General features: G+C 42.9%; 2 protein-coding genes and 2 long non-coding RNA genes across 5 annotated transcripts; 2 read left to right on the top strand and 2 right to left on the bottom strand.

Annotated features, from left to right (window-relative positions):
* Positions 1-18,306: 18,306 nt before the first annotated feature.
* On the top strand, positions 18,307-30,998 carry pou2af2a (POU class 2 homeobox associating factor 2a). Its single transcript, XM_086125549.1, has 5 exons — positions 18,307-18,386; positions 19,033-19,133; positions 25,724-25,763; positions 26,310-26,611; positions 29,828-30,998. Exons 1-5 carry the CDS (start codon positions 18,377-18,379, stop codon positions 30,248-30,250), a joined length of 876 nt encoding a protein of 291 aa, XP_085981675.1. The 5' UTR covers positions 18,307-18,376; the 3' UTR covers positions 30,251-30,998.
* A 1,646-nt stretch (positions 30,999-32,644) lies between these two features.
* Positions 32,645-35,447, bottom strand: LOC147197732 (uncharacterized). The gene is made up of 2 exons (XR_015102475.1): positions 35,280-35,447; positions 32,645-34,194 (listed from the first exon to the last, which is right to left on the bottom strand). It is a non-coding gene; the product is annotated as an uncharacterized LOC147197732 (long non-coding RNA).
* Positions 35,448-35,861: 414 nt separating this feature from the next.
* On the top strand, positions 35,862-39,378 carry pou2af3 (POU class 2 homeobox associating factor 3). The gene is made up of 4 exons (XM_086126412.1): positions 35,862-36,019; positions 36,253-36,304; positions 37,151-37,464; positions 38,835-39,378. Exons 1-4 carry the CDS (start codon positions 35,879-35,881, stop codon positions 39,180-39,182), a joined length of 855 nt encoding a protein of 284 aa, XP_085982538.1. The 5' UTR covers positions 35,862-35,878; the 3' UTR covers positions 39,183-39,378.
* Positions 39,379-43,546: 4,168 nt separating this feature from the next.
* On the bottom strand, positions 43,547-55,429 carry LOC147197730 (uncharacterized). Of its 2 annotated transcripts, XR_015102519.1 has the most exons (6): positions 55,310-55,429; positions 55,139-55,219; positions 52,697-52,781; positions 52,527-52,629; positions 45,122-45,222; positions 43,547-43,973 (listed from the first exon to the last, which is right to left on the bottom strand). It is a non-coding gene; the product is annotated as an uncharacterized LOC147197730 (long non-coding RNA). The 2 variants fall into 2 exon arrangements; XR_015102518.1 differs by lacking the exons at positions 55,139-55,219; positions 55,310-55,429 and having other exon boundaries at positions 52,697-55,076.
* Positions 55,430-58,580: the final 3,151 nt, after the last annotated feature.

Here is a 58,580-nt window from a genome sequence, read left to right as displayed (position 1 = left end):
CCCTTCAGAGGTCACCACAGCGTATCAGTTGCCTCCATCTAACCCTGTTTTGTGCATCCTCTTCTTTCAAACCAGCTACCTTCATATCCTCTTTCACTACATCCATAAATCTCCTCTTTGATCTTGTTCTCGGCCTCCTGCCTGGCAGTTCAAGACTCGGCATCCTTCTCCCAATATATTCACTCTCTCTACTCTGGACATGTCCAAACCATCTCAGTCTGGCCTCTGACTTTCTGTCCAAAACCTCTAACATGAGTTTGCCCTCTGATGTACTCATTCCTGATCCTATCCAACCCAGTCACTCCCAAAGAGAACCTCAACATCTTCGTCTCTGCTACCTCCAGCTCTGCCTCCTGTCTTTTCTTCAATGGCACTGTCTCCAGTCCAAACAGTATGGCTGGTCTAGCAGGATGGCAATATTCCATTCTTAACCTGAACCTGATGACATGATCAGCTGTCCACTGTTGAAACCGCTGTCGCTGAAAGGGTTCATAACAGTGGTCAACAAATTTTCCCGACATTTTTATATCACAGATGCAAGAAAACCTTTCTAGATTACATCTTTGGGCTGATTCCAAATCTGCTATCATTTTTTTCTCTAGCACATAAGGTATTCATAATTAAAAATGGAAAAAACATGTAATGTAGTAATATTTTGAGTAGCATTTTTCAATTGCGGGTTATGTTCAGTATCGGGGAATTCTCCCCCCCCCCCCCCGAAAGAAAGAACACATGGAAAAATCTATATTGTGCAAGACTTTACTTGTCAAACTTAAAAACAAAACTTGAAAATATCTCAGCAACCTGATATGATAGAAAAAAAGGAAATACTTTAAAATTAATCAGCATTCACATATAGACATCTCTGATTAAAATTTGCTGTTAACCAGTGTAATTAAGAACTTTTTATTCAGGTAAAGACACTAATTATCTCAATTATTTCTCACAACAAATAGAAAACAGAAAATCAACGAGGGCGCCCCGGTGGTCAACTGGTTAGCACGTCGGCTTTGCAGTTCAGAGGTGCAGCGTTCGAGTCCGGTTTCAGCCTTCCTGTTCCTGTGTGGAGTTTGCTTGTTCGTCCCGTGCCTGCGTGGGTTTTCTCCGGGTACTCTGGTTTCCTCCCACATTCCTAAAACAAGTATGATAGGCTGATTGAACACTCCAAATCATGCCTAGGTGAGTGTGAGCGCGGATGGTTGTTAGTCTCTGTCTGCCCTGCGATTGGCTGGAAACCGGTTCAGGGTGTCCCCTGCCGACTGCCCCGAAGACAGCTGGGATAGGCTCCAGCATTCCCCACGACCCTTGTAAGTATAACGCGGATGGATGGATAATCAATGAATAACTATTGATTTTCTGACTGTGTTTACAGTTTCATGACCACTTCTACAACATTTCTAAAATAAAATCACCATGTCCCATTACTATTGCGACTACTACTGCGAGCACAGTGGTTCTTAATCTGGGTTCGATCGAAACCCCAAGGGTTCGGTGAATTGGTCTCAGGGGTTCGACGGAGCCTCTGCCATGGAGGTTAAGACCCACGCGACTCAACATGTCAATTAGTTATGACACGCCCGCTTGGCCATCACTGGCTGCAGATGATGACATTATATTGCTTGTCCAATCAGTGCTGCTGGAAATTTAGTTCGCTCAGTAGTCAATGTGTGACTGTCGTGATGGTACGTCGTAAAATATTTTTTTAAAAAAACTTACATTTATGTCTTGAAATTTTATTGACTTTTTTCTGTTATTAATAAATGCATTTTTTATGTCTTCAATTTGTAAAAAGTCATATTTTTGTTTTTCAGTCATGAAGGGTTCAGTGAATGTGCATATGAAGTGGTAGGGTTCGGTACCTCTAATAAGGTTAAGAACCACTGTGTTAGTACTTGGAGGCTACGTGATGGCCACATTGGTCACGGGTGAGTGGAACAGAAAACAGATGGATGGACATTTTTTTTAACCACTTAGCTAAGTCATAAAGGGTGTCAGGGTTTTGCCTTTATGAAGAGACAGACAAATGCGTGGGAGAAAAATAATACCTTTTCAATAATATGAAGCCAAACTATTGTCTGCTAGCGGCGCTAGTGCCACATGCTGTAGTTTTTACAACGCCATCATATAACCGGATTCCAGTAATTATTCCGGTGATGTATAAAACTTGGTCATTCTTGTCTGTACCGCTTTCAAAATTGTATTTGTCCACTATTTTATTTGATCTTTTTACTGTTGTTACCAATGTTACAACGGACACTATCAGTACTGACGTCAAACAGTGGTGTCAGTTTCCCAAATGGTCTTCCTCCAACTCCGAGCAGTACTCTCTGGAAGACAACCCGGCACAGGTTCAGAGCAGGGTCTGTTTTTTCACTCCATGGTGTCATCATTTCATTAATAAGCTGTGAGTGATTCAACATGTTCCCATGTGTGCAGAAAAAAGGCTCTTAAGAGGACACATTTGTGACATAAGGCGCGTGCTGCTCATATGAAAGGCATAGACTCACTTTTTCCCCTCATTAGCATGCGACTCTTGTCTGCAACGGCTGCGCTTTATTTCAAGACTAAATCTCAGTTTATGGACAGACAAACAGCAATAATATTTGGCTCACTTGAGGGATTTCTTTAAGCGATTAAGTGAATTCCAACCCACCAATTAACCATCAAAAGCCAGTCTGGGGAACTTTTTTCCATTCTATCATGACAGTCGTTTCCATTGCATTTCTGGGAAGTCACGGAAAAGCCGACCTGACAGCAGTGACAGTAAAACGCATACGACACCTGTGACATTTTCCAGTAGCGCTGGTGTCAGCCAGCACATTGGGGTCAATTTGTGCGCACAAACGAAGGCCAGAACATACGTATGAGCTTCACAGAACATGACGGGCCAGTTAATGCTATTGAGACTACGTATGTTATTTAGTTATTTATTTTTATGTGTATGTGATCACTTTAGAAAACCTGAAGTAAATGTAAGGATTGTGTCATTTTGAATTCATTTACCATTTCCAATGTAAAGATTTGCTGGTCGACTGCCCATATACATTATGCTAACTTTTCTTGTCAGTAAATAATGTTCTAATTTAACTTGAAGATATTTAACGCTTTCAGGGACAGAGGTTTACTACAGTGGACAGCTTACCATGTGATCAGGTTATAGGCTGCATGAAAGGGTTAATGAAGTGACTCCCGCTTGAGAACAGTTTTGACACTTGTTCTGTGTTAATCTATTATGTTGATAATTCTTAGTTTTTATTGACACCCCACCACCGCACCACATCTCAGTGTGTCACGGTGCCATTTTACACCACTGCAAACTATAAGTACAAAACGTTATTAATTCCTCTCGAATATAATCTATAATAATACAATATCCTATGTTCACGGAAGGCTTGTCTGGCAGCATGTTGTATTTGTCTCTTCATTTCAGGATTGGATGCCGGTTCTGTGTGTGTGCGTGTGTGTGTGTGTGTGTGTGTGTGTGTTTGTTTTGTTTCCCTTGTGCTTGCACTGCTTTCCTCCATGTGCATTTTCCGACAATGTCAAATATTTATGTTGGGTTCAGTGAAGGTTGCATGTGAATGTGAGTGCGAATTGTTGTCTGTCTGGATCTCTGTGTCAGCTATGTGATTGGCAGCTGATCAGTCAAGGGGTGTCAGCCCCTCATCCCAAGTCACATGGAATCGTTTCCAGCCCCTTAGGAACACAAAGCGATTGTGGTATAGAAAATGAATTGAATTGCTGTACCACTATGTCATCAAAATGGAAAAAATAAAGGAGTACCAGTAATTAAAAGAGAGAGAGAGAGAGAAACAGCTGACTCCTGACTCGCTGAAGATGTTGACCTGGCTGACAGGAGCTTGGGAGAGCAGGGATGGGGTGCAGGGGAATGAGTCTGTCTGGATTCCTCTTCTTCTCAGGAATGTTCGCAGGTTCCTCGCCAGCATTGCTGACGTCAGGAGTGGCCTTGCTTTGAAAACAGCCAGTTTATTACTCAAACGAAATACAGATGGCTATGTTATGACTACATTTGTTACTGTAAATATCACACTTATATTTTCTACCTTTTTAATTTTGCCAACAATTACGAGTGGTTCGTCATCAAATCCAATATTCACTCACACGCTTTTCAATTCAGCATTTCAGATCTTGATTGTCCACAAGCCCCTCTGATTCTGGTTCGATTGACGTTTCCTTTACAAAGGCAAGAACGAACGAATACCAAAATGTTACTCGAAGTTGTTTTGTTCTTTCAAAATTGTCCCGTTGAACAGCACTTAAGTAGAGAACTCCCTAACTGTCCTTTTTTCTCTACCAAATGTTTCAGATGAGCTGGCTTCATTCTAGTCTGCTTCCTAACTACTTTCAAAGTTCCTCTGAGCAAGGCATATACTCCCTCAGCCTATAGCTCAAAAGGGCCGCTTTGTTTGCCGCCCCTTTCATTCAGACGTCTCCAGTCGCATGCCTGCATTGTGTACGATCCAGTTTGCGGTGCGGTGTGCCACACAAAATATACAGCAAGTAAAATGAATTTCCGCTTGAGGGATTGTAATCAGTATAGTCAATGAAAAAATTGATCTGGGGCCATAGAAAAAGCATCTGGTTCTTGAACAAGGCCATCCTGCTCCTATTAGCTTGGCGAACTAGTGAATTAAGTAGTCTGTTTTTGTTTTTGTTATTTTTTTAATCCTACATGCTAATGGGGAATTCCATTTCTTTCCATGTCGAACGGCATTGGGCCAGAACCTCTGGTGTCACAATTGGGTACTGTCATGATCCTGTTCTTGTGTTTCTCCAGCAGGTGGCAGTGGAAGGCTTCTTTTCCAGAGTGCACACCTGCTGCCAATTTCATCATCATGATTAAGCCATGTTTTTCAGGACTGCCAAAATCTCGTGTCTTTTTCGGATTATTGATGTTGCTGCCCTTGCTCAAGTGTTGTTTTCTCAACCTCTCAACATTGAGGTTTGCGCCTCTTGTTCTTCGGGAGTAAGTATTTATATTATTTTGTTTATGATCTTGCTCTTATTTTGTTTTGTACATTTGGACTCTAGTCATTTCATTTGTATTCTCGGATTAACTATTTCCTTGCCGTTTGCAAGCACTTTTTGTTAATGTATTTTTTTTCCAGTTCTTGTTGACCAGCGATTTTCGTTTGTACTTTCTCAGTGCGCTTTTGTTTTTCAATATTTTATTTTTTAATGGATTTTGTTTGTGTCTGCGTTTGTGGGATATGATTGCCATTCAGTTCGTCCCCTAACTGTGACAGGTACATTTAGTATTTTTCACAAATCTAGACGATTAGTTACTCCACATATGTGCATGTTATTTATTCATTTTATCCAATTATATATTTTTCCATTGTAAAAATGATTGACCAGTCTCAAGGGTTGAAAATGGTTTGCTGTATTTAATGATGGTATGGGAGAGCAAACATGCTGTTTTGGGGGTCTTCTGAAATGTGCAGATTTTGGAGGTATGTGGATTGTGCCCGACACCAGTAGGTTATGAAACACAGTCATAAAGGGAAAATGAAGACCATTTTCCAAGCCTTTATGGAAGCATATTGAATAAGCAGAGGGTTAATTTTGCTTGCTCACCGAGGTCATTAGCTGAGACAGAATCAACATTTGAACATTTTCAATCAACAGAGCAGATGACGGGACCCGCTGCCTCCACCCCTCCACTTACCTTACATAAGTCAGTGGCAAACGACACATCTGGAAATCAACTCTTTTCAGGTCTGAGAGTGCCATCGGCAAAGGCTTCACAAGTGGACCACACATTGTACATCACTTTAAAAGCTGGCCAATATTGCTTTTTAACCTGTGCAAAGTTCTGTCATTTAGTTTCCTATCAGTGGACAGCTGCATCAAATTGAATGAACGCTCATTTTCTGAATCACAGCCGGTGATGACAAAAATAGAGTTAAATGAGAATGGCACTAATTGAAATGCCGTAATCCATCATTTATGCTGCGGTTACGTTCCAGACCACCCCGGCAATAGACGAAATGTACAAAGTAGCAACGAAATAGTCCTTTATAAATTATATCGGTTTGCATATGTTTCCCATTAAGTAAAAACAAGTAATGGGATGAATGAACAATCATACATGAAGCGTTCACATTTTCATGCTTGGATGCAAATCCTTTACAGTCAATTAGAGCCTGATGTCTGGAGCACAAAGACATCACCGGATGGTGGACTGCATCCCTACAGATGCTCTCCCAGTTCTCTACTGCAACTGCTACTGATTGTCCTTGGGGCATTTTCCCTTCAGCTTTGTCTCCGGCAAGTGAAATTCATGCTCAATCAGATTCAGGGCAGGTGATTGACTTGGCCATTGCAAAACATTCCACTTCTTTCTTTTAAAATACTCCATGATCGCTTTTGCAGTATGTTTCAGGTTAACGTCAGTACTGTGAAGCACCACCCAATGAGTTCTGGAGCATTTGACTAAATATGAGCTGATAATATGAACCCAACAATTTCAGAATTCATCTTCCTGCTTTTGTCAGTGGTTGCATCACCCATGAATATAAGGTGAGCCGTTGCAACGGCAGCCATACATGCTTCACTGACCATGCATGGAACAGCTGAGCAGCCAACTACTGCTTTATTTTTGGTCCCTTAGAAAAATGGGAGGGGACCGAAACAAACTTGTCATTCCTACAACGTTCACCGGATTTGGATGTCAATACCCTCATATCAATGTTGAGAGTCTGCAGTCACAGCACATCCAGCTCTTTCCGTTAAAAATACATTGTGGTGGCGTTTTGAGCCACAAAGCGAGAATTGTGTTGATGTGTCAACATGTATGCCCCTGGATGTATGCCTGTGAGGGGGCAAGGTCTTTTTGTCCGCTTGGGGTCGCCATCTTTACATTCCACAATCTGTTACATTGAATGCGTGGGTCTTTAAAAGGCAGGCTGTTCAGTGACAAGGAAGTGAGCAGAGTGAGTGAGGGTATGCAGTTGGCCGGCTGTTAACTGGCTAAAACAATAGCCGCTGTGCTTATAGGATGTTGGTATCAGTTGTGGTTATCAGCAGGCTGGCTAAGAACTAGCTGGTGTTTGCTGTATTTCGCTACTGTTGGTTCAGTAAAGCGAGTGAAAGAGCACCAGCAGGTGTGTCTATCCTCCCTCCTTCTAGAGCACTTTCAGGTGTAGAATCGAAATATTTCATTGGTTTTTCTCTATATGCTCCCATTATTCCTGCAGCAAGATGAGGCAAAATCTTTTTTGAGAGTGGTCTAAGACAGGGGTCCCCAACCTTTTTTGCCCCACGGACCGGATTATGTCAGACAATATTTTCAGGGACCGGCATTTAAGGTGTGGCGGAAATAATACAACAAAATAATATGGTATGAGCTGCATGAAAACTGTGGCGTTTTCGAAATATAATAACAATAAACACAAGGAGCGTATCATCTGGCCGCAACACTCTGATCGCGATGGTAATGTTTAATGTCTTCAAAATACGATACAATGCAAATTCAAAGTGCATGAAAATGACGACTCACCACAGCCCCGAGCTTGATTTTCTGCAACCAGACGGTCCCATCTCGTGGTAATAGGAGACAATGACACCTCAAGTGTGTGTTTTATGTCCAGTCTACTTCATAATTTTGTTTTCGTCGCCGTTGCTGCAGAAAACCCCCGCCTCACACAGGTAGCATGTCGGAAATAGCAACAGTGCTATTGTGGCGATCTCAGAATATTCAGCCATAACTTTAATTCAGTTGTCTCGAAAGTCTTTTTAAGGCTGCCGTCATTTGCGATCTCCAGCAGTTTTTTTACAATTTTTTTTGTTCTTTTTTTTTTTTTTTGCGTAATCGGTCACGTGACGCAGAAGCGTGGTTTGACGCGTGTTAAGCGTGACACAGACGGATGTAACGGAGAATCCGGTAATTTTTCAAAATAAAACATATTTCGTATTCCGAAATAAATAAAGCGGAATTAAGGCAAGTTCTTTCTGTGCGGCCTGGTACCAAATGCCCTGCGGACCGTTACCGGTCCGCGGACCGGCGGTTGGGGACCCCTGGTCCAATAGATACAAATCTATGAATCACTTGGCAGTTCTGGTATTGTTCTTGGAACCTAGCTTAAAAGTTAGAAGTGCACATTGTTCCCTTTAAGCTGTTGGGCCAGTGTGTAGGCTAGCAAAATGACTGTTATGGAAGCAAAATTCAATAGCCAGCATCTGTGGTGGTATGGGGTTGTGTTTCGTGCCGGTGGCATGAGTAACTACATCTGTGAAGACACCATTAATGCTGAAAGTTCCATTCAAGTTTTGGAGAAACACGCTTCCATCCAAGCAATGCCCCTGCTTAGTTCAACAAGACAATGCTAAACCACATTCTGCACGTTACAACAATGCGGCTTCATAGTAAAAGAGTGCAGGTACTAGATTGGACCTGTCTCCCATTGAAAATGTGTGGCACATTATGAGGCATAAAATACGACAAGGTAGACCCTGGACTGTTGAACAGCTGAAACTGTACATCAAGCAAGAATGGGAGGGGGGGGGGGGGTCCACCTACAAAGCTTCAACAATGAGTGTCCTCAGTTCACAAATGTGTATTGAATGTTGTTAGAAGACAAAATGAATTTGTCAATCTCGACTCAACTTGACACAGCTCAATTGTATTTATAGAGCACTTTAAAACAACCACCGCTGTGTACAAATTGCTGTGCATGATAATTCGTCCAACAACAAACAATAAAACAATAAATTAAAAACAAAGACAGTCGAATTCATCAACAAAACCAGCATCCTTCAGTGACAGACTGAGGAACCTTCTGTCAGTCCTGATGGAATGCTCACCTCTGCAAAATACTAATTTGTGGTTTAAATTCATGTAAACAACTTTGCATCTGGGTAAACCAATGGTGCAGACCCTTGCTGGAAACCTCATTTCCTAGTATCCTTAAAGACAAGTGTCTTTTAGCAGTCTGTTCTCATTAATTCCAGCAATGCCAGCTTTTTCAGATTTTTCTTTGTTGCTTATTACCAGTCTAAAAGAAAATCTTACTACTGTACCCCTGTGCAGCCTGGGTCTCCACCTCGACCTTACCATTTCCATAAAAGGAGCTTTCGATTTGCTTTCGCAATTGTCCAGAGGGAGCTACAAATTAATTTTGAATGGCCACAAAACAGTATTTTGTGCACGTTATATTTGTATCCCCCCACCCCCAAAGAAATCTCCATGTTCCACAAACGCTACCCCTTTTTTTTTTCATTTCTCATTGGATTGTCTGAGCTCATACAAAGGTGATGTGAATGAGTGCAGACAGGCCTGGAATAAACATTTATGTTACCCCACTCAACAAAATATATCTTCCAGACCTTCGGAAGAATTCAAAGCATTGCTTTTAACTATGACACCGCACAATGATTTCCAAGAGAGAGCAAGCAAGCGAGGCTCAGATGCATACCAAGGCATTACATTATGTAATTTAGTTTTATGCGAATAATCCCTATATGTGGATGAGAGACATTGCAACAGTGGAGAATTGACTTCACAACAGTTTCTTACTCTTTGCCAGACACAGTACTCGGTCCCTTGGAATATTCCAGTAACTAAACCAAGATCAGTGTACTGTGTTAAGAAACAAACTATTCACAATGGTGGCAGAGAAAGGACATTCGGGTCCTTTTTTTAAACGGACTTTAATTTCTCATCATGATACACTTTGAAAGGTACTACTGGGTATATTGTGAAATGGGAAGTAAACCGGCATTTTGGCACACATCTCCGAACCTTGCAGAAAAATGTTATGCTTTATTTGAAATATTGTTTCCATTTACCCTTTTCCCGCGAGAGCGCCCATTTCTTTTTTCTTGAACTCCTTCCCCACTTTCTGCGCCTTACTTTTACTCCCTAAGGTCATCCAAGTTCAATGGTTAGCCTTTTTCGTCATAGATACATCGACAGTGTATATGAAAAAAAAATGCTGCCTTGTGTTGTGACTGTCTTTTAGTAAAAAGGGGAGGAAACCTATATGAGTGAAACTTGAACACAGTCCATTCTTTGTTGAAACTGGTAGTTGCTAGGTGACCAGATCCAGCCTGTGATAATTTATGACCAGACAGCATCAGGGATGAGTAAAAGCTGTCGAACAGACCTAGCAAGCAAATAAAATGAGAGGATATATAACAGCTCCTCCTGTTTGTCCATTTCATCGTTTGTTTTCAAACTTGTCTGTAAATTTCGATCGTAACTTTCCAGTCTGTTTACATGACCCTCTCAACTTTCCAGACTTGTAAGCACACTCTTGACTACTACATTGAGTTGTCTTTTACTGCCGCCTATTGGCCAAGATGTGCCACTGCTGTCCTGACGGGAACATTCCTAAGAGGTTAGCTTGACACGGTACAAATCCATCCAGTTATGCTGCCAAAGATACAGTGGTGGCTAAAGTACTCACACGTATGTAGAAGTACAGATACATGTGTGAAAACTAACTCTAGTAAAAGCAAAGGTAGTAATTCAGCTGCTTTAACTTGAGTAAAACAGGAAGCTCCATGCTATTTACAAAGCTGAGTACCAAAGTAAAAAGTAAAACATTATTTTAGCTCACAATTATGTACAATAACCAATTTGACAATTGTGTACAATTGGAGGGGGGGGGGGGGGGGTCTGCACAAAAAATATTCACTTGTAATGTGGTCTGACTGGGAGTGGGGGGGGGGGGGGGTGTTGACTCACTGGATATGTAAACCGGTGAATTGACTCACAATAGAATTAACAAATGACAATTGAAAAAAAAATACACCTTGCATGTCTTTTTTATTTCAAAGTCGATGGAGAATTGTTTGGCTGGCACAAGAGAACACATTTGCCGCAAATCATTCTTAGAGCCAACAATGTCAAACTATTTTTCTAAATAAGGACACATAGGGAGAATATCTTGCAACTACAAATCTGGTATGTCAATGGTTTAATGCTCTCTGGTCCACCGTCCTCCGTGTCGCTTCTGTCCCTTTTTTTCTGCTGTTTAAATCTCCAAGAACTCATTCAATCAAAAATCTCAACTACAGTTGACTTTAGCGCTCTCTATTAGCACCCCCCCCCCCCCCCCCATCATGTGTTGGACGGCGAGGTTAATGTCTTCGTTTTTGTTGTACGCTGAAAACACTTGGGTTTCAGATAAAAAGATAGATATGATACAAAATTCCAGCTTTTATGTCATGGTATATACATGGAGATGTGTTAAACAATTCAGGACAGGGCACCTTTTGTTTGAAGCCAAATACTTTTCAAGTGAGCAAACGACTTGGATCCGTTGTAATTAAATTAAATTCAAAGTACAGTGTGTAGAAATGTGCCATTTAGCATCGAACTAATATGATGCAATGATCTAAACTCGAAGCACGTGCATTTTGAACTGCGCACACGGTGGTGAAATACATCTCAAATACAGGTGGTGTGGAGAAAGACGTCAACAGTAGACTTGGTAAAGCTGCGGGAGTGTTCCAACGCCTCCGCAACATCTGGTCATCGAAAGCCATCACTACGACCACCAAGCTACGCCTCTATATGTCAGTGGTTATCCCAACAGCGATTTACGCCTGTGAGACATGGATGAAGACAGCCAACATTACCAACAAGTTAGATGTCTTTCATCGGCGTTGCCTGAGATCCATCCTGAGGATCTCATGGAGAGACCACATCACCAACGAGGAGGTGATGAAGAGGGCAGGAGTGGCTGAACTGTCAGACATTGTCTCTGAAAGGAGAAGGAAAATGATCGGCCACGTACTCCGGCTGCCAAGAGAGAGACCGGCAAGTGTGGCCATGGACTGGATGCCAGAGGGTGGAAAGAGGAAGAGAGGTAGGCCAAAGAAGACGTGGAGACAGACTGCCAAAGAAGACCTCAGTGAGATGGGTGTCAGCTGGCATGGAGCAAGAAGGGTCGCCAGCGACCGGAACAAATGGAGGAGGCTCGTCGCCCAATGTTCCAAATAGGAGCGGGCGGAACTAACTAACTAACTAACACGGTGGTGCCTCAGAGTAACCACACTTCACAAGCCTACCACAAATTTCTTCAGCAGAGGTGCAGGCAAAATATTATCCCAAATGACTTCAAAAATTCCAAGTGATGGAGTAAATGCATGACCTTTGTTTCACACAACTACGTTACGCTCCTTCAGGCATCTGTAGCACAAAGACGGCAGAGCGGAGATGTGCCCTATGTAATATAATTAGTGATTACTTCACCAACAATTGCCTAAAGAAATAATAAATAAAATACAGGCTTCATCGGGGCATCGGGAAAATTGCCTTTGGCAGAGCTGGAGAGAAGCTACAGTCACAGTCCAAACCGGCAGCCAGAATTCTCACTTCTGCTTCAGATAATGGGATCTGTGAGTTGAATTGGGAAGCCAACCGACATTTCTAGACCACATAACATCGTTGAGTATGGATGTAATGCTGTTGTCAGTCTCCTCATGACAGGTTCAACTGATAGTGCTGACAGTACTCAACACTGTCAGAAAAAATGAGTTACCGTAAATTTGTACCTTTTTGAGTCCAATTCGATGGTGGGGGGCGGATGCCGGCCTGCCCTAGCAGATTGAAACACATTATGAGGGTTTTCGCGAACGTCTGACAGGATCCCCTGTCAGAAAGCGTTTCAACTCCCACCTCTGACAGACATCCCAGGAAAGACAATGGACATTGAGTCAGAGTGGATCATAAGCCGTGCCTCCATTGTTGAGGCAGCGGATTGAAGCTGGAGCCAGAAGGTGGCCGGTACCTGGTGTAGCGGCAACGCACGAAACTTTTTTTGGACACCAGTGGTGAGTGTGGTACTCCGGAGGCAGCTGATTTGTACCGGCTGGCAAAGCGGAACCGAGCCTTGCCGGTCATCGAGACAAAACTGAGATGTGGGAGGAGTTCGGTGAAGCCATGGAGAATAACGTCCGGATGGCATTGAAAAAAATTCTGTTCCACCATCTGGCGTTTTAGGAGTAGGAAGCAGTGCACCATCAACATTGTGTATCGTTGGGATGCGGAGTTGCTGACCTCATCTTGGGACATTGTGATTCATGCATGGGATTGTGTATTCTCTGCTTAATGGCATGATCAGTGAGTTTGTGTAAAACTGCTGGTGCAGAAGATCATATCACATCAGTACAGGTTCAGCCTCTCTGCGGCTAGAGTTGGCGTAATGAGCAGAATGACTTTGGAGATTACCCTGAAGCTCAGTTGCATAAAAGTTGCTGTACAGCAATCCATGGCAGAGCCCTGGCTCGCGGCAATACCTGAGGCTGGGGGACTCCACTGCTCTCTCTCCTGGCTGTTAACTGGTTCCCCACCTTGAAACAAAAAGATGTTGGGCTTTTACAGTTAGCGTTTGGGAAATACCTTCCCTTTGGGTCTTTTAGTGTGTACAGCCGGTTTATCATCGACCTACAATACATTTAAACACTATTTACCCCCCAAACACTTTTTTTTTTTTGGTTTACATACAGTATGTGCCACAATGCTTTTTCACCCCAGCTACTTATATATCCTAAGTTGCATATACTGTATATAAAACCTCTAATTTGGAACATAGTCCAATTTTCAAATACATTTTCTGTCGAGCAATCAATTTTCAATATAGCTTATGTAAGGCCATGGGGAGTTGTTGCATTTACCCTGGACTGATTCCCAGTCACTCACAGGACACACATAGAAACAGGCAATCGGTCACAATCAAGTGCACACCACCACTGAATGGGAAATGAAACCACGCCTGCGTCAACCAAAATCAAGCAAGTGAACCACTACACCATCAGGGAGTTTAAATAAATGCTCCCATACAAAATAATTGGAATATAAACTGGTTCTGAGGTCACACTGTACCTCATTAAACTTTAAAATGGTAACGTTTTAAGTCATATTTCACTACATTTTATTCTCATGCAGAATTAATAACACTAGTAACCCTTTGGGCACCAGAGGTTTTTTTAATTAGATACGAAGTTTTATATCCTTTCAAAACATTGCAGCTTGAAAATGGCAAATGAATACTTTGGTGCAGGTTAATACAAAGCATAGACGGCACTACAGTACAGTATTAAAAGGCATTGTGAGTTGGAGGACAATTTGAAGTTGTAATCCTGAATCATGCTATGTTCACAGTTGTGTCATTTGAATTCGTGATTTCAATGATAAACAATAATAATAACAATAATAAAACAGCGGCGGCCCGGTAGTCCAGTGGCTTCACAGTGCAGAGGTACCGGGTTCGATTCCAGCTCCGGCCTCCCTGTGTGGAGTTTGCATGTTCTCCCCGTGCCTGCGTGGGTTTTCTCCGGGTGCTCCGGTTTCCTCCCACATTCCAAAAAAAAATGCATGGCAGGCTGATTGGGCGCTCTAAATTGTCCCTAGGTGTGAGTGTGGGTGTGGATGGTTGTTCGTCTCTGTGTGCCCTGCAATTGGCTGGCAACTGATTCAGGGTGTCCCCCGCCTACTGCCCGGAGACGGCTGGGATAGGCTCAAGCACCCCCCGTGACCCTAGTGAGGATCAAGCGGTTCGGAAAATGGATGGATAATAAAACAGCAATACATATTTTGACTTCATTAAGGCATTCAGTTAACATTGTTGTTATTAATGTGATTGCAGTTTAGAGTGCACTAAGCTTTTGAGGCACTTTGGTTTCCTCTCAGAGTCAAAATATCAGAAACATTTTTGAAAATGCAGTGAAAGTTCTTCAGTACCACACTACATTTGTATGGCTCGACTAATATTTTGATACTTGGCGTATTTATTTTGCTACTTTAATTAATATGCAAGATACAATGTACTGGTAGTATTTCTAAAGTCGAAGTATTCGATGCATCCCTTAAAATGATTACAAGTTCACTTACAGATGTATTGGTTGGACGAAAGCAGATCAATTAATCACACAAACAATTAGATGGAAACTGTATCTGATTTTATTAACTTTGACCGTTTTATTGAACAGTTGCCAAACTGTACTGCATACACAATTTACCCAATCATGGACAATTGCAGAATGCCAATAGTGTTGATCTTCTACAATAATGCATTTCAATAATTTTACATTCCATGTTTGTACTGTTAGATGCTACAAGTGTAGGGTACTTCACTCCTGCTTGACTGAACTGCACCGACAAGTCAACTCAGGTTTATCCAGGTTAGCAATTAAAGTCAGATGGGAGCGTCGTCGCTGTCCCATGCCACCAGCTGTCCCATTTTCTCATAACACGAATCAACACAATGCTCATTTGCTTTTTGGTTCGCTCAAACTGTTTTATACAAATCATTGGAACAGCAATTTGAGTAGGACATGGCTCAGGGCAGCAAAGTGAAGCATCACCTCACCCAAATATTCAGAGTGTGAATCTGTTGTCTCAGCGCTTTTGTTCAGATCAGCTTTTCTAGACAGTCACAAAGACAAATCCATTTACAGCTCAAATGGTAGCTTTATTCCATTCCAGAAACAAAAATGTTTTCCTCCCCATTCTGCTTAGTATCAAAGTCTGATTTGTGAACGCATCAGACAAAGTGTGGGAAGATGGGGTTCAGCCAGGACTGATCGACATCCCAAAACCTAAATAAACTAATAAATAAATACAGAAATAAATACATCATCAGAAACTATTGGCTCATCACCTTCAACAGAAAGCCCTGATGTAGTTTTTCCAAAAGAATAACGACATAAATTGAACATAGTATGGCTGCTTGGTTGCTTGATAGACTATGCATATTATAATGGCAAATGTTAACATTCATAAGGTACATCGTTTATATCATGATTGCATTTGGGGCTGTCCTGCAATCACATCATCTGGTGGGATTTTCTCTTTAAACTTGAATGTGTACTGTGCTGCAATACGTTTTTTATTTATTTATTTTTTTTTACCTAAACCTAAATATTTTCATCTTCAGCCAACATATGATCAAAAATTGACTGTATTTACAGCTTGAAAAGGCAAATCTATCCCTTACCCTCCATTGTGCTATGGTACGGGCGCATGAGTTGTCGACGTGTTGAAAATGTGACATGGGCATATGCGATGTTGCTCCCCCAGACACGAGAATGTGAAGTTCAAGGTTCCCACAATGCCTCACTTTTAGCTGTAAATACTGATGTTCTTATATGTTCCATACTGTACAGCTGTTTACTTCGTGAACAAGAGTATGAGAAATGTTCACCAGTATTTTTATGAACCATCGATTATTAGTTTTGTTCCATGCACAATACGTGCATGAGTGACCACCCGGCCTGAGCTCTTGTCAAATGTTTCTCACTGCTGTGACCCAGGGATGATTAGTGGTAACTGCCTTTGGTGGTAAAAGCCATTTCTCAGTTGAAATTCTGCCATCACCATCTTATCAAAGTAAACAAATTAACATTGTTTTTTGATGAGTTGCTGTTGTCTGCCTACTTAGCTGGGAAAACTAATGCGTTAGATTAGTTATTACTGTAAGGCCTGCATATTTTGTGTAGATAGTGGACAGTGCGCCAGTGTGTGTGGCGATGCTCCAGCTGCTTCAGCTTTATTTTCTATTCACAGTGCTTGGTTTATGATCGCCATTCATTGTCGGATTTTCAAGGATACGTTGGAAGTTCAGCTGCGTTTGAGCATGGTAGTGTTGAGGAGACGTTGCCGACGTTTCTAGCAGACGTCCCGGCTGACTTCTTCCACGTTCATGCGATACAGTGGATCACAGCATTCTGTTGGCTCATTTGTAGCACCTGGTGGGCATTGGCAGTAGCGCCCTTGCATCGTTTAGGTTCTATTTGGCTGACAGAACGTTTTGTGTTGGCCTTGGTTGCTCTGAGTCACGAGCTGCCACACTGTTGTGTGGTGTTCCACAGCATTCAATTCTAGGGCCTCTGCTGTTCTTATCTGCTCCCTTTGGGTTCCATCTTAAGAAAACGCGGCATTTCCTTCCACTGCTATGTGGATGCCTGTCAGATCTATGACCCGCTGAGCAAAAAAGACGCTTTCTCATTGAGGCCACTTTTATCCTGTCTCGAGGAAATCAAGACCTGGGATGGCACTGAATTTCTTGAATGTCAAAGAAAAGAAGACAAGTGATGGTGTTTGGTCCCAGTGGCCCTTGTATGTCCCATCCTGTAGACTTGGGTCCCCTGGCTCCGAATCTTAAACCAACAGTCTCGAACTTGGGTCTTAAACTGGACAGTGATTTTAAATTGGACAGGTAAACTGGTGCTGTTGACAAATCCAGGTTCTTTCATCTTAGGCAGTTGTCAAAAGTACAGCCTTTCCTTTCTCAAGAGCACTTTGAAACATTAATTCATGCCTTCGTCACATCTCGGCTTGATTACTGGAATGCACTTTACAGTATTTTGGAGTCAGCCAATCCACCATTAAGTGTCTCCAGTTGTTCCAGAATGCTGCTGCTCACCTCTTGACTGGAACTTATAAGAGGGAGCACATAACCCCTACTTTGGCATCCCTTCACTGGCTTCTTATACGTTTTAGTTCTTTTTAAGATCCAATTATTTGTTTTCAAATATTGTATATAACTATAAATGGCCACACCCCACCTTACCTCTCAGAGCTCTTCTACCCCTACGCACCTGCTCAATGTCTCAGGTGTGCAGAACAGACACTATTAGAGGTACCGAAAACAAACTCGATATTCATTTATTGTTCAATTGTTTGTTGTATGAATTGTTTTTGCTCCATGTACAGCACTTTGTATACAGCGGTGGTTGTTTTAAAGTGCTCTATAAAAACAGTTGTTGAATTGTGTGTGTGTGTGTGTGTGTGGATATATATATGTGGAGATATATATATATATATATATATATATATATATATATATATATATATATATATATATATGTGTGTGTGTGTGTGTTGATTGAAGACTTCATCGCTTACGTATACAGTACGTGTCTATTTTGTCATCATGTCTGTTGTGTCCTGAAGCTCTTCTTTCTAAGTCTCAGAGAGAACAAGTTTCTTCCTTGTACCTCTCAGCCCAATCCTATGTGACATTGCCCGAATAGAGCGTTTAAAAGCTGTGTGACATAGTATGTGTCCATTTCCAAAAAAGCATGCGCACATGCTGGCCTCACTACTATGCACGCAATGTTTCTAACACAGAATCTTAAACGTGGATGCAAATAGTCCAAAAAAACGTCCTTAACAAATATTTGCATTTAAACAAATATGTTTTAAAAAGCTCACACTCCACATCTGCAGTGATAAAGTAAGGTGGCATGTTCCATGCGTACCTGCCCTCCTGACGACGTGGTTAAAGCTCTCACGGAGGCACACCACTCACCATGGTGCTCAACATTGGTATTCAGTTACTGTAGACAAATACAGCAGAAGAATAGAACGGCTTGTCTGTGTGTCAGACTGAACAACAGCATCATGGACACTGGTAAGCAACTTCAACTTTTTATATATATATATACTGTATATATATATATATTGCTTTTTCTTTGAGGAAATAAGTACTTTAGAAACTGTTTTCAATGATTAGGGCTGAATAATTCGCATTTGTCATTCTGTGTTGGTTATAGTTTTTATAGTCAGAATACATAGAAAAATTATATCCTGCATGTATGCATTTTTCCCAATAATCATAATATTTTTTTGCATTTCAACTACATATTTGGGCGTTTCTAAAATATTGTGCACAGTGTTATGTCTAATGAATTACAATTGACATTAGAATCTTAATATGTTCTGCCCTCCATTTTATGTATGATAGTTGAGTTAAAAAAAAAAAACGCCTGGTAACTTTTTCAAATGAAAGTTTTAATTAAATGTTATGGCATGAAAAACTGGTGTAATGTACGTCCAGTTAGCATTGCATTTGCACTGGCCATCCCAAAGACAATTTCCACGACATTGACACATGACTCCCAAAGAGTTACTCCTTTATATTGCTAAACTGTGAAACATTCAAATCAACATATTTGCAGCATAATCATGTACTCTACGTGACACTGCAATGCCCGACACATCGGAACCGCTTCTGCATTTGGGCTATGTCTAGTCACACTGGTTTTATTGCCTAATAGAATATTCAAAGAGAGTGTACCAGGGCGTCCGAGTGAAGCACACAGTCAAAGACCTGTTGGCAGAGAAACGATCCAGACAGACGAACGGGCCAAGATATAGTGTAAGTACAACATTCTAAAAACCACTACGCTTTTGTCCCTTCCTGTCTCTCCATCTATTTTCCCCCTCCCTGACCAAACCTCAAGGCCACAGTTGACATTCTACTGGTGGCCTTTTAAAAATCTCCCCGTCTGTTGATGTTCAAGCTGGTTATGTGGACGAAACCTCCACGGTTGATCCATTGTCTATCTTGTAACCACCCTCCCCGAGCTTTCTTTGCTTAGAAAAGCCGTCAAGCTCTTGCAAAGCCAATCCGCAAATAGCTAAGCACGGTGCTGAGAGGATAACAAAAGAGCACTAATTCACTGCTAGCAATAGTGATGGCCATGCTTTCCAAAAACCTTCTGTGTGCTGGAGGAGGGAACGGGTGGACGAGTACCATAGAGAGACAGTGAAAAGCTCGTGCAGGAGGCTGCCTATGCAAAGTTTGAGCCGTACACACCTGCAGGCCTGCATTGTCCGCAGTCTTGCACAGGCCACAGACAACCGCTCTATTGTTGCCTCAAAAACACACAACAACACGCATTCTCACTTGCAGTCAGGCTTCGCTTTAGGCATCGACATGCACAAGCAAGACTGCTTTTTCATCCAAGCCACCTGACACAAGCTTGTTGCAGGACAGTGTTTGCTTTTATGCTGGAATCAAACAATCACTGATTGAAAATGCCTTTTATTTACGCATATGTGAGACATAACCAGGGAAGGGCAGCACGGTTGGGCCTGTGGTTTGGATGCCTATCTCGCAGTCAAATGTTCTGTGTCCAAATCTCCACTTACATGGGGAGTTTATTAAGGGCATTGCAGTTTCCTCCCACATTTCAAAAAGATGCATGTTGGACTGAACTGAAGACTATAAATTGCCTAAAGGAATGGATATAATCTTGAATAGCTGTCAGTTTAAGTTGTATCTCCACCTATCACCCAATGTTGGTTGTGATGGGCTTCCGCCCACCTGTGACCCGAAACAGAATTAGCAGTGGGAAATGGTTGGATGGACATGACACAGAAACATTGAGCTGTATCTCAGAGGGAAGTCGAATCTATTCATCCATCCATCCATCCATCCATCCATCCATCCATCCATCCATCCAATCTATTCACCCATCCATCCATTATCCAAGTCACTTATCCTCAAGAGGATCACGGGTGTGCTGGAGCCTATCCAAGCCATCTTTGGGCAGTAGGCGGGGGTACACCCTGAAGTGGTTGCCAGCCAATCGCAGGGCATGCATAGGCAAACAACCATTTACACTCACAGTCATTGGGTGTAAATGACTGTTAGTAAATTTAGAGTGTTCCATTAACCTACCATGCATGTTTTGGCATATGAGAGGAACCGGGAGTACCGAGAGAAAACCCATGCAGGCACTGGGGATAGATAACATGCAAACTTCACACAGAAAGCCAGAATCTGGAATCGAACCCTGCATCTCTGCACCGTGAGGCGGACGTGCGAACCACCAAAGTTTAATCTATGCTGAAGATAAACGGATAAAGCACACTTCTGAAAAATCATCCAAAACGTCATTGAGATTGCTTTAAAGCAGAAGCTAGATAAAATAGTAGACTGTGAACTGAACATTTTCAATCTTGTGATTTATTACGGGCGGCCCGGTGGTCGACTGGTCAGCGCGTCAGCCTCACAGTGCAGGGTTCGATTCCAGTTCCGGCCTTCCTGTGTGGAGATTGAATGTTCTCCCCATGCCTGTGTGGGTTTTCTCCGGGTACTCTAGTTTTCTCCCACATCCCCAAAAACATGCGTGGCAGGTTAATTGAACACTCTAAATTGTCCCTAGGTGTGAGTGTGGGAGTGAATGGCTGTTCTGCTCTGTGTGCCCTGCGATTGGCTGGCAACCAGTTCAGGGTGTACCTGAAACACAGCTGGGATAGTCTCCAGCACGCCCCGCAACCCTTGGATTAGAAAATGGATGGATGATAAATTACAGTTATCATTCTATTGTTCCTGGAAAGTGAAAATAAGTGTTTTCTACATTTGACATCCCACAGACAAAAGTGTTGTGAACAATCCTGTCAAATTTGATTGATTGAGATAATCTCCAAGTATGTACATAAGAAAAATATAACTAATTTTTGTAGGGCAGGATCTTCATTTTCATGCCGGGGTGTAAATCCCTCGGAATCATTGCAGAAATCAATGAATTGAATGAACAACAAACATAATCATCTGATAAATATTTCAACGGAACCCCCTGACCGCAAAGCACAACTATTAGGTGGGGGTCACACATGGACGCACGGCCGTGGGTGCAAGATGGTCTCCGATTGCTCACGTCACATGTGTGACCAAATACATCATCCGCAAGGGGAGAACTCTCAGTTTCCAAGTATAAATGCACTTTGAGCGTGCCAGTGTCATGCACAGACGTCACTGAGTCTATTTCTTCTTCCACTTAAACCACCCTGATTTTAATGGAAACGAGGGGATCCGCTTCGATTGGCATACATTACATAAATGCCCCCCTGATGCCAATTTCTACCTGTGTAAAGTGTAGGAAAATGCTAAGCAAAAGAACCCCGCCCCACTTAGACTGAGCTCTATGCTAGACTTGCGCTGAGCCTGAAAATGTGACCCGTTGACTCTCAACGCTGTCCGTGTTTCCGCTAATTGCACAAAACCATGCTCAGCTGAAAAATGTATGCCTCATTGTCTAGCACCTTTGTTTTGCCCACAGCATGGGAAAATACGAGTTTTGTCGTCATGGCCCCACCAAATGAGACCAAGGCATTATCGAGACAAAGACAAGACCAAGATGATATCCAGCCCCACCCACCCCCCAAAAAACTACAACAACAACAAAATGACCAGTGTCTGTTTCATTATTTGCAAAAAAAAATGTGCCTTGTGCAAACAAAAATCAAATTACAGAAGCCAGAAAAACACATCATGCATCACTACAGTCAATATGAATTACCTCTTATTTTAATGAAAGAAATCAAATTTCACTTTGAATTTACTACTCTTAACCCTTTCAGAGACAGCAGTTACTACAGTGGACAGCTTATCAGGTTATCAGGTTACAGGTTAGCATTATTTGTGCTTCAAAATGATCCTTACTGAATTTTTATTGAATTAAATATGCTTGAACATTTTTTAAGCAATATTTGTTCTCAAGGCGGCCAGGTGAAGAGTGGTTAGCACGTCGACCTCACAGTGCAGAGGTACCGGGTTCGATTCCAGCTCCGGCCTCCCTGTGTGGAGTTTGCATGTTCTCCCCGGGCCTGCGTGGATTTTCTCTGGGTACTCCGGTTTCCTCATACATTCCCAAACATGCGTGGCGGGCTGATTAAACACTTAAAATTGTTCCCAGGTTTGAGTGTGAGCACGGATGGTTGTTCGTCTCTGTGTGCCCTGCGATTGGCTGCAAACCGGTTCAAGGTGTTCCCCACCTACTGCCCTAAGACAGCTGGGATAGGCTCCAGCACCCCCCGCAACCCTTGTGATGATAAGGTGGTTCAGAAAATGGATGGGTGGATGGATGGATGGATGGATGGATAGTCTACTTATAAGATGTTTCTGTGTCCTGATGATTTTTTTTCGTGCAACCACTTGCCAAAACCCCCCAAAAACAAACAAACAAAAAAAATAGTAAATTCAACACACCGGCCTCCCACATTCCAAAACATGCATGTTAGGTTAATGCAGTGTTTCTCAAATCGTGGGGCGCGCCCCCCAGGGGGGCGCGAGGCTCCGTCAAGGGGGGCGCGTTTGACCTCGGGGAACATGTTTTTTAATTTTTTTAGTCCTAAAATAACGTGCAGTTGCACCTCCACTACGTTAGGGGGCAGTGGTGCTCTAATTGGCAGAGTTTGTGCAGGGAGCATTCTAAGGGAGGAAATAAGACGAGGGGTATGTAGCACTTGGCTTCACTGTGACTGCGGTGGCAGACGAGGAAAGATCGGTGCGTTTACTGTGTCGAAAAATGTTGGTTGCGGACAGCATGAAGCTAAATAAATTAAAGCGTCACTTAAAGACATTACACCCCAATCACGCTGATAAGCTGCTAGAGGTTTTTTTTCCAGCGAAAACGTGCCGAATGTTGCCAACAATCATGCCGCTTTGTGACTGCTACTTCAGTAAACTAAAATACAGGTCCCGGCTACACATTGAGCAGGAGCCGAGAGTTGCTGTGTCCTGCTTCAAACCTCGCTTAGAAAAGCTGTGCATTGCAAAACGTGCTCATTGTAGCCATTAATCCAGACATCATCTTTGATTTCAAAAAAAAAAAGCACAAATACTTTTATATATTTTTGTTTTGCTGGTTAAAGTTTTTTTAATATGGTTCTTCTGAGATAATGTTGGTGATTAGTTTGAATGCATTATTAGTTATTGATTTTATGTAATTTTTATTTTTCAGTATTTGTATGGTTTGACATGGTCAGTCAAAAAATATTTATAGTTAAATTAAGGATTTAATGTAATTTTTGAATTTCAGATGCACTTTAAATATTTTCTGTTCCAGTTACTAAAGCTGTTCTTTGTTGTAAGTTGGTCCGTATTTCTTTCTTTTTTATTCTCTTATACGTTAATAAGGATACAGTATTATGCAACGGTGTTCTTTTACAATTTTATAGACAAATGATACTATTTATAATTATGCAGGGGAGGGGGTGCAAGATGTTTTCCTCTTCCTAGGGGGGGCATGACAGAAAATAATTGAGAACCGTGATTGTGAGTGTAAATGGTTGTTTGTCTAAGTGTGCCCTGCGACTGGCTGGCAACCAGTTCAGGATGTTCCTCGCCTACTGCCCGAAGGCTCGATAGGCTCCAATACGCCCGCGACCCTCGTGAGGATCAGTAGATTGCGGATTGATTGCGGATGGATGGAAATTTAACAACCTTTTTTCAGTGGAAGAATATTATTGTTATCATCATAAAACGATGCCAGCTCTGAAGTTGCCTCCCCACTGTGAATGTAATTTACTTTGGATCATCATGGCAAAAGCACATTCACAGCCGTCAATAAGCATTTGTGAAACAGAAAATATATAATCAGAAGATTAAGAAGGCTAAGCCAATCAATATATATGTCATAAGATCAAAATAAAACATTGTCTGATCATATTAGTGAACCAAAGAGTTTGTACAAGTATGCAGATAATAACTGGAATGAATATATTACACCGCCGTTTGTGCCAAAAAAACAATGAGGTACCTTGGCTGGTCATCAATATTTAGACCACAACAGCTGATGGTGGCCATAGCGATTTAACAGCAGCTTTAAAACAGTGTGGTTATGTCTTGTTAATATATTGGATCCTTTTTATGAACGCAAAAAAAAAAAGGACATGTCAACATATGCATGTGTTCGTGTGTGAGGGTATTTGGTCTCAGTTCAGGGCCTTTTCATTGCACTGTTTACTTTTATGTTTACAAAAGGTGACTCACAAAGACACAGGAGTACCAAAGCTATCCAGGCCTTTCATTGCCTGTCAGAGCAAACATTGACCACAGAGTGAGTTGTCTACTGTTCGAAATGGGGACAAGACTGCCATAGGCGTGGTTATGGATGTCGTCTTTACAAACACGCCCTAATATCAAATGATCCCAATCAAGGATGCAATATAAACATTCATATGTTGAATATTGTCACTGAAAAATCTGTGCTTTTTCAAATAGTACTGTCTGGGTTTGTTGTATTTTCCAAAGAAAGGATGGCACCTAACCAGACAGCCACACACACGCAGTATGAACTTAAACATGCTGATTTCCCTACAAGGCTTTCAGAGATGCACTGAGCCGTACCTGGGCCATAAGAGGAAGTCTTAGCATTGGCAAATCACATTCAAATTTTGTCCTCAAAATTTGCTTGCCTCCCAGCCTACATGGGCTTCATATTATCAACTCTTTCATGTCGGCGATATGCAAACAAGAGCGCTTATCTCTTGTCTTTTCCCCACATGCGGCTAAACTCGGTTTTTAGGTCTTAAAACTGACAAATATGACATTTTAGCGAGAGAGAGAGAGAGACAAACTCAAATTGATTTGACTAAATAGGGTTCCTCAAAAATACGGTAACCTGTCCATTGAATTCATTTGGTTATCTCAATGCAGTTTTCCATGACCAGACTTTGCACTCGACAACAACAACAAAATGAATCCCACAAGAAGAAGTACTTCAACAGACAGCAGTGTGGTGTTAGCATGATGCTACAATGATGGAGGTCGACTATCAACTTCTCCTATGACTACCAGTACGACTGCTGCTACTAAGCAAAACATGTAACAAATGGAATAGCATCCAAGCCTTATTCTAAAATGTTTGAAATTCGTTTTTGCTCATCAATTTGCTCCATTCCGTACATTGAGGACTCAAACTTAGAATGTTTCCAAATTGGAACAGAAGAAATGAGATGCACTTTGCCGTGACTGTCACTCATACCCTTTCATTTCTTTTGATTGTCTTTTGAGATATTTGTAGACCTTCGGTGAAATTCTTGAATTGTTTTAATTCCAATTGAATTCTTTGTTTGGTACAAAAAAAATACCTGTAGCATGTTTGCTGTCAAGTAAGTAAGAAACGTAAAAAGGATTTAAGTGTTGTTCACGTGTCTTTTTTTTTGTCTTAACAGAGTGGTTCAACAACTCCACCTTCTTTTGTTCAGATGTCAGGTGAGAAAATGACTCAGGGAAAAAAAACCCCAGCAACTTTAATGAATGAATAAAGGACCAAATACACTGTTCACTTTATACTCACCGGCCACAACATTCCTGAACCTTTAATATATTAAGAGAACAACATTCATGTTGTTTAGTATCATTATAGTTTGCATTAGTGTGTCCTTCTGATAGTGGTTACCCTTCTCACAAAGCTAAATAACAAACTCAAATGTGACACCTGCGATAAGCTGGAAACCCATCCAGGAAGTACCTGACCTCTTGCCCACCCTCATCTAAGAGAGGCTCCATCTCACCTGTGACTCTAATGAGAACAGGTGGCAGAAACATTGGATGCATGGAAAGGCAAGAAACATTTCCTGACTTGTGAAACGAAGTTCTTCACCATTCAAAACCACAATGATGAACATATTGCCCAAGTCATGTCGTTGCAGAGCAGCATGATCATGTTTACAGGGTAGAGTACTTAGTGTGTCTCATAGAATCTTGAAGCAAATTGTTTTCGTAAGTTCATAAAAATTGTCCCACTCTTTCCTACAGGGTCTCATATGTTACCCAGCTACTACGGTATGAGGCGTCCTTTCATATCGGATTCGGACTTTGGTCCATCTACCAAGCAGTTCTCACCAGATGTGTACCCATCCACCTTTGGAGGCAGACCACTGGGCTGTGAGACATCAAGCTTCTCTTTCATTGACACCTACTACCCTGACACTTTCAGTGAATACCGCAACACCACCACCACCACCACCTTCTCAGGCTCTGGTGGATCTTTCCTACCTTCTTCGTCCCTATCATCGCTTTTGCCTCCTTTCAGTGGAGAGTCATCACATGTATATATGGTAGGAATCTTTGCCATTCTTAGTCTATTCATAGACTGTATCCACCTTATTACTGTACTTTAGTAAATTCATAGAGAAACGATTATGCGTGCGACTTCCCGGAAAATAATTCTGGTCAGAGTTTTGCTATTTGGTACCATGGGTTTCATTTCACGGAGTTGTTTGAACGTTTTTTTTTCACCCCCTTTTCCAAACGGTCCTAAGCTCCTTTGGCATTGAAAAATGTCTTGCACGGCTTGGGGCGGTTGCACTACAGTGAAACTCCTCTGTAACAAAATCATGTTTGCAGCAAGAAATATTTCACAACAGGTGACTTTTCACTGTAGTAATTTTATCTCAGACGTAAACATGAACACACCCAAAAAACATATATGTGTACTTTCAATTTTTATTCCAATAGTGCATAAGCATGAGCATACACTTATTTGACACTTCATACAGCCAGCGTAGAAAGAAAAAAAGGGAAAGCAATTACGAAATTTACGATCCGCATTTACTTTCACTTACACCAATTTCTTGCATAATGTCTTTTATTTTGCATCCTCCATCTTCCATTTTTATTGCCTTTATCTTGTCTTCAAGTGTTAAAGCTTTCCTTTCCCGAACTCCTTGGTATGCAAAGGTCCGTTTTGTCGCCATTTTAGCAATGCAACGTTCGTGCTGCATCTGAAACAAATACTTCCTGTACTACTGCGCATGTGTAAACCAGTGTGGTGGTTGCTGTTGCCGTTTCCGGATGAAGCAGTAGAGGTCACTGTGGCATGCTGAGGTTGGATTAGATTTTTGTGGAAGGCTTGTTTTCGTTGTAGTGAGTCTCGTTGCAAGGCAAGAGCAGAGGAAAAGATTTCGTATAACTCAACAGGGGGACTTTTCGTTGTAGGGGAGCAGAAAAGTGGGAATGGCTTTCATGCATAAAAATATTTTCACACAAGGGGGTATTTTTGCCCATGTAAGTTTCGTTGGAGAGGAGTTTCACTGTAACATCAGAAAAAGTTCAATCTGTGACTACAAGAGCAATTGTTTTGAAATGGCACACCGGACCAGGAGGAGAGAATGTTGTGATAAACGTTTCCAGCCACTGCATGTGAATGAGGATCACACACACACACACACACACACAAAAGTGTGAGAATCTTCATTTGAAAAGACCACCTCAACGTACCTCTGCTCCTTCTCATTTTGTGGACAAAGAGCACGTTGCCACAACACACACATTGAACATTGTGCCCAGAAAACTGTCGTGAGCACTTATGGAGAGGAAGAGGAGATGCTCATAAAATTCAAAACATTGGGGTCGATTGTCCTTATATTTGCAGCAGGTGGTTGAAGTTGACATAAGTAGAGATTGTTAAGGAATTATTCCTCTCTGTCTGTTGGACCTGAAATTAACGAACACGCGGAGGAAGAGAAAGGCCACTTTCTCCCCCAACAAGATGTTCACAGAAACTTTAAAGATTTATGATGCGGCTTAATGATGTCGAGCGATGTGAATCTTTTTTACATTAGGCTAAATAAGAGTGTGACCAACATTGTTTAACAAATATACCAACTTACTTGTCATATACCTGTAGATGCTAATGCGCCCCAGAGCTATTGAGCTCCCTGATTGCAGGGGTGGCCAACCGGCGGCTCGCGAGCCACATGCGACTCTTTGGCTGGTTCAGTGCGGCTCCCGGGCGTTCACATGACAAGCGTCGAAAACGCCTCCGCGATGGCGCTGACATTCAAACAACGGCACTATGTACAGCCGAAATTATGATGTCAGCCTATCATCAAGCCTGTTACTTGATTGACATACAGGGCAACCAATCAGATGACAACTGAATCACTGCTCATGCGCAAACAACGGCACTAAGCGCTAAGCTCGTCAGCGAATTACCCCAGATTTTAAGGCAGGGGTGCCCAATACGTCAATCACAATCGACTGAGAGCCAGCGGACTGGTCCCAAGTAGACCGCGAGGATTGGGAGGAGGAAATGGTGGGGGGACTTTGTGTGTCTGTGTGTGACGTTGCGGCTGTCGCTCATCTCGCCGTGCGTGCTTGCCTGCTTATGCGCAGGTGTGCGTGGTTGGGCGCCCGCGTGCGTGCGCGTGAAAATGCTTGCACGTGCACGATCGGGTCGATCGCGGGAGGTTCGTCGCTTCAAAAGTCGATCTTCGGTCAAATATGTAGCAAGCTGACCTAAGTAGTAAGTAACCACTGCAGCTACCATGCAGACAGTGCCTGTTTCGAGTGGCAACAACGGAATACAAGCCTCATTTGAAGAGGATTTTTCAAGAGAAGGAATGCCAAAAGTCCCTGCACATATGCGCTAAGCAACATGCATGCTAAGAGAAAAAGGTTATTATATTTTTGTTTGTGGACTTGGTTGAACTGGGAGTTTGTGTGTGTGTGGGACAGTGCACACAATATTCATTGTTGAAAATGACTGGCCTGTGGTCTTTGTACTGTAGGAGTGAATTTCTGTCATCATGTTGGTGTGTGGCATTTACAATCCATGTAGCTGAGCAGAGGTCTGTGTGCGTGTGTGTGTGTGTGTGTGTGTGTGTGTGTGTGTGTGTGTGTGTGTGTGGAAGGGATGCAGTGATGTTTATGTGTGCCCATGAGCATGAGGTGACTCTTTGCAGTAACACCGAAAAAAAATGGCTCTTAGTCCCTGACTGGTTGGCCACCGCTGCCTTATTGCCTCACTGTCTGAAACAAAAAAAGTTCAGAAAATAGATCAACATGGGACAGTACCTTGTCGCTGGCCTCTTCATACTGTCATACTTTTTTTTTGTTTGCTAGCAAACTGAGATTTTGTCAAATGGGTGCCCTTTTTTCAGCCCAGGAAAGGTGGTCTGACTTCTTTATTGTCTGATTTAATCGAAACAGGAACTATCCCCCGCCACCCCCCAGCACAAACATGCCCAACAGTCTAATCGGTCATTTACAAGTAAACTGTAGTAAAAAAAATATGCTATACTAGATTTAAAAAATGCACAGGCACATTTTGACCAAGTCAGTTATTCTTTCATATACCACTAGTGGGAGGAGCCTGCATACCACTAATGGTGCTTGTACCACACTTTGAGAATTCATACATCCATATGCCATACCGCTTATCCTCATGACTGAACTAAACCAAAAGTGACTCCCATGCCGACATGGGCCCACCAGTGGCTGGTACACCTTGTTGGGAAACATCGGTCTTACTCTTGTTTTATCCTCCTCAGAGAGACTCGTGGGAGCAGTCGGTTCCAGAGCCAGTTCCCCAGGTGGATGCTCTCTGTCCAGACGACTTGGCTTCTGTCAGCGTCCCATCATCTATGCCCGGCCCGGAATCTCAGGGGAGCCCCTCCCAACCAAGCCAAGGCTCGTCGTCAATGGGTCCGGGTTCCACCAGCCAGTCCTACACGCTGCACTCCCTTGAGGATGCACAGTACCACCTATTAACCTCCAGCAACTCCTACACAGCTCCGTCCTCCTCCTTCCCCTGTTCTCCCTACATGAACAGCGACTTGGCGTCCAAAATCGTCACAGAGGAGGCAGCAGATGGCCACACGAGTCTCCCTTTAAATATGGAGGCTCACACTTCTTGGGATAAGGAGGACGCCGTGAGCTCCTGGTGTCCCTACGAGCTAAGGAGGACCTACTGACTGTATCTCACGTGTCTGAGCTTTGAGTATTTTTCAGGAGAAAAAGGATCTGTGACTAAGATCACAGGGAGGAGTCGATGGACCTTAATTCAGTTGGTGTTGAAAAACTCAACAAGCACTTGGCCGTAGTGGAGAATCAAAGTCTCCACAAAGTCAAAGGACCACTAAAAACATGGCCCACTTCATCTGTAGAGGTTGCAATTCAACAAATAAATCTGATAACCTATTTGTTGTGTAGGATATTCAACACAATTTCCAAAAAAGCTACTCTTCAAATCATAAGGTTTCCCGATTGTGGGGACCCTAATTTGAAACGGGTCTAAAAATAACCCACACATTGAATGTATCATATGATTCTATCCTTCCAGTAAATAAATGATTTCTCCTTCTGAGAGGGCGCGTGACAGAATTTATTGCCACCCGAGACAAGATAAGTTATCTTGGCATTCTTGTCGCTTGAGTCGCGACTTTGAACTTATCAAACGTATTGAATTGAAGCGGCCCTGCAGCTTTGGCTGGAGTGATATCGAACACAACTGTCCACCATCGACATCTCCTTTTTCAGAGCAAGAGCCCAAATGTGACTTTGTTTGCTCTCGAGCTGCTGCAACTTCACCTGACTTTGATCACTGATGATCAGTAACTTCTTTTTTTTTTTTGTCATACATTTCTGCATGTTACTGTCTGAGCAGTTTTCTTTTGATGATGATTGATGTCACCGAATATGCAAATATATGTTTGGCGGCTTTTTGGGACCTTTCAAAGACAGATGCTCATCAAAAAATGTGAACATCATGAAAAAGTTGATTTATTTCAGTAATGCTGTTCAAAAAAACAAAAACAAACTCGTGTACTGCATACATTCATTCCACACAGACTGATACATTTCAAGTGTTCATTCATTTGAATTTAGATGATTGTATCTGAAAACTAATTTTAAAAAAATGACTTTAGACAATACAAAGAAAGGAGTTTTCGAAATTTTGCCCTTCCAAAAAGTAGATGCATGAAAAGTATGTACATGTACCGCACTCCATACGTAGTTGCGGCTCCTTTTACCTGAATTACCGCAGCAATGCGACGCAGCATGGAGTCGATCAGTGTGTGGCGCTGCTCAGGTGTTATGAGAACCCATGTTGCTCTAACAGTGGCCTTCACAGCTTCCTCTTCACAAGTCGACTCAGCAGCAGTCCAGTCCTTTTTTCTTTAGCCCAGGCAAGACGCTTCTGACGCTGTTTGTTAATCACGAGTGGCTTGTCACAAGCTATGCGACAACTGAAACCCTTGTCTCACATTTGTCTGTGCATGGTGGATCCTGAAGCTCTTGATTCCAGCTGCAGTCCACACTTTGTTAATCTCCCCCACATTTATTTTCATTGTTTTTTTTTTAATTCGTTTTCAGATCCAATCATCCACCCATCCATCCATTTTCTGATCCGCTTGTCCTCACAAGGGTTTCAGGGTGTGCTGGAGCCTATCCCAGCTGTCTTCGGGCAGGGTACACTCTGAAGTGGTTGCCAGCCAAACGCGGGGTACACATACAAACATCCATCCGCACTCACAATCACACCGAGGACGAATTTAGAGTGTTCCATCAATGTTCCACGCATGTTTTTGGAACATGGGAGGAAACCGGAATACCCGGAGAAAACCCACACAGGCACTGGAAGAACATGCAAACTCCACACTGGAAGGCTGGATCGAAACATGCACCTCTGCACTGTGACGCCAACGCGCAAACCAGTCGACCACTGCGCCGCCTGGATCTCAATCAGTCAATCAAGCAAGCTTTATTTCTATTGCACTTTTTATCCATAAACATGCAACTCAAAATGTAGATATAATCATCTAAATTAAAATGAATTAACACTTGAAATGTATCCGTCTGTGTGGCTTGATTGTATGCGTTACACAAGTTTGACTTTTTGAATAGAATTACTGAAATAAATCTACTTTTTCATGATATTCAAATTTTTAGGAAGAGCACCTGAATGTTGCAAAGTTATGTGTGATACATATCTAAGTACAGAATGTGATCATAAAACTACCAAACTAGTCAATATGTTCGGTAGTTCAGTACAAGTCAATATTCTTTTTTGGGTGAGGCCCATGGAGAAAAGTTGAGGATTTAGACGATGTTGATTTAAAGGTTTTGTTTAATGGTTTTCATGATGTTTAATAAAATATATTTCTCTTCAATGGCTTTAAATTCAAGAGAAGTATCTCAACAAAAGTATTTGCAGCAGCGTTATTTGTGCTATAATTTAATCTGAAACCAAGTAGAAAACATGCCTGTTCAAATTCAAAAGCAGGCTCATGTTTATACCTTTAATATTTGTTCCAAAATTGTGATTTGGACCTGCTGGAGGAATACAATATGAAACGTCATCAAAATGTAATTCCAAATGTCGTTTTATTAAATAAAAAAGGGCGGATTTAAACAGGAAAAAGTGATTTTTGTATCTGAGGAGGGGTTCGAGGAAAGACGACGTTCTCATTTTTGAACAGCAAGGGGCGACATTACATAGCCTGAGAGAGAGAGAGCGAGAGAGAGAGAGAGAGAGAGAGAGAGGTTTGAGCAAGAAACGTAAAGTACTGTGCATTAGGTAAGTGAAATACCGCAAAAAACTAAACTAAAATAAAAATATGCATGAGGAAAAGTACAAAATATAAAAACAAGACAGACTATAAAACATAGCCCTTATAAATGAATTCCCAAAACAGTATTTTAGGCACAAAGTGTGAACACCTTTTGATTTCCTCTGCAATATATGACAGTATTGACAATAATTAACGACTACTCTTAATGGTGACCCTAAAAACGGAATCAAAATCTCAAACTTGGCTTGAATGCTATTGCCACATTATTGTAGCCATATCGATCTGATGGAAAAGGCCGTTTGTCTATACGTGCAGTTTGCTCAACATAACTGAGCAAAAGTATGGCACAATGTATACATTTTAGTAGACGATATTATAACAACTCCAGTTTGCAAAACCCAAAAATGCATAACAGCAAACGAGCCAATACAGAATGAAACAAGTGAATTTAGACTGTGAGTCAACATGGTGTCCTTTATTTCTATTGGAAAAAAAATCGTTTTACTAGTTAGGTGCAACAACGGATAAAGAGAATAAAACTATTTTTTTTTAATACAGAGTCCAGTTGAATCTGAACCCCTTCTGACGTCATAATTGGACCCGTTTCTGCTCTTTCTGCACTTGCTGAAGGCCCGCGGATCCAAAGATGGCTACTGCCCTTTGCCACGCCCACCCGAGTCCCACTTTTCTCCGCTTTTTTCATTATAAAAGCATTAAATGTGTCCGATCGCGGTATTGACGCAAGGGGCGAGCCCTGCCAATATGTGATGATGGATTAAAGTGAGGTTGCGGTGTTTAAGTTGCGCAGAAGACGCACGGTTGCCCCCCTGCTTAATGAGGGGGTGTGCTGCTGTCATCTTTCAAAAGGAGGATAAATGAGTAGAAATATGATTTATTTTCGATCCAAATGTAAAATAAAGTGATCATCTATTAAAGATGTGCATATAGAATGCACCAATTTAGTGTATTTTGCCGAAAAATCGATATAACTCCGTTGCCTCTGAATATTCAAATCGAAAGTAACGCGCAATCAAATCATTGTCAAATCATTGAGTTCTAAGGGTTTTAAATAGTAGGCATGGAGGGAGAAAATCCCAAACTAATATGTTCCCAGCTGCATTACAATATTGTTGTATGCTCTGAGGCTGCTCTAAGAGATTTGGGTTGGTATTTTTGGAGACTTTTGTACAATTTTCGTTCTTGGTCATTGTGCTGAGGCAGAAAGGGACATTGAGGAGCCCCACGGGTCTTGATCAGGGAAACTTCTCATCATCTCTGTCGTCATGTCTGGTGAGTTTCGAGAAGGATTTTCATCAAGTCCAATCCACTTGTAGCTTTTTCTCCTGATAAATAACAACAACAACAACAAAAAAGAGAACATAAGTCATGCTTGAATTGTTAACTAAAGCACTAATTAAACCATGCGGAGAACATGTGTTTTCCCCTTTCACTTCGCGGCCGCAAATTTCGTCCAAAGTTGGATTTGTTGTCAGCTTAACAAAAGATGACAAATATTTACTATTTGATACCACCTTGTTCTTAGCTCATCGGGGGAGTCCTTTTTCATTCAAATTAACCTGTCCCTCTCACTAACCGTACTGTGCGATGCATTACTATTTTTTTCTATTACGTGTTAATTTGCGTTTTCACAGCACACATGATATTCATTTTATCCAACAACCATTAGCAAAAAATAAAATAAAAATAAAAGGAACATTTGGACAGTTTTCTTTGTCTTATGCAAGCTGACTTTGTGGAACAGGGAGTTATGACTAACGTGTTTCAGTGGGATGTGTCTGCCGTGCAATTTTTTGGCCCTCTCTTTGCCACGTTTAAGACAAATCATAGACTAGCATTTAGATGTATGAATATTTATCAGATGGCGTCCCTCGTTGTCGGGTTCCTGCCTTATCAAATTGGCATTCCCGAGTATTCCGAGCCTTTGGGCGAAAATCCCACGCACTGATGCAAACGTTTTCCATTGCATCTTTATTCTCATTCAGAGGATTTTTTCCCGACACATATGTTGATTATTTCAACCGTGCAGAAGGTCGATTTTAATATGTAACAGAGATCGGCGAGAGCAATTTGACTCTACGCGCAGCCCAGACGTCGCCCTTACACAAAATCAATAAATTCACAACATTCCTACTGAATCCTCAAGGTTTTCGCGCTCTAAAGTTGCGTTTGCACGCAAACCTAAACATTTACAGTGATTTTTGACACATCGAAGGAGTTCACTCATCCCACCGGAATACGGAACTTTTTTTCCCCTCTCCCATTCATTTGATTGTATTTTACGTGGACTTAATATCGACAAACCCAACCCGACCGACAACCACATTTTCACTTTAGATCAATGTCGGTCATAGCAATCTATTACACGTGAGAAATGTACAAGTTCAGTCGCATATTTTCTACATCTTACCAGAGTGTTCTGGTTTGGGTGGGGTGGTTGGAAGAGCGCGTCAAGCAGATCCACAGCTTAGAGAGGAAGCTTTCACTCGCTCCGTGGTGGGAAGTTTCAAGCCTAATTGCTGGAAGGGGCGCGTTGATCGGGGAAGAGCGCACAGGCTCACCCGGGTGAAGGAAACAGTCAATGAGTTATGGAGCGATTATGTGCGCTTCTACTCGTACTGTATTTACGCACGCTTAAAAAAACGGGGGGGGGGGGCTTGCAGCATAAAGAACAGAAAACACATACAAAGGCATTTCTTTTTAATTCCGTTTTTTTTATTATTGCATATTTAAAATACGTGCATGTTTCCCATATACCTTCAAGACACAGAACAGTATATTATCACGTGGTTATTCTTTGTGTGTGTGGGAGGGGCGGCGGGGGGTTCATGAGAGTAAAATAAACCAGAAACTAATAAATATTTCATTCTTATCCAGAGAGAAAAACATTAGGGACTCGAATGAATAGGATCCTGGGGAGGGGGCGCAAGCGTCGTGTTGTTGGGGTAAGGGAGGCTGGGAGCCGAGTGGGTGTTTGTTATTGTCCATTATTTGGTAAACAGGAGTGGCATGACCCCCCCCCCCCCCCCGACTCCTATCAACCCTGCAGATAAACCACGGGTGTATCAAGGAGTGAGAGTGAAGACCACAGTCAAAGAGCTCCTGCAGAGGCACCGAGCCCGCGAGGCCAACCGCAAAAAAGTCAAAACGGTAATTCCACTCTCAGCACATACTCGACATGCAACTGTATTGCCTGTAAACTAAATCATGGGGAGAACATAAATAAACTTTACATGTAAACAAAAGAGTGTTCTCCCAGCAAAACACACCCAAACACACTGCCACATGTTGCCTAATACAAGCAGCACATGAAACACGTAAAAAAAAATAAAAAATCGGCCATTCCCCCATGTTTAAATATTGCTGTTCTCTCTGACATTCAGATACCTCAAGACTGCTTGGATCTTCAGGGTTTATTTGCGTCACCTTTTCCAAGTAAGTCTACACAGCAGTTTCGAAACTTTGCATATGACGAATTACCAACACAAGAATGCAATGGCAAAGTGCTCTGCATGCAGATTACGAATGACTCACATTAAACGTCTGAAAAATCTTTGAATTCCGTGGCGACCAAGGACTGAGCCCCAAAACCAAATGTACTCACATAAAACGCCATGCAGATCATTGCAACATTTGACAACACAATTGGAAGTGCGCAGGGCTCCTATTTATAAACGTTTGTGTGCGTTGATGTTGTGACATCACTCTCTTAAATTACGGACCCATTTAAAAGCCCTCCTGGATTTTTTATTGAAGCTCTTAAAACCGTCAAAAAAGAGGTGGGAAAGAATTCTGGGTCCAGGCACTCAGATGGTTATTGGAAATGTAAAAGTCTCTAAAGCTATAAATTAAAGCATTTTGCATTTACCGCACTCGGCTGGAGGGATTCGTTCCAACCTATTTTTGATGAATTTTTAACCCTTTCAAGAGCACCAGTGCTCTTGCGCGCCAGCTCTTCTTTGTATTCTGATGAGAAGATGTTCACTCTACCCGCCAATTCATTCAATTCATTTTTCTAATCTGTTTATCCTCACGAGGGTCGCGGGGCGTGCTGAAGCCTGTCCCATCTGTCTTCAGGCAGTAGAGGCGGGATACACCCTGCCAACTGATTGCCAGACAAACCCACCAATTAGATGATCTTAATTGTTAGACTTTAAGGGGGTTGGAGGACTGAGTTGGTGTGGCCATTCATTTGAACAATTGTTTCGCGACGGACTGGGGGGCATTTTTTTTGTAATCACCACTTATTTATTTAAGTGTTTATTTATCCATTTAATCCAGGTAGCTATGTGGATCCCCCCACCACAACCAATGTGGACCCCGTCACTTGTGGCTCTGCAGCGGTGCAGCCGCGCCCCGCCTCCTTCATTGTAGCGGACAAAGGGTGCAGCATCCAGGCAACGGAGAGCGGCTTTCCGTGCAGCCAGCAGCCGTTTGGGGACATGATGGTGCCTCCTGACTGCTTCAGTGGAAACAACATCCCCAACAACAGCGATTGTTGCTACAACAACATCTCCATGCCTCTCCCTCCTTCCTTGCCGCTGCCCTGGAGCCACGGCCTTCCCTTGGACTCAGACAACTATGGCCACGGGCTGGTAGGTTTGCACACTAGCAGCCTTTAAAAAAGTGTTGTTCGTCCTAAAAAACTCGTAAAATTGTCTGGGAGTATTAGTAATTATTTTTTAAACGATTTAGACTACCACAGCGTTCCAAAAGGGCTCAAGAATTTGTCTTTTTAAACAATCGACGGACGATATAAAAGAAGAAAGCACCGCAAGGCCAGTTAAATGTACGCGTCATAAATACTACAGGTCCCAGAATGCACCGCGCTAATGTAAAAGACCGTGGCTCCACACGATCGACGTCACACTCGCGACAGGAGGTTGTAGGGTATTCATACCTGTCAACCTTTCGGAGCGCCGACCTGTATAAACTACCAAAAAAATCCTTATAAAGAGCAAAAAATCCTTATAACATACCAAAGAATTTAACCCCCCCCGCCCCCACACGAAATTTTCAATGATATTTATTGTAGATCTCCATAATACAATGTCGGGTTAATGTCTAATCATCATTCTACTTAGTGGCATTACTGTGTTCAGAGTTGTATTCCTGCGTTACGTTTTTCACCAACTCCAAATGCTGACCCATCGGCTCGAAGTTACAGCATCCATTCATTTTTACTTTGGAAATGAAAGCATTCGAGTAGCCTAGCACTATTCTGGGCAAAAGCAAACGGAACTACCTGTTAGGGGGGGGGGGGGCGGAAATTGTCAGAATCCGTATGATTTGTGCGATACGGCCGTATAGTAAGATTCAACACAAAATCCGTATGAACTATGGCTAAACCGTATGAGTTGACAGGTATGAGTATTCCCAGAAGTAACTCACACTTCTCTGCTGGCAACTACCTGAGGTAGCACAATTAATTTGATGAACGAAATAAAGAGCAGATTTGAAACATATTTGTGTGTGTGTGTAATTGTTAGACGATGTCATTATTGGCCCCATCATGGTGACCGATGCTTGAGAACATTTCAGCCATTCAAAAAGGTCCAACCTAAAACGTAAATAGATTGAGAGTTATTTAGCCACATTAATAGACCATCTGATCACTTTGCTGAAATAAAAACAGTTTTCTAATGTGTCATCTCACTGAACGGTGGTTTAAAAAAGGAAATGAGCGGCTGTACTACCAAACCGTGTGTTACTTTGCAATTATCATGTTCGTTTTTGTGGTTTTGAACTAAAGCCCTCGATTATTGTTGCAGAAAAGGTGTAATATTTTTGAACCACTAAACGTTTGAGCCGAAGAAAGCCGAGCCCACCTTTGCCAAACGAGGCACAGTATGTGAAGCGATGATGTTATTTTTCCTGATTAGAAAATTAAACATTTCAGTTTATCAGACACATTGGTATGAAAGCTGGACTCCCGGATTCACAAAAGTGAAATGATCTGTTTTAGGTCCCCTGCTCCTCACCAGAGTCACTAAAGCTGTGCAGCCCAGCCGATCACAATAGTTACTCGCCACAGGATTCTTTCTCCTCTTCCTCTTCCTCTTGCTACGACTCGCCCACCAGGATGGAGTGCAACGTCATTAGCTACTCCGCAGAGAACTACCACAACCAGAACTGCACCCTTCAGGACTGTGACTGCATGCCTCAGTGCTGGGCCAACCTGCAGGAGAGCATCTGCGCTCCTGAATACTACCCTTACTACCCTCCCACAGATTATACTTACCCCTGCCTCATGGAGGATTATTTCAAGAGCAATTTAGCATTGGGCAGTGAAATGTGTTATAATGTATTATGATGGTGTGTTCAATTCTTTTCAAGCGCTCAACAAGGAAACCGCTTGTGCGTGTCTTTAAGCAAGGGTGGAGTGGATATGATGAATGGATATTGGATGGATGAAGTGGCTGAGTTTATCAGGCTTTTTCTTTCTTTTTTTTACTCAGATTTATTTTCATACCCATAACAAATCTGTTTTTAATAAAATATTAAAACACTCTCAGTTTGAGCTCCCAATTATCCTATACATATTCACAGACACACAAATAGAAGTTTTCAAGTGTAACAATGCGGGATATGATCTTTATAAATTCCTAGGTGCTCATGGATAAATTAGTGCTTGGGTACTGATACAGATTTAACATCATAGTTATTATACATAGCAAATTCTATGTATAATCTGGATCTACAGGTACAATTTGTGTGACCATCCTTCCATTTTCGATACCATTCGTTTTCTTAGCGTTGCAGGACAACTCGGAGCCGATCGCGGCTCACCTTGGGGCAGAAATGGGGTCAGGGTTGAATCCAGTATTTTGGACGTATGGGGGAAGGGGAGAGATCCTTGAGGAGTAAGCCACATTCTGAGCAAATGACCATCCTCTTGCATTCAACTGCTCCTCTCCATGGTGGTTTAAGAACTAAATAACCTACTGTCAAACCTTTGGTTGAGGTAAAAAAAACAACAAAAAAAAACACTGACAGCAAAGCATTAGAGGCTACTGTAGAGAACTCAAACAGTCCTGCCAGCAGGTTTATTGAACACAAAATGGAAAGACGGTGAAAAGGTTTTGGACAATTTATAATGACAAATGATTTGTTTTTAAGACAAGACATTCATGGAAATCAGATTAAACTGGTCAATATTTCTGACATGTTTTAAATCAAACACGACCCCAGTCATCCTCAAAACTCAAAGTGCTCCAGGTCTCAGTTTGAAAACGGAAAATCCTCTGAAACCCACCAAAACCTCAACACATGACACCAGAGTCATAATTCCCAAATACCTGGATGTAGTTTTCATAACCAGAATAAGTCTATATATGGGGCAAATAATAATCAGTCCAATTCATTTATTCTGAATGCTCATGTAAAAATATGACAGATATGAATAATTATAATACATTTGCATTTCCTCCCTCAACATAAATATATACGAAAATACAGAACGTAGAAGAAAATATCGAATCTGACCATTTACTCACTTATGTAACGGACAAGTGAACATTAGTAAAACTTCACTCCTGGGCAGAGGTGTCAGGTAAGGACATATAAATACTTACTTCATTAAAATTTGTCTTAACAATAAGATGTTCTACACACCTTCACGAGTTTAAACATTGCATTATGGTTCATATTGCGCATGTGGAGTATGAGTTCAGTGGCCAAATCCAGCCATCTCAGGGGCGGCCATTTTGTCGGCTGAAAATGACCTTACAGTTGCTCAGGACTCAGGTCACGACCATCACGGCTCACCTGTTTTCTAAAGCTGAGCAATGATTGGTCATTACCTAAGCACTAAGCAACTCTGACGCCATTTTCAGTCTACAGCAGGTGGCAAAATGACTGCCCCCTGAGATGGACAAAACGATGGGTGGATTTTACTGCTTAACTCATCTTCCACATACACAATATTAATCAGAATGCTGTGTTGGGACTAGACTGCATAGAAGATATGACTGCAAAGATTTTTTTAGGTTGATTTCCCCTTTTAAAAAAACTCATTCTAGTTCATTGTGTTCTTTCTCGCTTGTCATTTTCCAAAAACCTATTAAAATAAACAACAACAAAAAAACTGCATGGCATGTACTCAAATCTCACCAGGATAGAGTAATTTTCATGGTGGTTTGATGAGATGTATCCGATCAAAAATCTAGGTCGTTAGCCACTAAAATCTACAAAAAGTTAGACCCCCTGTGCCCGAATTGAGACCTGTTTCACCTGGTCTGAAGTCTTGTCAAATTGTCAGGTGCACTGGGAGCGTGTGCCCAATTCTCTCCTACTGGTCACGGAAAGTTTAAATGGCACTTTATGGCAAAGAACTTTATTAGGATCAGATTATTTTTTTTTAATGCTGCATGTAGCCAGGAAACTATAAAAATATTCATCATCACCCTGGAACTGCATCTGCAGTTAATGGTGGTCACAACTTGGACATTTTCACTTAGATCACTGGTGTCAAATTCAAGGCCCGGGGCCAGATCTGGCCCCCCACATCATTTTAGGTGGCCCGTGAAAGCAAATCAAACATCAACTTCTATGATGCTTGCTACAATCCGTACCAAACTTTCAAATTCTTGTATGTAATATATAAAAGATATTGTAAGTTTTCTTGTTCCCAAAGCCCTCATTACAATAACTTAAACTATAGTTGAATAAACCATTATTCTTGACTTCTTCATATGGTTTCAGAGTCATAATGGCTCTCGAAGGGAAACGGTTACTATAACGTGGCTCGTGACAAAAAATGAGTTTGACACCCCTGACTTAGAGGGTTTGATAAAAGTGTGTTGTGAGAAGTGCTGGCGATTAACTGTCGTCAACAATGAATAACGGTCATGCATAGGATTTCAATACACAATAGTTACAGTATACTCTGTACAGTACAAGGTTAAATCTCTCCTATGACTAAAAAAGAAAAAAAAGAGAACAAGGATTTGGTTGCTTGCATAACACTCACTCACACCTCATTCCTGATGTTTTGTAGTAGATAGAGTTCACTGCCAAAGTTAAGCATTAAAAGATTGCTGGGCATGCACGTGCATGTGTGAGAGGCGGCACGTGTGCACACCGTGTTTGTACTTTACTTTCCTGACACAAGCCCTCACATGTGGAGACCAGGTCACATTCATTAAATGACTTTCTTTGTGGTTAACGAAGGCTCGTCTGCAGATTAGTATTCAACCTGACACTGTTTGTTCAGTACTTTTACCGCATAACACAAAAAACAATGTCAAATACCAAATTGTTTGAACTGAATTTGAATGGAAGATTAAGAGCTCCAAATAAAATTTAAATTATGAAAGTGCAGTGTCAATCGTTGGTTGTATGCCGTACCGTGTGATTGAATGAGGATCCCTCGCCAAAGTCGGCTGGGATAAACTTGAGCTGCTTGAGATCTTCAACAGTGGGTTGGTTTAGAACGTGGAAAGAGAGAAAAGTTCTGTGTTGGTTGTTAATGACTGAGGGGGGGGGGGAAACATAAATGCGGCGCTTGTAATTGTTGAAGTGCAAATGTAAATTCACTCAATATGAATTGACTCGGAAAACCAGTCGTTTCGAAGCGAGTACGGGTGGGGGGGGGGGGGGGGGTCAACTGCTGGAAACAAAACGTTCATGTCAGAAAGAGTTGCACTCTTTGCCCTCAAAGCTGTGCTGCGTCCTCACTCTACTTGACTCGCCAGTTGAAAACTTATGGAAATCTTGTTGGTTTATATGACAGCAAATCCATTTATCTGAACTAATGAAGAGTGGGAGAGTCCCTGCAGCATGAACACAGACGCCTTGTGTCCTCTATGCACGAGGGTAATGAAGGGAAGCTGATGTTTAACTTAGATGAACAGTAAATACACCTGGCACAGCTGTTTGATGGGCCTGCTTATGTTTCAAATAGGGAAGTTCCATGAATCTATTTTTATTACGACCCAAATGGTAAATGTTCAGACCCTGAATGGTGAATGCAGCGAAGAGCGATTTCTCAAGAAGCTCTCGGTCTTTGTACCGTGAAAGTTATGAAGGTCCGCCAACCTTTACAGCTGTCCAATTATTGTTTCCATCCTTTCCTCTTCCAGCTACTTTTGGGAGTCTCATTAACTCAAAAGGCTTATTTCAAACGTGTGTTCATTGAACGTTAACACATTGGATACTCTTTCATTCCTTGTCGCTGTTTAACTATTTATTCAGGGAAAGCAGCTGTGCAAGCATGGTTCAGCTGCAACCCCCTCCAAGCGATTGTATCTTATGCTCCCAGCTCAAGTTTGGATCTGCTGCACAAGTCAAGAGCCAGCCAGCACTGTCCTCACGCTTAAGGGCCTGAGGACATGCAACGAGCACATATGTATTGACTGAACAAAGACAGCGAGGGCCTGAAGTGAGAGGTGAAAGTGAAGAGCACATTTGTTTGCACTGCGGGTCCAGACACGTTCAGGACTTGACATGATCACACAGGCCAAGACCAGGTGGAGCGGCTGCCTCTGACATCAACCCCCCCCCCCCCCCCCCCCCTCCACAGACACAAAAAATCTAGCCTTGTGGTCTGCAGTTTGGAATTAGTACTTAATCAGGATGGCTGACAAGCTGCATACAGGCCGGAGGGTTGCATGTGACGGCGGAGAAATTGATATTATGTACCTGTTGACATGTAAGGTCAGAACATGAGAAGTCAAGTCAAGTCAAATGTATTTATATATGCTTCAATCACAAAAAAATTGTCTCTAAGGGCTTCACGGTAGACACATATTAATGACATCCCCTGATCTTAACCTCCAAGAGGGCAAGGAAAACCATCTGGGGAGAAATGAGAAACCTTGAGAAGGGGACCCAGATGGGAGAATCCCCCTTGCAAGATGAACAGGCTGCAATGAATGCTGAGTGGGCAACATTTGACACAATATGGTGCTATACGATGTTAGTTAGGATAATGTAATAGTCCATTTAATAGGGGGAAACACTGCAGGAAGACGCTTCCGGAGAGATGAGTACTCCCGGTTTGTCGATGAAGACATCTGCATCGCAGCGCCAACGAGGAGGTGAACCATCTCTGATTATCCAGATCAATCGATGCAGATCTTGTCCAGATCCATCAGAGAAGTACCTGTAGAGCGACAAGCAACTGGGTCATTGCCACTTCACACCTTATCCAAAACAGGAATGGGGCTGGGGGAGGACAAACAGAAACATTGGCAGTCAAACAGGCCAAAATGTAGTTCAACTGAATGCACGAATATACAAATAAGTCCTAAGTCATGTTTGAGTACAATCAATTTACCCTAAGGGTACTCAACTCAATAACAAGCCAGTGGACCCACAAAGATACACCTTTTTTTCAGGGTGGGTCCTGCATCCTGCATTCTCTTGCTGCCTCTGAAACATTAAATGATTAGCTCTTTGAATGATCACAAATAGTTTTCTTTACGCCAAGTGGGGAAAACCCATCAGCAACCACTATGTCGCAATTATGGCTGCAGCTTAGTCAGTGCCAGTGGATTTACACCACCACTCACATACTGTATCTTTCATACTTTAGACTTGTCAGATGATGGAATAGCGGGGTGATAAATTGAGTATACAATATATTTATGTATTTTGCATGTGAGTTTTGTTCATGTTCCTTCCACATGGTGTACCTGTTACCAATGAGGGTTTCTGTGGCGTTGGTGTGCAGGGAGGGCACAGGATGTATACTCTAAATTGCGTTGTACAGTCATACCTCGGTTTTCGACCATAATCCATTTTAGAAGGCTGTTCGAAAAGCGATTTGTTCGAAATCCAAAACTATTTTATTCGCCCATGATTAGGGGCGAATGCACTATGCAGAAATAACATAAAAGATTTGCGTAAATCACAACAAACACGTCTGCTCATAATGAACGCTGCACGTGTAAGGAAGCCGAGAGGAGTCAAGGGGCATATTTGGGTTTGCTCAGACTGGTTGAAAACCGTTTTTTGGTCGTAATCCGAGGCGGAAAAATCTCGAATTTTCTGGTCGAAAACCGATTTGGTCGAGAACAGAGACGTTCGAAAACCGAGGTTTTACTGTATTAGGAAAAGAAAAAGCAAAACAGAAAGTCGTACAGCATGATCCAAAACGGAGGAATTAAACAAAAAATAATTTGAATCAAGATGTAAAAAACAAAGAAACACAGGAGGAACAAAACACTCACTGCTTAAGGCTGGGGGAAATTGATGTGACATGTGACAGCAAGAACACCGACACACACGTAGAAAAACCAGGGAACCAACCATCCATCCATTTTCGGAATTGCTTTATCCTCACAAGATGCACGGGGCATGCCGGAGCCTATCGGAGCTGTCTTGGGGCAGCAGGCGGTGCACACCCTGAACTGGTTGCCGTCCAATTGCAGGGCGCCAGGGAACAAATAAAATAAATTGATGAGACAACAAGGCACACCTTGCCAAGATACAAATGGCTGCAGGGAGCTGACAAGAAGAGGTGCAAAACCTAACAAGTCGACAAGATATCTCAAAGGGACCCAGGAAAACATAACATGATGTGGAACAAAATGAAATCGCATCAAACAAAACATAATTAACTGATCATGACATAACCCCCTTCTTAAGGGACATATTTAAGTCTGCCCCCCCCCCACCCGTCCACACTTAAAAAAAAATAATAATAATAATTTCTGCAACAGGATGGTGTAAACAGGCGTTTTAGGGCCAGTCTGGTATCAAGTTTTGGTGGACCAATTCCATACCTGTCAACTTTTCGGAGCGTCAACCTGTATAAACTACCAAAAAAATCCTTATAAAGAGCAAAAAATCCTTATAACATACCAAAGCATTTTATATGTCAAAATAACGGCAGAAACCCCCCCACAAAATTTTCAATGATATTTATTGTAGATCTCCATAATACAATGTCTGGTTAATGTCTAATCATCATTCTACTTAGTGGCATTACTTAAGTTACCGGAAATGAAAGCATTCGAGTAGACTAGCACCATTCTGGGCAAAAGCAAACGGAACTACCTGTTAGGGGGGAAAAAAAAACAAAAAAACGGAAATTTTCAGAATCCGTATGATTTGTGCGATACGGCCATATACGTAAGATTCACCACAAAATCCGTATGAACTATGGCTAAACCGTATGAGTTGACAGGTATGCAATTCAGATGAACGGCAGCCATACACTGTGCACCCCCAGAGCTGGGTCCCATTCCTGCCTAATTTCAATATTGACCTTCAGTTATCATAGGTTTTAAATTGCTGCAACAACAAACATCAGTTGTTAAAAACAAAACAAAATAAATCAATACGGTATTTCACCCTGCCTGTAGTAACATGTGATATCATTTTCGAATTGAACTACTGAAACTAATTATGCCCGAAGTGCACCCGCCAGAATGCTTCCTTTTAGTTATGACTCATTTCAGTCATCATCATATACATGCGGAGAGATTAAAAGCAAGCTTCGCTCCCCTGTTCCCTGCTAGTGCACATTCACACTACCCTGAAGTCATTGTCGCTTCAGGATGTTTCCCGTTGTCGTTACTTTGACTTTATGTGTCAGTCGATGACAACTGCCTGTTATCACTTTTTGACAGGTGCACCTCTATGGTCAGGAGTTTTGGCCTTTATTAGAGATGAAACAAGAGTATTACAACCCACACTTAGTGTAATTTAAGAGTGTGCCGTATTATGACACTGGTCATCAATGCTAAGAGGAGAAGCCTGGAAGCTTTGACGAGGAGGTTGGATGTTTCTCCCGACTTGACACGATTTATAATTAAGGGATGGGGGCGGGGTTGGTTACAAGTGCAGTTTGGAGGACGGCCAAGTAGTTCTGTGTAATCGGCAGACATGGTGCAGAACTTGTCCTTTTTGGAAAATTACATGCTTGAACATTTCGAAAGTTTGAGGGAACATTGTTAACAGATTGTGACTTGTTTGTTCTTCAGGTGAAGTGATTTTCATCTTATAATTTTGTCTTGTTGTCAGTCAACTGCTATTGCTGCGATTATGTCAATTTAATTTGGAATTGTATGATTTCATTTTCAAAAATTGTAAATAAAAAAAAAAGAAAAAAGCGACACATCACAGAATACCCTCGGTAGGATAACCAACAGCAGCGCTTCTTTTTCATCTTCTTTGTCAAATCCATTGGCGGTCTATTACAGTGTCGTATGAATGACTAATATTAGATTGTTTGCGTAACCAATGCAGCTTTTATCATGCCATCCACATTTCCCGAACCCAACTTTGAAATGTGACTTAACCTTGGTTGCACTACAAACATCTTGCACTCCATGTGTATGTACATATTCCGTCACGGAGATCTGACCCATTTCAAGAGCTCGGGTTAAAAATTAATCCCAGGAGAGAGCAGGCAATAAACCCGTCTGAGCTTTGACCACTCTTATCTCAAACACATTGAGGAGAGTATCCTTCAGTTACAAAATCAATCGTCTGACCTCTTTTGCCATTCAAGCCACACTTGGGCCGTCCAAGATGCTGCATAGAAACGTACATACACCGAATACAATTTACGGCGTGCACAATATACTCCTCCAGGGTTTTTCTGTATATTGTACGTGCAATATCAACCTCAATAACTTTATTTTTACTGCCTTAGAGGTGTTTTTTTAATGGGTTTGTCATTGTGGTTGCAGTTTGCAATGGTTATATACAAAAGTGTGGAAGGATACTAGATACAGATACTGTACATTGGACCAGAAAAGTGGTTCAGATTAAATGACTGTTTGTGTCTTATGTGTTGTGTTGTATTCTTTTGTTATTTTGTTATTATTATGACTTCAAGATGGCGCCGCGAGAGTTGCTGCCTAAACAGCAACTCTTATACTTTTTGTTCTTCTTTCTTCCTTTAATAACTTTGCTGCTGTAAATTGGGAATTTCTCCATTGTGAGACGAATAAAGCTTTTCTTATTCTTATTATTAGGCCAAACAAAAAAGATAGTGTGTTTCCGGTAACATGAAATTTTAGCATGGGGTTGGTAGGTCGGACAAAAAATTTTTTCCATCAAAAATGTAAACAAAATAACCATAAAACATAAAACAAGAAGACATTGAACCCGCCGCCGCCACCTATTTAGTTTTCTCCCCGCTCCGGACTCGGGGGGGCCGGGGCGCGCCGCCGCCTCCACCGACGTCCTCCTCCGCCCTCGTGTTTACTTGGCCCGTGGTGTTCATCAAATAGTTCGCAGATTTTTTTCGATACATCAATGGATGCTATTTTCTTAACATTACGGTGCGAGCATGCAACTGTAACACAGAAAACGCGGTTTAAACTGTCGTCGCAGATCGCGGCCGCCATGACGCCATGGTTCAATGTTGTTGACAGACGACAGGGCAAACGACAAAAATGTAGAGGGTTGTTTGAAAAAAATTGCCGACCGTAAAGTTTTTTTGGACGTAGAAATTCTCAGTCGGTCGGGTTATCGGAAACACACTACTTTTTTTCTACGCCTTATTCTTATTTTCCTTACAAGTGCAAATTTTGTGCAAAGGCGCAGTCTAACTGTGCATGGGTGGAGTTTTCTTCCTTTTGATTTTTTTCTCAGGCTTTGCACAGGTGGAATTGGCCTCACGGGGTATTTGCGCAATTGGACTAGTTCCCATTGTTGGATTCGGTTCTGGTGCCCTCTCTTCCACAGATTTCCACAGACACTCGGGCTGAATTCGTCAAATAGTAAAGATACATTAAAGGGTGCAGGTAAACATTTTGTCACATTCAATAGTCACAGACAATTCAAGAGTGCCTGGAGACACATCATCAGTTGCCTTAACTGTGGAGGAGACAGGTCCAGTTTGGCAATAAGAGTAGAAGGAATCCACTCAATTTTGCCTTGATAATTCCTTGCAAGCACCGTGTCTCCTGTTGTGAGGACTTTGTCTTTTGGATGAAGGTCCTGTATTCTTTTGTTACAGATTCTTTTGACCTACCTGAACAATGTTTTTCACCACTGGGGTTTTAAGAACATCCAAGTTCATTCCGTCGTTCTCTGGTGAACATCAGGCTTGCTTGTCATGGCTTTGTAGTTGAATATGATTAGCGTGGTTTGGTATTTGAGAAGAAACTTATGTAGTCTCTGGTGGACAGCTCCGTGTATTTGTCATGTTTTAAGTGCTGTTTTCAATGTTTGCACAGACCTCTCTGCTAACCCTTTTGTTGTAGGGTGGTATGGAGCTGACTCGATATGTTGCATTCTATTGGCTTACAGAAAATCTAACATTTCTTTTGACACGAGTTGAGGGCCATTATCTGAAACAAGTTGTAAAGGAGCAACAAATCGACTAAATATTTCTCCAAGTTCCACAACTGTCTTTTCAGAGGTTGTGGATTTTCATGATGGCCGCCTCTAACCACGTTCTGTGTGCATCAACAGCAACCAGACACATTTTGTCATCAAATGGACCCCCAAAATCAATATGAATGTGATACCAAGGGCCCTTTCAATTTTACTATTCCACTGTATCCTGCATGAAGCTGTACGAGCTTGGAAGGATGATGCTCCTTCCTCATCACAGTAACCGGGACTGGATCTGGCTGTGATCTGTGAAGGTATGTAGACCTTTTTTCATCTATGACTTGGAATTCACATTTTTCCTTGCGAACTCCGAGTCCATACTCGCTAAATCTTTGCAGTGTTGCACCTACATTTTGAAGAGGTTGTTTATCGATCGGTTTCTTCTGTGAACAGTATGTCATCTAAATAACACTGAACACCACATAATCCATTGAGGATATATTAAATTCCAACCTTCGACCTCATCGTGGTGGGGGGGGGGGGGGGGGGGGGGGTGAACGGGTAATCTACCCGGCCAACAGAAGGCTCTGGTAGAAGCAGGGCTGGGGACCCGGCTTTTCAATAAATTCCCACGAAACTTCTTCATGACTTCACGACAGACTGTAATTACGACTCGAGCTACGGCGTCCGCGGGAATCGACGCGCCTGCCCTCAGCTCGACGGGGCAAGTGATAAATGTGCAAGTCGGGCACCACTACCCCCTCCACCATCACCTCCTCCGACGCTGTGAGCGCCTCAAAATTGCTTGCTGGAACATCCGGACTCTCCGCGACGAAGGGACCCAAGCCCTCACCATGAGGTCACTTCACAACTATGGCGTCAGTGTGGCATGCCTTTCCGAAGTACGTCTCCCTGATGCCGGGCAGCGAGAGCTGAAGGTCCCTGGTGTCGATGTGGTCTACAACCTCTACCATAGTGGAGTGACGGACAACAGCGGCCGGCACGGCGTTGCAATCGCCCTTGCTCCCGAGGCACAGGCTGCACTGCTGGGGTGGGAACCCATCTCCCCCCGCCTTGCCAAGGTGCGCTTGAGGGGTGCCATTGCCAACATCTCTCTCGTGGCGGTATACGCGCCCACATTGAACGCTGCTGACGTGGACAAGGAGCAGTTCTATCATAAGCTCCAGACGACTGTCGATGGCATCCCCTCCAATGACATCCTGGTGGTCGCAGGAGACTGGAATGCGCGCACCGGACCGGCGACTGACACCACGCGACGAGTGCTGGGGCGTTTTGCTCTGGGAAGACGCTGCGACAATGGCGAACGGCACGTTAACTTCGCCGCCTCAAATCGCCTAGTCGTGATGAATACACGCTTCCAACACCCCCAACATCAGCTAGTCACCTGGTACTCGAACGATGGGCGGACGACTAACCAGATTGACTACATACTGGTTCGATCACGTTGGGCGAGTTCAGTCCTCGACGCGCGGGCGTACCGTGGAGCAGACACGGGAGGCAAGAGCGGCTCCGACCACGTGCTTGTGCGTGCTACCCTTTGTATCAGACTTAAAGTTAATCGCCCCCCAAAACGCACCACGCGGATTGATGTCGCGAAACTGAAGCTGGATGGGGGGAAGAATTTTCAAGTGGAGGTCCGAAACCGCTTCGCTCAACTACAACTGGCTTCCAATGAGCCGGAGCAGGAGTGGCGGGAACTCAAATCTACCATCGTTGCAGCTGCGCACGCACACCTCAGCTCCACCAAACGCCAGAACCGCGACTGGATCACTGCAAACACTCTGGCCCTTGCAGAACGATCCAGGCTTGCGCGAGTAACGGGAGACGCCAACTTCCACGAACTACGGCGACTTACCACTCGGGCGATTCGGGCAGATCGAAATGCCTATTGGTGCGACTTTGCCGAAGAAACTGAGAGGGTCGCCGCTGTGGGAGATACCCGCAAGCTTTATCAGTTGGTAAAGAAGGCGAGCAGGAGTCAGCGAAACGATCTGCACAGTGAACGGTTCTGTGATAACCGCCCTCGAGGAACGGCTGCAACGTTGGCGCGAACACTTTGAAGTCCTACTCAATCACCCACCACCAGTGTTAGCGCCTGTGCTTCCTGCAACTGATGAGGAGTACGACTGCAGCTCGGACCCGCCTACAGTAGACGAAATTCGAGGCGTCCTGCGTCAGCTCAGGAATAATAAAGCCCCAGGTGAAGACGGCATCCCGGCGGAAGTTTACAAAAGCGACATTGACGTCTTCGCAGCGTGGCTTCATCGCGTCTACAACGCCTTGTGGACGTCCGAGACCATCCCGGATGACTGGAGCGAAGCAGTGTTAATACCCCTTTTCAAGAAGGGAGACAAGAAGCCTTGCGCCAACTACAGAGGCATTAGCCTTCTCGATGTGGCTGCAAAAGCATTCGTCCTTCTGCTGAAACGCTTCCAGATGGCCCGTGACCACCGGACTCGCCCAACTCAGGGTGGCTTTCGCCCCGGAAGGGGATGTGTAGACCAGATCTTTAGCCTGCGTCGCACCCTGGAGCAACGATGGGCCTACCAACAACCAACAGTCGTGTGCTTCATCGACTTTGCCGCGGCATTTGATTCAGTTGACCGGGGTGTGTTGTGGATGATCATGAAGGCTGACGGGATCCCTGTGAAACTGCTTCGGCTCATCCAGGGATACTACCGGTCAACCCGAGTCCGAGTGCGGGCCTACGGCAGCGAATCAGAAACCTTCGAGGTGCGGTCGGGCGTCCGACAAGGCTGCGCGCTCTCGCCAACCTTATTCAACTATGCCATCGATCACATCCTCAACACTGCTCTCCATGGCTTTGAGGGTGTAAGGGTCGGCCGAGATGTCGCAGTGTCGGACCTGGCATACGCAGATGACATCGCTCTACTTGGAAACACGTTCGAGGAAGTTGAAAACACGCTGATGAAAATTCATCGAACGGCCCTGACCGTTGGAATGCGCATCAATGCCTCGAAGACCAAGATCATGTCCTCCCTCACCAACCCAGCTGACCAACGGTCGCTGTCACTGGAGGGCGTGACCCTGGAAAACGTTGATTCCTTCACATATCTCGGCTGCTCTGTGGTTCCATCGGGGCAAGGAGAAGCAGAAGTCGTTCATCGCCTCGGGGCCGCCAGATCCGCCTTCGTTCGCCTACAATGCCATCTGTGGGGTCGGCGCGAGATCTCGGCAGTGACAAAGGGGCGTGTGTACCAGGCGATCGTGCGGACCATCCTGCTTTATGGCTGTGAGACCTGGCCTATGAGAGTGGCTGACCAGCGCAAGCTAGAAGTCTTCGATAACAATTGCGTCCGCCGTATTCTCCGCTGCCGCCGATCGGACCGGGTCCCCACTGCTGACCTTCGTCGCTGCCTGCACCTTCGTCCCTTACCAGCGTTTCTCCTGCAACGCCGACTCCGTTGGTTCGAGCATGCGGCAAACCACCAGGAAGGCGAGTTGATCAGGGATGTTCTCCTTCCTGCTCCTTTGCCAGCCTGGCGCAAGCGGCGTGGTGGACAAGTCAAGACCTGGGCCACCACGATGAAAGAAGACCTCGCGTACCTTTCCGGCCCCCAGGTGGGGGGTCTGAGATGGTGGAACCAGGACTGGCTGAAGCTGTCGGTTGACCTGGCACAGGATCGCCGCGCTTGGGCCGCCATGATCAGGGATGTCGTGCGCGCCAAGGAAGAAGCCGGTTCAACCCGCCCAGGGTGAAGGCCGTTGCAAACAAAACAATATATGATGGCATCAGTAGCGGGCCGTGCACTAAATCCTTATTTGACAACTGTCTCGCCTATTGCCAACCAAGACATCGTACTTTCAACCACACACGCCGCATGATTGGTGTAAAGTTGCCTCTCATAATATACACTGGTAGCTTAGCGGTTTGACTGTTAAACTTACAGTGATATCAGTCATTCCTTTAACGTGCACCTTATGTCCCGTATATGAGTGGTCCCCAACCCCCGGACCGCGGACCAGTACCGACCCGTGGGTCATTTGGTACCGGGCCGCACAGAAAGAATAAAGAACTTATATTGCTTCCGTTTTATTTCCCTTGGAATCTGAAAGATCTGAAAAATTATTGGATTCTCTGTTACAGCCGTCTACACTGTAGACGGCTGTAACAGGGGTGGGCAATTATTTTCCCGGGGGGGGCCAAATGAGAAGCAGAAAATATTGTGGAGGGCCGGGCCAAAAGTTAGAAATAGAAATAGAAAATAAAGAAGTTAGCACAATGTCTTTGTATGCCAGTAATAATGTAACATTCTCCTCCACCATCACACTCAGCACAGGTTCTCCTCAAGGATGTGTACTGAGCCCCCTGTTGTTCACGCTCTACACATTTGACTGCTCTCCGACTCTTATTAGCGGTCCAGTTTGCGGAAAGTTTTTAACATGATAACAATCAAACCATTCTAGGAAATGTTCATTTACTCGAGCCACAAGCAATTCACTCTGAGCATGGAAATTGCCAGAATCGGACTGAGTAAGAATCGCTTCCTTGTTTTTCAAAGTCTCGTAGATTTGAGTCTTTCCGACTCAAGGCGTCTCCTGAATGTCCATCCATCCATCCATTTTCCGAACCGCTTGATCCTCACTAGGGTCGCGGGGGGTGCTGGAGCCTATCCCAGCCGTCTCCGGGCAGTAGGCGGGGGACACCCTGAATCAGTTGCCAGCCAATCGCAGGGCACACAGAGAACAACCATCCACGCCCACACTCACACCTAGGGACAATTTAGAGCGTCCAATCAGCCTGCATGTTTTTGGAATGTGGGAGGAAACCGGAGCACCCGGAGAAAACCCACGCAGGCCCGGGGAGAACATGCAAACTCCACACAGGGAGGCCGGAGCTGGAATCGAACCCGGTACCTCTGCACTGTGAAGCCGACGTGCTAACCACTGGACTACCGGGCCGCCCTCTCCTGAATGTTTCGTACTTTGTTACCCGCTTTGTTTAATCAGATACATATCACTTTCCCTTCCATGGTCATTACTCTCTCCCTCTTTCTTCGTCTTCCCCTCGCTCCCTGTGCATTGCAACTTGAAGTAACTGCGCCACCTGGTGTTGAAATACCTGTCATTACAAGTCCAAACGAAATGAATGCAATCAAACCTTAATTGTGCACCAATCTTCGGCGGGCCGGATTAAAAAGACCAATGGGCCGGATCTGGCCCGCGGGCCGTAGTTTGCCCACCCCGGTCTACAGTGTGTCACTCTTGACACAGGTCAAGACGCCCTTCACGGCTATGTGATAGGTTACCGCTAAAATGAAACCCAGGAGCTAGCAAAATGAGTTAAAAACAAACGTCTTTGGGAAGGGAAAAAGGCCCAGCCAGGAGACAGAAGAGGGGCCTACCACTTTCAAGACAAAGAAGGCTACATTTAATAAGATGTTGGACGATGACGTGTTTCTTAAGAGGGACGGGTGGGGGAACTGGTGGACTGACGACTAACGGACCAGTGAAATTTAAGGACGGAAATGCGGTTAAATTAACATGACGGAGTGACCTACTGACTTTCACACTTGAAAAAATGATGGACTGATGATGATGGACGGGTGCTCAGGCCGCTGATGAACGATAGACCGGCAAAATTTCATAAATTGGTCAGCTCCATTAATAAGTGTCACATTCTCCCAAATTTGCACTCTTGCAAGAGTGAAAAGACCTAAAAATGTCAGCCACCACAACCGAGAGATGCGATGTTTTAAATGTATTTTTTGAAATAAATATTTTGAAAATTCCAGTGAACAGCAGCTGATAAAGATCTACACAATGAACTTTAACAATTGTTTACCATTTTGAGTTTAAATTCCCATTTTAAAAAATGCAGAATATGAAGTTACTCCAATCTAAAATGATACAATAAAATCATCTACTAGGAGTCCCGAGCAAAGCATCTCATTACTTCACTGGGCTTAACTGAAATGAATACACTTGGTAATATTTCAGGATTTGTTGATGGATGTGTTGTCTGAAGAAAAAAAAAATCCTCCTCACCTCTAAAGAAAAAAAGCTTCTGGTACTCCCGTGTTCTCTCTTGAAATGTGAAACACCCTCACAATCTCTTTCACTGTGTTGCTGAGACGAAGTGAACAGTTTGCTCCGTATAGCCACAAATGCAAATGATCAAAAACTCTTTGTTTCGGCAATCTCCAAGCATGAACTTACCATACTTGAGGACTTGCGCACTGGAAGAATCAAAACAAGGGCACGGAGAATCCTACTGGATCCCCCACACCCTGCCCACCACCTTTTCCAGCTACTCCCGTCAGGGAGGCGCTACCGATCCATGCGCACCAAATCCAGCAGACACTTGAACAGCTTCTTCCCTGTAGCCATTAAATCCCTAAACAGTCACTGACGTATACTCCACTGCACCAGACACTTCAAAGCGCTCAAGGACATCTGCACAATTGCACACTTGTTGTCCGACAATTACTGCTACTGGCCACTTTAAAATGGTTAAATGATTTTCTGCACCAACTGTAAACCTGTTATAGTATTGTATTCTACCACTGATCACTTTAGCGCTGCTTGATGCTTTGCACATTGTCTCACAGTTGTCACGGAGTGGTACCACCGCACTACGTTTCACTTACTGGTACATTACGAAATGTCCTTCCACACTTAATTTTTCCATACTTATTTGTCATGTCCTTGTTTATGATGACACTAATGCAGTGTGTTTTACCGGAGACAAATTCCTTGTGTGTTCTACATACTTGACCAATAAAGATAATTCTGACTCTAATACCCAACAGTCAAAACCCAGCAGAAATGACACGTTTATTTTGAATTGAATTGTGTCACATTTGTATCCCGTTACAGTATTTGGACAGTAGTGTAGTAGTAGTAGTGTAGTCCCATAATCAGACTATATTTTTGATATTATAAGGATGATAACCACAAGCACTTTTAACAATTTCATGCACTCTGTAACCTGATAACATGATAAGTGGCCGACTGTAGCAACCTCTGTCCTTAATTATGCTTCCTAGTCCTACTGTGTGTGTGTGTGCTGTGTGTCTATATACAGCGCATATATATATATATATATATATATATACACACACACATGCACACACACACACACACACACACACACACATTGTGAACAATCACAGTAATACAATAGGTGTACGATTCTTCAGAAACAGGCAGACACATTGGAATATCTACCATCAGTGTTTGGCTGTTATTTCATAGTTCTATATTTATTTGTTTTTCTCGTTCTTGCAAGTCTGACCAGTGAACCCTGAAGAACATGCAGGTGTTTCCCTTTTTGCTGTCGCATACGGTATTTTCGAGCCCGGCGAAAAACAAAGACTGAATTTAGACTTGAGATTTCTGCAGCTGTTCTTTCATTTAGACCGTCATGTATTTGATCATTTGTGTTTATGTCAAGGTTCCAAGAGATTTTTTAAAACACCAAAACAGTAGTTTATAGGAGCTGTGTGAGATGAGTAGAGGAAGTGGAGCAGCGGAACGCTCATGGTTTATCTGATGTTTGATTTCAATGCATCCATGGCCTTCAAGGAAAACATGACAGGGGCATCAGATACAAATCTTCTTGGATTTCCCCCCCAGTATTTTTTTTCCTATCTGTATTTGGCCCTTAAAATGATTTAACTTGCCTTTTGTTATGTGCTACTGCCGGCACATAAACTTCCAAGCAGGGTAATCTTCAATACTGTACTCCGTAATGGATGACTGCACTGGCCAATGATTGCACACTATATATATGTATTTATATACACTATATATATATATGCAGGCTTCAGACTGCACCAGACGAGATGGGGTCAACCAGTTCTCATTTAAAGGGGAACAGGCATGTTGTTTTCACTGTTTCAACCCCCCATGAAAAGTTATCGCCACCTGAATCCGAATTTTTCTTTTTTTTTTTTTTTATCGGCCACACAAGATCTTTGTCTCTGGTAGTTGTCGTCACAGTCAAAGAAGTCCATGCAAAAACATGTTCAGTCAAACCTCTTTTTTCGAACGTCTCTGTTTTCGATCAAATCGGATTTCGACCAGAAAATTCGAGATTTTGACACGACCAAACTGAGTAAACCCGAATACGCCACTCGACTCCTCTCGGCTTCCTTACACGAGGAAATGACGCTTCCTCGTGTAGCGTTCAGTGTGAGCGGACATGTTTGTTGTGATTTACGCAAATCTGACTGTTTTTATGTTATTTCTGTATCGTGTATTAGCCCCTAACCATGGGCTACTAAAATAGTTTTGGATTTCGAATAAATCGCTTTTCGAACAGCCTTCTGGCACGGATCATGGTCGAAAACCGAGATATGACTGTACATTGAGGACAAACAAAGGTAGAATGTGCAGCGTAATTAGTAATATAGATCAAACTGAATCAAATTTGTATTGTTGTTTTTGAGGTTTTGTGAATCAACTAACCATGCAAGAATGGAGTCCATCCAGCTATCCATCTATTTTGTATACCACTTAAGTGTGGAGCTCAGCTTAATTTGGGTGACAGAAGGACTCCACTTTGGACTGGTCGCCACATTTACAGACAAACAATCATCGACCCTCACACTGACACCATTCCTGAGTGAGAACTTAAACTGAAGCAGCTTGCACAAAAGCCAGGCAAATGAACTCATACACCACAGAGGTGCAAACTGTGACCTAATCCAGCTGAGCTATTCTGCCAAATGAAATTGAAGTTTCTCAGCTACATCTTTAAACAGGCCGAATTAATTATTGACACTCTCAAACATGCCGGCGCAATCACGATTGAGAATTGAGTGCCTCTCATATTGGCTCCTTTCCACCGGTACATCAAGGAAAACATTCATCGCAAAATATTGTTCTGAACAAGCCTGAACTGATGCCAACTAATCCTTCATAGTTCTTCCTGTCAGTGCAAAAGCACAATTACTCCATCAGCAAGCGCTGCAGTCCCCACAATTTGCAACGCGACCACGCACATGCATGTCTTTAATTGTTGCCTAAACATATCGCAATCTCTTTTCCAGTTCATCCCAGGGGTGTTTTGTCGTGTTACGTTACGGCATCGACTCTGTGGGCCACTCAAGTTCTTCTGTATCCAACTCATCTCAGCATGCCTTGATTCACCTTTCTTTTAAAAGCGCAATGCCCAAACTGTTACCACAAAAACTGAAATGTATATACTGTATATCTAAAAGGGAAATTAAAGTGCGTAGCCCAAATTCAGAAAGAGGTTGCATTGATTCGAGTGTGAAGAAGCAGTCAGTGGAGCCAAGCTGGACGAGATACTTAACACTTTCATAGACCCTGTAATCTGATAACATGATAAACTGTCGACTGTAGATCAATGCTGTCCCCGAAAGGGGTTAAGATGTGGAGTATGGAACTTGAAATATTGACATCGCCATGTAGGAAACCGCCAATCAGAAAAACGAACTGGGGTGAATGTATTGTCCAGTAA

The sequence above is a fragment of the Hippocampus guttulatus genome, chromosome 12 (genome assembly GCF_054856545.1).
Source record: "Hippocampus guttulatus isolate MCC_2025c chromosome 12, RoL_Hgut_1.0, whole genome shotgun sequence".
Classification (NCBI taxonomy): Eukaryota; Metazoa; Chordata; class Actinopteri; order Syngnathiformes; family Syngnathidae; genus Hippocampus; species Hippocampus guttulatus.
The sequence above is the reverse complement of the archived record's forward strand: the minus strand, read 5'-3'. Positions and strand labels throughout refer to the sequence as shown.

Coding starts and splice junctions, on each gene's coding strand:
- pou2af2a (XM_086125549.1), top strand. Junction 19,134..25,723: donor CGAACGGGCCAAGATATAGT/GTAAGTACAACA, acceptor TTGTCTTAACAG/AGTGGTTCAACAACTCCACC. Junction 26,612..29,827: donor AGTCATCACATGTATATATG/GTAGGAATCTTT, acceptor TATCCTCCTCAG/AGAGACTCGTGGGAGCAGTC.
- pou2af3 (XM_086126412.1), top strand. CDS start 35,879: ATGACCCCCCCCCCCCCCCCGACTCCTATCAACCCTGCAGATAAACCA. Junction 36,020..36,252: donor ACCGCAAAAAAGTCAAAACG/GTAATTCCACTC, acceptor TCTGACATTCAG/ATACCTCAAGACTGCTTGGA. Junction 37,465..38,834: donor ACAACTATGGCCACGGGCTG/GTAGGTTTGCAC, acceptor GATCTGTTTTAG/GTCCCCTGCTCCTCACCAGA.